Below are 72,089 nucleotides of genomic sequence, written 5' to 3' on the forward strand. Positions count from 1 at the left end.
TTACAGGAGAATGGTGGTGTAAAGGCAAGCTGAGATTATGGTAGAATGTGTATAAATATTTTAGCTTTTCAGAATTGACGTGCTATGCGTATTCTGGACGAATCTAACGCGCATGCATCAGAACTGAACGAGGGATGTAGCTCATTGTAAGCATTATACCCAAATTGGGCCCAAATAGCTCTCGAGCTAAGGGTGGCCAGCGGTCCCCGCGTTTCAATATATATAAGCGACCCTTAGGCCGCGGTCTCGGGCTATGGAGCAGTGTACTTTAAGATCATGACACCGTGTCAAGGCAGAACTATTTAAAACACTTTTACACATTACCTGTACACGTCCACCTGTGAAAAACGCCTCGTGTTTTGCTTGAACCGCAAAGCTGAAAAGTAAAACTGAAAACGTTAAAACAAGCAAATAATCACGCAAAATCCAGGGAGTCTATGTCACCGTATTGGCGGAGGGCCAATTTTCGTTTTGCGGATTTAACTTCTTGTACCAATAATCAATTTTTGTTACGTTAACGTAGTAATATTTATGCATACTTTGTTTTTAGGGAAGTTGACATCATGAACGTATGAGCTTGCAACCGATTCCTTGGATCATTTCAACGATTTTCTGTATTTTTTCCACAACGTCGAGCAGACAGAGAGCAACTTCCGGCACGTGGGTTTAGCTTCGCAGTTAAAATTACAATCGCACGATGATTGGTCAAAATAATACAGCTTCCCTGCAGTCTGTGGCAACAGTACTTGTCAGCGTACATCCACAAGAGCACCCGATGTACTTCATCCGGCAGAACGAACATCCATTCGTACCATATATCATATGTCTCCTCAGACGGTAGTTCCTAAATGTTCCGCCACAACCGAATTTACGAGGAAAACAAGATTTACCAAGTTTTGCGAAACTGGGCCGGGCTTGGCAACCCTGATTTTCTGGTGTTTTATTTACATAAAAGTAATGCTGTCGCATTTTAAATCATGATTAAAGGATAAGTGTCTAGATTTGGCTACTTGTCCTAAACATAAAAATTATAACCTGTGTAACCAGTATGTTACCGGGAGGGCCTCTGACAAACGCAATTATGTCTTTGAATCCACCACGAAAGAATACATATACTACCCTAATCGATCTCCAGCCTGCCGCCCCGTACGGTTCAGCGTGTGACGTCATAGACGACCAACCTAAGTCTAGCTGGCCAATAAATCCTAGTAATTCGTATCAAAACGATGTCATTTTCGAGATAGATTCCAGCTATACAGAAGCAAATTTACTGCCGTATCAATATGATCTCATAGTGGACGACGTTGAAGTTCCGATTTATGACACTGATATCTCTGGTCAGATTTCAGATTCCAAGATTTCAGACGCTGAATTTGATCTTCGTCTAGGCATTTCAAACCGCACTGGTAATACGGACTGGAAGCTATAATTTTAACATCTGTTACACCATGGAGATAGAACAGAACGTGGCAATACTCGACCTGGTAACTCTTGACTGACCTGCCCACCACATGTTGGTCTATTGTGATATGAAAAGGCTTCATACAGTCTTGTCCCGCTTTGTCCCCTGTACGTTACCGACGATCAACTAGACTCGCCCAGAAAGAGGCTTTCTCCACAGAACCCATAAATTGCCTCCGTGTAGCAGTTTTCAATGTACGTACATCGTAACAAGCTGGTCACCAACGGTTTTATATTGCATATAAAATGACCTATGAGCACATGTCTGATTGACAGCTTTACTAGACTTGGTTAGGTTGTTACAGTCATCTGAAAAAGACCGTACTCTAAAACGATTTTCCGTAATTTGAAATACTTTCCGATCAATTGAGAAAAAAATTCGTGTGAAAGTAGATATCAAATTATTGACTGCTTAAGTGAACTTGAGGACGGAAACATATTCTTTTTTTGGAAGAGTTTTTGGAAGTAATGCAAGAGCTACTTCTGCAATATTTTTCTCTCAGTGTATGCGCACAAGAGCTCTGGGCTATCCGGCCTGAATACACAGAGTAATAGTCTACAGGCCTACACATTGTGTAATGCCGTTCATATATTAAGGACGCGGTCTAACAAGTCACAACGTTGCTTTAAGGCAACTCCTCACGGCACGCAGTCGTGTTTAAAAACCTTTACACTTGTTATTTCCGAGGTTTAAACTTATATGTACCTGTTGATAATAGAGGAAACGTAACTGTTGCATGCTTGGGTGGAGTGGTATATAATAGTGGTATATGACCGTAATAAATATTAACCTAATAGACAGAATTTAAAATATTTGTGCCGGTCCAGAATTATCCCGCTTCCAGCATTACCCGGGCTGATCTCCCCTAGACCTAATGAAAACATTAAGGATTTGTGGTGAAAGGGGTGCTATGCGGAAAAATCCAGCCAAGGCAAAACATCAGCGTGACACACTGAATTTCTGACAACTTGACATTCGCAATGATGTTATCGGGATCCATCCGACTTCTACTTGCGATCGATGCCCATTTATCTCAGTGTTGAATATACAAATCGATCACAATAAATAAAATAATGACCAGTGCCTCGACTTTGTTCCAAACCGAACTAGATAAACCGGTAGGAAAGCATCGACCACAAACAAACATGTAAATTATAAGATTTACCGAATCGTATACAATAAGCTGATAAATCCATTATATTCAGTAGCTGTTGATCAATATTAATAACCATATAAACCATATAATTCCTGGAGATTTTGTTCCTTATTGCATAGAGGTCATAAAACGCTAATTAAAGAACCATGAACTACTCACAGGAGTTTCACAGAAACTTTAATATTACACATGTACGTGTACTTTCTACTTTGTTGGTGTGATTCCAAGATCAAGACGCCAGCAAGTTCTTTCTTTGTCTTGCTGGTCTGCTTATTCGTCAATATACAAAGGCTTCAATGTTCAAAACATTTATTTAATTTACTTGCAAAAAGTTGCCCCCGCGGTGTCGGAAACGTACACTGAACGCTTCGAAGCCTCATAATTGTGCCTCCTTCTATTCTACCTCAGTGGTTACACTGTAGACCTACATTTCGTGTGTATATCAGATTTAATATTTACTATTCTTTCCTTAATCTATCCGTTCACAATAAATATTTTATTTCCCGCGTGGATTCACTTCAATAATGGGTTCGCGGGAATTAATTTTCGTGCATTTAATCAAGGCAATACAGAAAAAAAATTATTACAACTATTTAATTTTCCGAATTATGGCCGGAATTACTCAAGCACAATAAACAGGTAGGGTATTATGAGGGCTGGCTTTAATCCTCTTTGGTTTCCTGCTGTGTCCCTAATCCAAGTTATCTGGATCAGATATTAAAACAATCGGGATGGATTATCACAATGTAAGATTGCCTGCGCAGCTTCCCGGAGCAGCATTCAAAGAGATGTCACTTGTCTCCGCACCTTTGATGAGTAATTTTAATCAAGAACCAGTATTTCAATCCCAGTCATCAATTCTTGATTAACTCAGTCAAGCAACATGATTAGTTTTGGATTATTTTCGGTTTTAACCGTCCTCTGTAGCCGGTCAGAAACTGCTGGCATTGCCATAGTAGCTGTCAAACGGCCATTGTAGTATTGTACACATTTCACAATTAGTTAGAAGTTCACTCATTGGTCCACAGGAGAGACACAGCCAATGGGATAACGTGTATCAAAGCGACATTCATTGGAAGCCATCACGCGGTTGTATCTACTTTTCTTTCACTTTACGGGTATACACAGGATTTATTGAATTAATGACGAAGGAATTCCCGCTTTGTTTCAAACTCACCAAGCCCGATCACCAGGATTTATATATATACATATATATGTTTAAAGCCTGATTTTTTCCTCCGTGGTGTTAAAATTTAGCTGCCCAAAAGGATTATCTTATCCCAACCCCTGCCAGTCCGGCAAAGATTTGCCTGTGTTTGGTGGGTATAAAACTCTTCCGTCTTGAGCCATGAATCCACGCTTTCCCGAGGGTATGGAAACTTGAAAAAACTAACACCAGGTTACGTCGACACCTTTTCACAACTGTATGCAGAACTGCAAACCATTTCGTTGAGGAATTCGATATGCTTGTTGTGACTTGTGTGACTTTTCAACACTGAACTAACTGGCGAAGCTCTGACAGCTCGCAAAGGTTGGATTTGTTTGACGTCACTCGACGGAAGCTACCGAGTGTTGGCAGAAAAAAAAGCAAAAACCCATCCTCTTTATCTAGAGATTTTAATGCCATATTACTCAGATTACTGTTCTTTTTTCCAATATTTTTTAACATTCAGTTTATCAATATATAAAGGGGTAGCTAATTATAAATTAATAGCATATCTGGACACTAATCCTTAAATATACCGGCACTGTTATTAAGCCGCTTAATTCCTCCAGCCTTAACATTGCCGTTTGATAAAGCGATTATGTCACGTTTATGCCTTTTTTTTATACGTCGGAAGGTCGTGAGTTTCATTTCAAGGGCTGGATCTGCTCTTGGTTTCCTCATAGCTATGAAATATTCTTTCGTACGTAGGCTTTTTAAGATCTTAAAAGAGGAAGTTGTAACTTCCTCGCTTGGCGTTCAGCATGGAGGGGACCGTGCAACAACTGGTTGACCCGTATCAGTATACTAGCTCGGGCGGGGCCACTTATTTGCCTTTGGTAAGGCATCTCAGTGAAGCAGCACTAGATAAAAAAGCGGTGGAAATCCGTCCTGCAACAATGAGGCACATTACATGCACTCTAAACAATTGAGTGAAAAACTGTTAAGTACGACCTTAACCCCCAAGCATTCACTCAATATCACTCAATAGATATATAAACGTACAATGTCCACCGAATTTATACGACGATCTTTCACATGATCGCTGCCAGGACACTATCGTTTTGATAATCTTTTATATCACTTGAGATCTGCAAACCCTTCAATCAAATCAACAATACCAATGCAGTTATTCCTTGGAAATGGCTTTATTACACGTAACAACCATTTTTAGGAAACGTATAAACACATAGCCTCACCTGCAGACACAAAGCACTTTTAACAATAATCAACAAACTTATATACATGTATATCGCAGGGATAAAACAGAAAAATCTGTCGTTTTCACATGGTATCACTTTGCATGTATACAATATCCATTTTTAGTTCTGAACATATGTGGGAACGAAATTCTTGTTGCAAGACTATATATAAATCGTAAAACTTTCACATAAGTGTTTCTACATCGTCTTATATACAACTTTAGGACCAACTTGTTTGAGAAGTTGGGATTAAAGTACGCTGAACAAGGCATTCCTATGAATATAGGCCTACAACTTCTTGGTTTATTAACACGACGTTTCGATCTAGTTACTAACATGGTTATCAACTGAATCATTCACTTGATAACCATGTTAGTAACTACATCGTTATCAAATGAATCATTCACTTAATAAACCAAGAAGTTGTATATCCATAAGAATGCCTTGTTAAGTGAACTTTAGGACCCACTAACACAAAACTTACTTGGCCCGTGTGATATCTCTCAAAAAACGACTGTATAGCACAGGTGTACACAACTGTCCCAGTAAACAAAACTGAACATCTACACTATTGTGCACTAGAGGCACACCGGTGTGTACTACCAATACACATTCTGTACTGGAGTTGTACCTGTGGTACACAGTCGTTTCACAGAAAGTATCTTTTATAGCTATGGCATCAAATCTTTAACAGCAAAGAAAACACTAACATGAAACCCATTAGAAATAGTCCACTGAAATAGCTGGATTTATTTTTTATAGAATTTTTTCAACCCAGAAAAATGCATTTAGATGTTTGGATTTTATGGATACCTTATCTGATCATATTGGGACACATCAGGTTTTTGGCCACTTAGCACACATACATCGCTTAGTTTCATCGTTTTTATTGCATATACATGCAGATAGATGAATGCACTTGCCGAATGGGCATTGAAAAGAACTATTTCAAGGAAAAATATCATGGATGTGACGTCACTCCATGATATCCTTTGGTTTAACAGACCACCTTAGATTCTGATGTTTAAAAACCATTCTACTAGGTTGTAAAAATTCTAAAGAAATAAATCGAACTATTTTCATGTACACTGTTTAATTGTGTTTCACCTGATATGCACTTCATTTTAGTGTTTTCTTTGCCTTTAAGACGAGTACGCGTCTACACAAACTCAAACCTCTACATCACTTAACTTTACCCTGCTTCACTTTGGCGTTTTTGGAAGCCTGATCACAGAATTACACACACAATATATATATATATATATATATATATATATATATATATATATGGTTAGGTTTTAACGTATCCGCAGTTAGGCAAAATCATACATACATAAGCATAGACAGGTTGTATACAAGCTTCTGCCCTATGTAAGTACATGTATGTTTATTCACTTGAATGGCGTTTAACGCCCTATTGAACAAATTACCCCTTTTAACGACCTTATAGGAATACTGGTGTTGAAAACAATGCCAGGTACCTCGTTAAATATGCATACATTGTCTATACTATTACAATGATTCACAGCCGATTTGCATATATTGTCGACAAGGACACTATCATTTGCCAACATAATTTCACCATGTTTTCATGAAGTGCTTGTTTTTATGTACAAACATGTTTATAAGCTCCCTCGATTTCAGACTTTATTCCAGCTGTTCCCACAAGCATACGCATTCCAATGGGGAAGGATGGTAAAGAGGCCTAATCCACGAAGCGATCTTTGACATGTCAAAAATTTTACAAAGTTTAACATACTGCGTAGCGTATCACGGTATAGAAAGTTGAAAACGAGATATCACATCCTCAATTAGGACATTATCACACCAAAAGGTAGTCCCAATAACAAAGATAATCAAAGCTACGGATGAATTAACAATATTCTTATACTGATGTGTATATTGTGTGAACACAAAATTTTACAATGATTGGGTCAGCACAGATTGGTGTAATAGGTTAACCAGAAATGCAGAAAAGTTGCTATATCCCATACACCAATTAGATTAGCAGCCAGTTAAGAAAGCAACAGCTATAGAGATGCAGTTAAGAACTGATACATACACCGACGTGAAAAAAACAATATTGCAGAAATGCACAAATTACCTAAATTTCCAGTTAACATATGCTGTATAATTAGAAAATAATATGCATCGGTGCATGTGTGTGACCTAAAGAACAGATCTACGTACGATGTAACACAACAATATTTACAGGACAGCTAACACTGGTTCGATGTACAATACTCACATTCATCTCAATTTCTTTGCCTAAATTAAAACAATTTCTCTTTTTATCCAGATATTCATACCACCATACCACAATAGCTGTTGTTTTGATGTCACTAAATGAAAAGCTTTCCTAGTCCCAAGTGTAATCAACTCATAATTATAAAATCATATACATCGTATTTTGAAAAATTTTGAGTGTCTAGATTGCTTCCTGTAATCAGATCCTACATTTACCTAGCATTAAACAGGAAACAAACACGAAAATAATTCATAAATACACACACAAGATTCTAGGCAATCAGAAAAAAAATCAACTTGAAGGATTTCCCTCATAATGGTGCTTATAATCAAAAGTAAACTATTTAAACTGATGAAGTACCATTTAAATAAATATGTTACGCTCAATGCACAACAATGCTGCAAGACATTCATGCGCACTATGTATGACCTATAGCATATAACAGTGCGAAGTTCAGGTCCAATAATCCGTCAAATCTATTTACAAATTTCAACGATGACAATCACCTTTACGATCATTTCAAAAACTAAGACATCCAACATTGCATGTATTTTTTTCTTTCTTTTTTCATTTCTTTTAAATAATTAAGCAAGTTCTATTAAGGTAGAATTTCCTGTTCCGGTTGTGCTTGGCATATTCAACCTAGTGTAGTGTAACAACAGACATATGGTGGACCTCAACTCAGGCAGCTTACAATTCAACTGGGAGGCAGTGTAGATGACAACAGGTCATGACAACAGCTGCCGTTTTTCCTTTTCTTTTAAATTTACTGAATGTCAATCATATTCAAACCAAGAGTGACAGTTTCACTAGTATACAGAACTATCCAGAAAAGTACGGATGGAGGGGACAAGTCCAAAGTTATCTAAGGAGATGGAGAAAAATAGGAACTGGGTGACCAAGTGTCATCGCTATCATCATTGGTGTTAGCAAGTTCATCCAACAGTTGTTTTGTGGACTTAGGAACAACCAGCTCATAACTGGAATCCGATTCAATTTCTTCCGATATGGTGACATCGGTGGCGTCTGAGTGACGTCCTGGGCTCCAGGACTCGTCACTGCTTTCGTCAGTGTCCTCTAGAAGAAACAAATGCCGATCTAATGACTGATCGCCTTCTCGTCCGCCATAGACTTCCTCCTCTCTTCGAAAACTATGTCTTTCAAAGTGACTGTTTCTTGTTTCACTTGCTCCACTAGCAGCATGGTCAGGGTGTGCCGCCTGACGTTTGGCCTGCGATGATGGTTTCCCCAAGGTTGCAGGCTTTTTACTGCTGGTTTTCTGCTGAAATTTTCTTGAAAGACTTTCCTTGGGAGGTCTAGAAAACTGTTCTGACCGAGCCTTATTTTTTGACTGATCCATGACTGTGTTTACCGCAGCAACAGTTGAAGAGGAGGTACAGACAGTACTTGGTTTAGATGAGGTTGTAGTGCACTCTTCTTTGCGACTGGGCATTGATGGCCGCGGCTCAACATTTAAGGAGAGATCTATCTTAACATTCACTGTTGGATTATTTGATTTAGAACACCCGGTGTTATACCACAGCAAGGATGAACTTGTATTGTTATGTGCCGAAGGAGCAGACGAAACCTTCTCTTTACAGGTTTTCTTACTTTTAGTTAATGATGAGTCAGATTCCTCTGCAATTTGTGGTCGTTTTTTCCCCTGTCCATGTTCTTTTCTCAGTTTGTTCGAGGTCACTGGAACGCTGGCGCCAGTTGTCAAAAGTGGTTGGCACGGTAACTGAAGATCTTCAGGTTGGTTCTCAAGTTCTGCTGCGCGGAACCTCTCACTCACTGTAATATGCGGATCTGATATTACTTCACTCCCAGTCCTGGTAGTTGAAGACTGTGCTACACTGTTTTGTGTTTTGCTAGCACTCTGTTTATGTTTTGCTCTGGTATCATTTTTTTGACTACCCTTTGAAGGTCGTTGATCTTTATCACCCCTACGAACTGCCACTGATTCGGTGTATTTAGCCGGAGCACTGCCTTGGTCAGTTCTAGCACACTTAAAACCATTATGTGCATTCTTGATGGAGGGTGAAGAGATGACTTGATGCAATGTATCACTCTCTGTTGTGCTTTCCCATGGACTAGCACAATCTGACAACTGTTTTTCCTCGGTTATTTTATTCTCTACTTCAGAAGATGATGATTGTGATGATAAAGATGGCGAGGACTGTGAGGATACAGAAGACAGTGTGCTGTTTAGATCAACAACTGAATTGCGACCAGACGACAACGAGCCATCCTGTCTATCACTTTCCCGAACATGGATCACAGAGGATTGAAAACTTGTGTCAGATGCTAATGAACTGTCCGTAGACATGCTGTTACAACTTTCTGAACTTTTTTGATTTCTAGAGCTTTGTTTGGGAGACAATGGTGTATAGGGACTAAAACTAACATCACTATTCACACTACCGTCATCAGAGAAAGAACACTGTTTTGTTGATCTTGTCTTTTCATTTGAACTTCGGTCCGTTGAGGGGCTTCTGTCAGGTGAGTGGATTGAACTCGACCGTGATTTCGAGTTTGCGTCATCAGGCATGTGAGTTGAACTACTTTTCCTCGGGTTAAAACTACTACCTGACGAGGAAGTGCTTGATCCCCTTCTTGATCTTCTCATAGGAGAAGAAAGAGCATACTCAGCTTCACTTCTGTTGGACGAGTAAGAGTACACACTGAACCTAGGTGACATTCCTCTTTCTAGAGAGGCACCATCGTCACTACTGCTAGTCACGTCACTATCGTTGGATATTGAAAAGCTAGATGTATCCTTTCGCACAGAAGTCACTTTTCCCTTGTGCAAACGTCTCTTTTTAGGCTTTGATTCAGAGCAACTTCCCCTTGACCTACTGCTGTCTGTAGAAGAAGGCGAGTAATGTCCTCTGGAGTGGCTTCGACTTCTGGACCACCGACTTCTAGAAAACCTTGTATATGGAATGCTAGAAGCAGAACTGTATGGACTGCTATGCATGTTTTGGGTGGGGCTTTTAGAATAGCCACTGGAATGACTTCTGGAGCGCCCTCTTGAATATGATCTTGTAGGGCTTCTGGACATACGATCTGAGCATTTCCTCGTTGGACTTGGAGAGGGACTTCTATCAAAACTTTTGGTGTGTCTTGAATATGATCTTGAAGGACTTTCAAGATCTGACCAATTTCTAGAAGGGCTTTTTGACGAACTGCTGCCATAATTTGTTTGACTATTGGACATATCCTTGGAGTAACCGCTAGAACAACTGTGTGAAGAGCTTTGAGACACTGATCTAGAGGAACGCCTTTCACGGTCCTCACTTCTGTCGCTACTTCTACATGATGAGTAAGGGTTACTAACATCCAAAGATGTATCCCCATGGTAAAAGGTATCTGATGAACTTGGGTTGTTATAAGCAAACTCTTCTTCAGATCCAGCCATTCCCCGCCCTGAATCTCTATTTGCTGATTCATCCTCTCTACTGGTAGCTGTTGATGTTGTGCAGTTATAGTTCATATTTTCAATCGATGGATTTTCTTGGGACAAAACTGACGCTGACGTGCAAGGGACATTCCTGTTTTCTGGTTCATTTACATTTGTGACGTTGTCATCACAGTAACGGTACATGCGTGTTGTTGTTGTATGAATCACAGGCCCGACCAACTTTCGTTCATTTGAGCCTTCAGGAGGCAGGAAGTCCAAGTCTCGTAGGGCAGGGTCTCCAGGGTTGTATCTTCTCACAACTGTTTCCTCTTTTACCATTCTGGCACGATTGTTATTCTGACTGGTGTGAGTGGACGACTGCCTCCCATCAACAGTGACTGCATCAGCTACTGTTCTATTTTCACTTCCAGATTCAGAAGACGATGATGGCAGCCTCACGTTGCGTCCACGGAGATTGAATGATATCTCACTGTCAACATCAACAGTGACTACATCCACGTCTGGTTCATTCTCTGCTGCTCCGTTGACATCATTTCTGGAGGCTGAAGGATCTGTGTCTCTTGCTCTTGTTCTTGCTCTAGTTGTGGGATTGCCTGCAAAGTTTTCTGGAGACTGAGGAGGAGAAAGAATTTCAGATTCTGTGGAATCTGTCAAGTCTGTATCTGTATGAAAGCTATCAGAAGAATCTGTCGATACACTAAAGTCGCTGAAAAGTGAAGTATGACGACGACGTCTGCGCCTCTCAGACTGTGTACGTAGCTTATTCACCTCTTTCACCAAATACTCTTGGTTGTCCAGCATTTTTGTTACCTGAGCCATCAGTTTAGACCTCTTCTCTTCTACCTCTGTGAAAAAGAAAAGAACGTGAAGCAAGATTAATCAAAGAATGAGAGTTTATGCCAAATGCTAATTTCTGAATTTTGGCTCCCGGAAAATGTGATGTTATATGGGAAATGTCCATATATCAAAGAGCCAAATTGGGTATTAAACAGATCATTGTTAGATACAAATATTTCAAGCCAACAGCACTGCTGTAGCCACAAGCTCTTTTGCCTCTAACCAGTGAAATCACAGGCTTGTTTCCACCTCATGCTGGTTCAGCTTTACGTCATGATGTTTTGTCATGAACATGGCCGTGTTCTATATTTGCTCTCCTCTAGATCATGAACTTGACTGTCTTTTTACAAATGAAAAATCAAAAGAGAAATAAACAAACAAAATATTTCTTATAAATATTATAAATGACACTTCACATGCAGCTATTTTACTATGTAATAGTTCTAGTAAATTCACACAGACTACAGAATATATGTACATGGATTTTGAATGCTGAAGTCTAGCAGTCTGTCTGTGTGCATGAGTGTGTGTGTCAATCTGTAAAGTGATAAAACCCTGGTGCATAGTCATTGGTCAGAAAATGGTTAGAAAATGTCACCACAGAACCCACCGATTCATAGGCATCTTACTTGGATGAAAAAAAATCTATAATTTTTAATGAACACAATGCATTTTACAGTATTGGGACATGTACCACCACACTGAATGCAGAAGTTTAGGTGATAGGCAAGATGTATGAGGTATGATAAGTTTCATTGGAATCGATGCTGTAGTTTGGGAGGAGACGCATGAACAAAACTGTGTCCACACACACACTGACAGATGGACAGACAGGATATCAGATACCTGTATAAAATTGACACCTATTAAAAGTAGCTACACAATCCTAATTTGCATATGAAAATCAAAACTTAAGATTTATATAGGCCTACTCAATGAGACTAATAGCATATCAAATTTCATCCCAATCAGATCAGCAGTTTAGGAGAAAATTTTTTAAAGGTTTTCTTTAAAAATTCAAAAATTGTAAAGTAGCAAAAGTCATGCCAAGTGTTCAATACTGTTATTGATGAGTTTGGGTTCTATACCTTTAACACTTTTGGAGATATTGGAGCTTGAAATTAGTGAATAATAATAATCCTAAATCCTAACAATTTCATAGGTTTCCTGTCAGGACAACAGCCCCTTCATCAGTATTAAGAGCATATGGTAAATGACAAACGTTGATAGCTTCTTTAAGAAAAACTGAAACTTTGTACCTGAAGCGGTGTTTCAGATTTTAATACATGTTTGCAATAGATTTATTTATTTGATTGGTGTTTTACCCGAGTGCAAGAATATTTCACTTATATGACAGCGGCAAGCATTATGGTGGGAGGAAACCGGGCAGACCCCGGGGGAAGCCAACGACCATCTGCAGGTTGCTGAGAGACCATTCCACGTACGGCCAGAGAGGAAGCCAGCATGAGCTGGACTTGAACTCACAGCGACTGCATTGGTGAGAGGCTCTTGGGTCATTAGGCTGCAGCAGCGTGCTAACCAACTGAGACCCCTGTTTGCAATAGAACCCCTTCCAACTCGTTGAAACAGCATGTAATCTAACAGTTTGTTGATGAAATCATTTTTTTTTTTGCTTGGATCGAAATGGGAAAGTTCTGTCTTCTCAAATATACAAAATGCTTGACCTCCATTCCAGGTTCTGAAAACAACAGAAATCTACAAATATGGTAAACAATTGCTGTTGCAGCTTGTGTTAGACTTTCATTCCTATAAGAACACAGATCTTTTGAATATACCAATGGTTAATTCCAAATACTTGTAGCAGGGATTGTTTTATCCGCAGTAAACAAAAGAAATAAAACGTGCCTTTTTTATTGCTTCTTTTACTGCTAACTACCAGCCTGACGAGATAATTTTAGCAATATAGAACTATATGTCCATTGGTAGACATAAAATCACGAAATAAAAACAATCAGAGAAAAAACGATGCAGTCGAAATCAATTTTTTTCTGTTTGTGACAAGAACTGGTCTGTTATCAAATGGATATTTTACTGTTGGGTTTTGAAAATTTCACCTTTTGTCAATGTATCCACTTTCGCAATTTGCAATTTTGGTTCCGAATAATATGTATTAGATCATACACATCCATGTTTTATTTATAAAACAGAAATTACACAGAAACTTACAAAAGTAATAAGATTTTCTATTCTTTTTTGTATTCAAAATAATATTGTACTTGTAAAATAAAATAAGATTTGGTTCAAATTTCTAAATAATCTATATTTTCAAACACATCTGTTAGAGGGAAGAATTAAAACTGCATACGGTGGCTGTAAACCAACTCAAATGCGTGAGGTGATACTGTGAATCATAATAAGATATAACCAGTCTGCCATGCTGAAAACTTTCAACCAATAAAACTCACCATAGTGGTAGATGCCTCAGAGAATAAACTTATATTTGCTTGATGAAAAGCATTCGATAACAGTATTAGTTTGATAATATCGTTTTGAAAACGTATGTTTACAGTTTATAAGAACAAAGCTGTTTAACCCGAGTGCCCCAAAGGGATATGTTTTGGTGGCAAGTTTTCATATGGCAAATGAAGTATATGTAACTAATGTAATTCTCATCAACAAATATTTTGAAGGAGAAGAAAACTTAAATACCAATGAAAAGAGTGTGTTTTCCCTCCCAGGCTATAAAAAAATTCTAATATGTACCTCAAGTTGATACATTATAAATAAAATCATCGCAAAAATCTGCTGGGGGCGGCTCCATTTTGCCCAGGAAATAGTCCTAAAGTCTTCTGTTTTGGGAGGAGAATTGCCGTTGGAAACCGCCGAAGTGCAGTTCGTACATTTCCGGTAGAACTCTTCTTCCCAGAAGGTAGCGAACAGTACAGTTCGTTTTCCACTCGACGATCAGAAAACCGGAATGTTGGACCCAGATTCCGAGTTTACATGAACAAGCCCGACGTTTTAACAACTCTCTTTGGCTGAGGGGCAACACACCCCCAGCATAAATTACAGGGTGTTAAAGATGGAGGACGCGATGGACTCAGCAATTAATGCTAGCTTTGCCGCTTTCAGGCTTTACATGTATGGCGAGGAAAAATAGCAAAATTATGCAACAGGCACCACCAGATAGAAAAAAAAATGTGCTCTTTTCAGCCTATAGTGTCATGTTTTTAGGTTTTCTTCTCCTTTAACATCATGTTTTTTTAGACTGTAGCACATGTTTTATTCGTTAAATATGACGATGGGACTTTCGTCTGCTGGAGTTTTTGTCTGCTGGAGTTTTTGTGCACTGGGCTTTTGTCTGTCTGGCTTTCGTCCTCCGCGGCATTTGTCCTGGATTTAGTGTAAACCCCTAACAAATCAGACTATTTTTCTGGACAGTGTTTTCTGATATATTTTTCATGGGTGTTACTTTATTTCGTCACCTTTCATAAGCATCTTCCCCAAATATAAAGTTGGATTCAGCCTATAAAGCTAAAATCAAAATTCATAATTTAAGGCGACTTTCATAACTGAACCATTTCCAAACTTACAGCTTGGCCTGAGCCAACATCATTCTCACCTTCCAAGCGTTGTTTCAGGGCCAAAAGACAATCATGGGAGTCAATGTCAGAGAAAAGGATCATAAGTTCGCAGTCTCTGGTACACTTCAGCTCTCTGAACAAGCAAGTCTCTTCCTCGTGGATTCTCAGGTCTTTTCGCAGAACCCTCTGTCCACATTTAGAAAAGCGACAGTCAAACAGTTCAAAGTCACAAGTCTTAATATGGCTTTCATATCTCTCCACAGGTATCTTCTCTTTACACCCAGAAAACATGAACCTGCATTTCCGGGTGAGTCTGTTGATCATATTCTGAAGAATGGGCAGCACTGGTTTCAATTCGGACGTGTGCAGGACATCACGGCACGTTGGGCAGTTCTCATTGTTGCCCAGCCACCTCTCTATACAGCGGCGACAGTACACATGACGACAGGGACTCTCTACTGGTCCGTTCAGCACACCCTGGCAGATGCAGCAAATCAGGTCAGGGTCAGGGGGAGGGTCAAACATGTCCACATCATATGTCTCCGACATCTTGTCAGCCTGCACATGGATGCAGTACAAAAAATTCATTTTAGTCACAGACAAAAACAAGACATTTATAGAATACTAACAGCATCCTAAAATGTTAAAGTGCTAAAAAAAAAGGGTTTTCAGCTATCTTCTAGGAGTATAAAAATTTAGGAATCTTCCTAAAGCCTGAATGGTTGGTGCAGAAATTAAGTAGCCTGCAGTCTTGCGGTCAATGGTAATGGCCTTCAAGTGTTAAAACAACTCAGCTAAGGGAAAAGTCCAATTGGGGGGTAAGCGGGGGAGGAGGCGCTAAGCTTAGCCAACAATCCCCCAGTCATAGTGACAGTGACATGTTTGAATATGAATATGTTTTTCTTAAGAGCATAACTTTCTTCATTTCCATTTTCATGTCTCCTTTAACCACTGCCACCAATGTGTCCAATGTGTTATATATTGCCACTCCTCAGCCATGTAAGTAATATTATTAGGCAAACCTAAAAATAGCTGTTTATAAAAAACACAGCCCTATATGCAAGCACTGATTTACCCGGCACTCCTCCGTTCTCAGTGTGCTGTCATCAACACACTGAATGATCTGTCTGCTGTACATACGGCATGCTTGTTTGTTATCCTGTCTATTTCTATGCTATGGCTTGCAAATGTGCCTTGGAGAAACATTTCTCCATGTACCTGGCTAATACATCACACCAGTCACGTTTGATAGTATTTCAATGTCGTGGACGATCACTCCACAATACTCTGAGACAGCCAGCTACGTCTTCAGCTTTTTCAAAGTGGAGCCACATGGGGTAACAAGGGAAATAGAGAAGTTTCGAGCATTGCCAAGTGATTATACGGAAATTTCAAACATGGCGTAAGAATAACAAATATGCCTGAAGGTCTTGTACACATAGAAGCAAGGCGAAGCCTATCACTAACAGACATATATCGATAGTCAGAGTACACAGGCTGTTGATGACACGCCATATTATGGCTGCTCAACCTATATCCATATATTTCTCAACCAAAAGTCAGTATACTGTGACTCATTATATATCGGAGTCAGAAATGGACAGTAACATCAGTACCAGCATTTGGAAAGCAGCACATTGAGAACTGAGAAGAGCTAGGTGTCAATACTGAATAATGAATTGTAAAATTTTGCGAAACAGCAGATTACTAACCTACCCCACCCAAACAGCCAGTTCTTTACAATGTTTAGGGTTGCAGGGCACCTAACTGTTAACCCGAGATGTTGATTATCCCAAAGGTAAATATCCACGGCCAAAATGGCCGCCATCTACACAGCGCCCATGCGAGGCCAGGCATTTTGTTACGAAATGGCTGACCCTTACTGGCCTCATTTGTGCATGTCAAAACGACGGCACGTGCTCTACATTGGTTCCCTGATGCCCTGTTTGTAGCATCTAAAGTCAAGGGGGCTAAAACCAGCCAGCATGTGATCGTACAAGAACAAAAAGACTTCGTAACCAGCATAATTGAATGGCGGGATTGTTTTGTATCCAACTACCTCGCAGCGCATGCATGCCATGTAGATGGCAGCCATTTCGTAAATGAGAAGTCAGCAGAGAGAGAGACTAATATATACGAATGGATCGACATCTCAGGATTTTAACAGTCAGGTCTCCTAGGACTCTAAACATTGTAACAGAGTGGCTGGATGGGTGGGTTAGGTTAGTAATCTACTGCTTTCCAAAAAGTTGAAGGGGACTGATCCATGACTACACGAGGCCCTATGAGCGTTGTCATCAAGGGTTATCTTTCTACATGAACATGGCCTCACAGAGCTAATGTAGAAGATATAGAGGATATTGCAAAGTGAAGGTTGAATATCATAAATATTTTTCCAGTGAGTGGTGAAAATGATAAAACACGAGATGCGAAGCGTCAAGTAGGTTATCATTTCCACCTTTCACAAGAAAAATATTTATGATATTCATTTATGTTTTTAGCTGTAGGCCTTCATAGACTTGTGTATATAGCATGAATTCTTGTATGACATTGTGTCTTGTTGCGTGAGGTAAGAAATGTTAAAGTTGACTGAACTTGTATTATGACGTCATTCTGCTAAGCTTGAATTGGATGGTCATAAAACAAAATATTTCTTTGTTATGTCATGGCGTTGGGGTGTGTAACAACAAAAGTGATATCTTACTTTAGTGAGTGAGATATCACTTTTATCAGTGACATAAATCCTGACATTTCACATATTATTATATAAATAATAATATATAGGCCTACATATGGACACATTCATAAAATTTCTTATACTGTTCAAGATAACCTTAGCATGGCTACAAGACACAGCGCATATATTTACGAAGAAAAATCTCGATGCGACGTTTCACCCTTAATTCTGCTGCACATTGGTGTAACGGGTTGGTCGGTAGATGGCGAGTCAATTGTTGTTGTTGTAGCCTAATAGTGGTGGTTGCAAAACACAAGCTGTTTCACACGTGTATATCACTTTCAATACCAGTGAATAATTGACTGACTGTATGTATTGCTACACTTACACGATTCCAAAAAGATACAGAAAAACACTAATAACTTGTACGTTAACGTTGACAAACTGTAGTCATCTCTTTCCTTTTTCAGCTCACCATACCCGACTGAACATGTCAAATGTAAGCGGAAGAGGGAAATCGGTTCTTGCACAACGAAGCCACTAAAAGTAGGACATAGGCTATTGATGTGGGCACGGACTTCAAATTTCGAAATTAGAATTACACTTTGTTCTTTTACACAAAACTGGGAAGAGTTTTTCCGCTTCCGGAATATACTTGAGCACGGCGTAAAACATCAATGAAATTCATTTAACGACATGTATACATGTGTACTATTGTCTGTCAAACTGTCTGTCCATAGGCAACAGCACGGAAGAAGCTATCATCATGAAGGGTTTGGATGAAATTTTGTACACAGCGTGGGCTTGAGCCAACACCAATAAGTAGGCATTAAAATTCTTGGTGATCTAAAATACATGTCAAACTTTGGCGCAAAGCCAAGTTTCATAGTGAAAGCATGCAGTCTATGTACTCGCAGATGTAAGCCGTAAAATAAACTTGTCTAAGTAAAAAATGTCTACATGTAAGTTTGCATTTTCTGTCTTGGAGACGCACAAGCAAAGCATCACGATAACTATAAGTATGCATGTCTTTATGCTCGGGGTTTCAATGTAACTCCTCATCGTCATATGACGATGAGGAGTTATTATATAGCTGCGTGAAAATATACCGTGTTTTCAATCGACAAGACACCCAAACAAGCCACATTATGCCGACACCAGGATCGGGATGGTATTATTTTTCCAAGGCAAATTTAGACACGTCTAAATTTTGTTACAGAATCGCAACAATATTTTAACTGAATATTTGTTGGTGTATCACAAATGCAGTGTGGGATCAAGACGCATTTGCTTTCTAAGGCAGCGTAAGTTGCATTTTTGCATAGGTTGCATGAGAGTGGCGTTGTGGGGAGTGGGATGTGGGTTGGGGAGTTGTGGGTGATGTCTAGTTTGGATCATTGCACACTCCAAACTGGAAGTTGAATGCACAGCGGATGGACAAGCACAACCCCTATCCCCTCCCCCCCCCCGCCTATTGCCCAATTGTTGTGTTAATCATTCATAGCTTGAAGGGATTTTCAAGTTACCAAGCCCTGAGAAAACGGCTTATTGATGTTAAACACTGTTGGTTATTCAGGTTAACGCTATAACCATGCTCCTTTTGTACTTGGAACAAAATGCCTAATCAGGAAATTGTTATTCAGTTTGTAGCAGCCTGTCTCATCCACTTTCGTCCGGATTCACTGCACTATTCACCCAAAGATGCACTTCCAATCATCCCCGAAACACCCTTTGGCGACGACAGGCGGGCTCAAGAAGATGGATTGCCTTTGAGTGGCTGGTTGACTGGCCAATCAAATGCTCTTGTAATTTTGGCTGCGTTCATGATGGCGCCAGGAAAGTTTCAACCGCCAGACTCGATCCACACACGAGAGAAAAGTGACTCTAAAACTGAATGCAGGAATTAAATTGCAACCCAGACGAAAGCTGTTTCCACGAATACAGAAAATTACTTAAACACCTTAAAACACTTCTTCATTCGACAACCAGAAAATCGTATTGCCATTATTAAATCGGGCAAAATTGGTGTTCTGTATTATGACAAGAGGACAAGACAAAGAACTTCAGAAAACAAACCGACAATTTTAAAGTTGAACGGCGACGCTTTGTCGTGGCAGTTGTCATTGGTAAACTGTATCTCAGTATAATTGCATCTTTGGCCATCACAATGACTGACGACTAGGCTTGTCACCAATTTGGCACTGTCTGCCAGCTCAATTTTTGGGAAAGCTTCGTAAATGTATATAAACCACAGGCCTCAACCGTCTATCGTATACTTTGTGACTGCAGCCGTTTTGTAGAGTTGACTGAAGTGCAAGACGGTGACAATTTCACTAAACCTCGAAAACCTCAAGGTAAGATGAATTACATTTTGTTTAAATTGTGAGAAAGAGGATTGTTGTTTAATGCAATGCTCAAATATGTTTCACTTATACGATGGCGGTAAGTTTTATGGGTGGAGGTCGTACGCCATGCATATTTGTAGATTACAGACTACAAGTGGTTTGGAATGAATGTAAACGTCAGTGCAGTGCGCAAACATCAACCACTTATTGTCAGCAAACCCCACAGAAAATGTATGCGGGGCTATCTAGAATACAGAACCGGTATTTAACTCGACACTTTGAAGTCACTCTCCTCACCACTGGGCTGGGCTACACTGATGTATTTATATACACCGTTTACCAGTGGCCTTTCCATCACGTTAGGAGTTAGTTAAAGCTCTAGAGACATAGTCGATGTAGCATCAATAAGTGATATTCGGAATGAATTATTATGAGACCTCCTATTTCGCATAAACTGTCCCAGTATATTAAATTTATACACATATATACATTTATAATCAAAACGGGGCTCTGAGATCTAATGCACAATCCAAGACAAAAATAGATATATAGTTAACACCCGTTTTGAAAATGTGTGGATCTGATTGCAGTGACTTTTTGATTATTCCAAGTTTCGTAACGCTTACGCGATGCTTGCAATCATGAATACACGTGCCCTATTGCTCACAGCAATTAGTGTCAGAGCTGTTCTGTTTGTCTTGTTTATAATTGCCCTGCACGGTAATAAAAACAACCCTTGGAACTAATCATTTATTGTTGACTGGGGCATTAACTTTGTGTTAATGCTTTGAATTTTTGTTGAATACTACGTCGATTTGATTTTAGTCAAGAAGGGAAAGCGAGCGCAGAGAGCGCCACATGTACTGTATAAAGAGTCTGGTGTCTTTAACCGAACACCACAAGCCTTTATTGAAAATTATGTGTTGTACATGTCTGCTATATTCTTAACGGTTTGTGCATGTTATTCGTTGCACGGAGACCAAGCTCGTGCGGCAGGTTGCACCGACTATTTCATGTTCTTCCATCAGTGTGGTGAGCTTATTTGTACGTCACACAAGTTCGCCAGTAACGTCTCAAAGATCAGTGGTTTATCTCGCGGGCATTCCGGTTTCCTCGACCCATAAAACTGGCTGACTTACACTAACTTGTTTGTCCAGGGGAGGTTTTCGCTTTGTGTCTGAACTCAATTTACGCTCAAAAGTATAGAAAAACAAGATACCGGTTGTAGTTGTGGATATACCGAGATGACTGCCACAAGGCGTCTATCTAGAATTTGTGGTCCTGTTGTAACGAGTTGACGGCTGTGTGTGGTGCATGCACGGCTTTGACAATTGTTATGACTGTCCAATTTCTACTTAATTTAAGTAAAAAATCACTTTGGTGTTTTTTGTATGTCAGTGAATTTGAGTGTAGCTGAAGGACAAGACAGCACCTGATTAAACATATTTCAGTCGAAAGCAGGGTTCTCAAGCTTTCTAAAAAGTATCATACTTTATTATTTTAATGAGATTTCACCAAATAACATGTAGAACAAAATGACAATACTGCACAAATGACTTGTGTTAATCGAGGCTGCCATCTTGAGAATTTTATCCAGTCAAACACGTTGCTATCAGATTGCGCGGCCCACGCTGTGACATAGCCTTTACTCATTCACTCCATAAAGTGACATGATAACACTGAACTGCTTCATAAGAAATCATTTGAGATCGTTCACAACGCTTTATTTACGTGTAGCCGAAGGACAATTTCACACAGTGTTGTGGAACAGGGCCCACTTGCACGAAGCCCTCTTAACGTTAAGAGCACCTAACTTCTATGGCGACGTAATGATACAGTGCTGGTTACCATGGTAGTTACTTGCTCTTAACGTTAAGAGGGCTTCGTGCAAGTGGGTCCAAGTCTGTATCATTTACGAACCACCACAGACTTAAAATCAGCTGATTTACGGTTGATTACCGATAAAAGTGCAAACCGTCCCTTAGGCTACAACCTAAACTGTATAAATGATATAGTAGGCCTACTTTATGAATTGTTCCAGCAGTGGAGGAAATAACATTCCAGTATGTCCATTTTCCCAGAAAGTTATTTATCACTTAGTCCTTCATCGCCCAAGTTCACAACTTTGATCTGCCATAGACTACTGCTTAGACTATTATACGGGAAATACCTAGAGTAAATGTGACGTCACCTTGATGTTGATACTGGAGAAGCGTTGAAGCTGTGACTTTTACTGGAATAAAAAAAAATCCGAAAGAATATTTAATGCCGGTTAAAGGTACTTTGAAGGGTAGTCTTTCGGTGCACATAAATATTAGCCAGGTGCTGTCTTTCACTTTAAAACACTGTTTTATTTTCACCTTGTGTAATTGCAACATGCTTCAAATCCGCACGTCTGCACATTGACAAAGGAACAACAGAATCCAGAGTTAGTGGTACCATTTCTCGAAATAAATGAGTTCAACATAGAGAGTAAAGCCAGAGCAGTGACAACAGTGTGACAGCTAGCACATGGCTCACGCACATGCTATACCGGAGGTGCCATCATTGCTTAAGCAAAATTAGGTATGAAAAATTGCAGTCATGTTAATTGCAATTTTTGAAACGACACTAGACTAAAATTACTCAAATTGCTGAGTTGTTATCAGAACATAAAATCACCTTATAACAATGTGGACTAGTGGACCAGGCTTCGGGGGATGTTTAGTCCACCAGCAGAATCGTGGTTTGTACACGAATGCAATATACAAGACTATAGCATAGGGAGTAAAACAAGAATAGGCCTATATACGACCACCTCGGTTGATACTTTTACATAGGCTAAGTTTATAGTTCTATTTCCGCGAACCCATGTTATTACATGTTATATTTTCCATGAGAGCCCCTTCATTTATCTGCTCCAGATGGCTTGTGCACGGCGATCTCATGGCATGGTGTTCATGACCATCATGCTAACCTGGGCGTTTACACTGGCAATTGTGGAGAGTTCCACCACAACTCGAGTAAGTCACACTAATTACATGCAAGTTTTGGAATTTTCCCTTAGCAGATAAACCATTTTCTGGTTTGTTTGAACAACTCTTGGATTGACTTCAGGAATTGTTTATATACTATGTATATCTATGCTTGAGGATTTACGTCCAACTTAAATTTACAGTCATATGACGAAGAGTCATCATTAGGTGAGTGTACATAAATGTATATTGTGTCTCCTTGTGTCAATACGTCCATGCCGCTAATAAAGTGCAGCCGCCAATTAAAAAAAAAATGTCAAAGGCACCAGACATGACACCCCAACCAATCCTGTTTCCTTGCTCTAACCTTTTAGTGCTGAGCACCAAACGAGGCAGCAACAAGTACAATTTTTGTGTGTGAACGATCCAGGTTTGTTCCCAGGGTTCCCGACATCGAGGCGGACGCTCTAACCATTAGGCCACTAAACTTTCTGAATTGTTTACAAATGCATCGTCTTTGAAAATGAAAGGTGTTGTTACAATGACTTATTTCATAAAAAATCTTTTTGTTATTATGTACATGTACATAGAAAAGGATTGATTGATTTACAGTATTAAACGCCGTGCTCATGACATAGTAAAGGATGCTGTCTAGTAATATTGTTCTCTTTGTTCAAACCTTTGGTACATTGTGTTTATTTCCAATCACTACAATACTCGCTTCATTCAGATTATTCTGGTTAGCTGTAGGCCAGTGTTCTACATTCTATTGGTGGGACATTATCCTGAGTGTAGAAAAGCGCCAACCAGGTAAATGTTATAGGGAAAACGCTAGGGAGAGATTTAAAGTATTGTTCTTTGTCGTTATGGAAGGGTTAGAGAAGGCCCAGTTTAATGATAAAGTTTTAGCGAAGATTTGAAGATTTGCACATTATAAAACGTATATAGAGATTCAGTATTAAAACAGTCAAATGTCTTACTTTAGCGTGTCACCCGAAGATCATACATTTGCAAAGTATTCATTCCAATCTGTCATCGTTTGTTCGTTCAGATATTTGCACGTTTCCTTTTGAAAAGGACTAGTAATATTGCCATATTGCTTCCCTCCCCAGGAATATTGCAAATCTCCCACATCAGCCAATCAGAAACAATTCTGTATCCCTTTAAGGTAACAATTGTAAAGTGGATTTTCCCATTGAAACTGGCTTGGTGGAATCGACCACACCATGCAATCCGTTATATAAGTAAAGGCTATGTACAATTGTTATTCTCCAATTTCATCATTTATGCCTATTTACAGGAACCTCTGGGTTTGGAGGGTATGCCGGATCTGGTAGATAATAATGCAGAGGCTCTGGTTAGTGGAGCTGTAACAACATCAGCTCCGGACGACCACGAAATCAACTGTCATTTTGTTCTACACAAGGTATGCATGTATAAAAAAGAAATCGATCGGTTTATAATAAAAGATGATGCTAATTGAACTCCACCTATCTTCCATTCATGAAATTAGTAAATACAATATGAATGAAATCAGTCATATGAATGATCAACAGTGAATTAGGATCTGTTGGTAAAATATGCATTGTATCATTCACAAATTGGTGAGTGAAAAGACTCAGAGATCGAGGGGTAAGAGAGCATTAACGGTTCCAGTCTTTATCTTATCCACAGTACACCAAATGATGATAAAAGTGTTAGAATCTTCTTGAATCTGTTCCAGCGATCCAATATTGGCGGAAGGTGCATGAGCCTGGGATATCAGGGGATCAAAACCTGTGTCGCCAGCATCATATACCTGGATGCCGGCAATGCTGACTGCATGAACCTGGACCAGTAATGTGGCAATGTGGACGGCATGAACCATATATAGGGCAATGTTGACGACGCAAACCTGCAATGCGGCAATACAAACTGCTTAAACTATAGAATGTGACAATGTTGGGTGTGTTTTAAAAATCCGTAATATGACAAACTGAATGTGGATAATAAACGGGTAGGCCATGTTAATAGGGTATAAAATGAGATCTATGAACGCAGTATAATGCGACAACAAGGAAAAACCTGTTATAAGGCATGATGAAGGCTTAAGTATTTCGTTGGATTTAATGGTCTTGGATACTGATGAATTGTCTGTCGAGTAATGTATATATTTTGTGAAACTCCAGATCTTTCATATTCATGTGCTCTGCTTTTGAGGTACATTTTCCCCAAGCTCGCAAACAGTCGCTGGTACGTACACCAACGCACAAGATTGTTTGTAGTAAAGTTTGAAAGCATATATGTTTACACTAGACTGTAGTCTCGATGTTTACTGCTTTGGTTTAATATGGCAGTGTTTAAGCAGTTTTTGTAGCTTACACATGACGCTCTGTACTAAAGTGGCACATACACATGCATTTAATAGATCAGACCTACTGATATGTTATAAGCATCTGTATCAAACTGACTTATCAGCATTTTCCAAGGGCTTAAAAGAACTAGTCTGCATGATAATTTACTTCAACCATATTCTTCTTCAAGCCGAAATACAAGAATTTGCCAAAAGAGCTGTAGAAATCTACAATACGGCGCAAACGATACCTCTGGCAGGCCTTTATATAATTTTATTGGGAACCCTTCACGCATAAAGTAATTTGGCAATCCATATTTTTCCTTCGTGCCTTTGGGATAACGTTTCGTGAACATATTGACAAAAACTATTACTTATGCACTGGAAGAGAACAATGGTCAGTCCAGCTTGGACCCGAGTCACCATTACGCGGGAAGAGGTATGCATTCATTTAATTAAGTGATTGAATGATTATGGTGTGAACATGGAGTATATGGGGATTTTTTCCTCTCAGTCTTGGATCGAACTCCGACGCTGAAGTTTCCACTCAAGTCTACAACCGCCAGTAGAATTATTCTCACAAATTTTGTCATAATCTTTATAGACTAATAATCCTCCAAGGACAAACGTTTCTTTGGTTATTTTGGAGCTTTAATGTGCTCTAGCTCTTTCCGCGTTCTTGGGTGTCATTCGATGGGGTTTTAGGTTAATTCAGTTTATGTTTGTGTCTACATACTTAAAATAGTTTCGTAGTTTGTGGTTATTAAATATGCATTATATAGAGGCTTTTCAGGGCTGTGCAGATGTTGTGAAATAATAAATATTGTGATGTAAACATTACATATACTCTCTGTCGTATTTTATCTATAGGCCCTACAGTATAGGCCTCCGTATTTTCATCATGTTTCTTCCTGTGTATTGAAGAAAGCATGGATAATGTACGATTTTGATCGTATTTCTTCCGGTATATTGATGAAGCAAGGATAATGTACAGTTTTGATCATGTTTCTTCCGGTACACTGATGAAGCATGGATAACGTACAGTTTTGATCATGTTTCTTCCAGTACTCATGAAAGCATGGATAATGCAAGATTTTGATCACGTTTCTTCCAGTATACTGATGAAAGCATGGATAATGTATCACTGAACAGTCGGAAAATTGAAATTTTATTTATTTGAAGATTTATTTCATTGTTGCATGCTTAACGCCAGACTCAAGAATTTTTCACTCTTGTGATGGTGGAGGGAAGTGGCGTGCCCAGGATAAACTGACGATCTTCAATGGCAAGGTTATTGTCACCAAGGTCCTACGAGCACTAAAGACCGGGAATCAACAAATTTCAAAGCCGTGTTTAAATCCCGCACTTTGTGTGCTCTAGCGATTGGAGGTAAAACTGAAATGTTGGCTTAACTGTCAGGAGCCGTATGGGTTGGAAGTGGGTTTCCTGGGTATTACAGAATATCCTTATATTCTTACAGTCTTATGGTCATTCAAGAACACAAAGTCTTTATACGCCTTATGGATTTGAGGCTATAATGATTCAAGTTTTGAAGTTGGCTATGCGCAGTCATAAAATATAAATACATTATATTATCTATTCACGTCTTCTAAGTAATTAAAAGCTCATTAGTGTCAATCCAGTTGACTGTTAAATAGATATTGGACTTATCTTGGAGGCAAAACAATGCACAGGACAAAAGTATAAATGAGTCAAACTCACGGTGTTTCAAGATTAGGAATACCTATAACTGCTGCACCTATAACCAGGTCTTCATCGGCAACATTTTAGTTCTTGCTGAAAAGTCGTCACTTCTGCAGATCCCACAAAAGCATTCGGCGTACACAAGAAAGGTAAAGCAGTTATCTGTTTATCTAAATACACTCTAGCTGAAATTCAAATTATTTTTCTTTCTTTTTTCCCTCAAGTTGAATATCTCTATTGATTGTTTTGGTGTCACCGGTATACATAATACAGTACCAAAAACGCACAAAGCCTTATTCACTCTAACCAAGCACAAAGATTAACATCACATTCGCTGATTAATGAGTTGCTGGAATTTATAACTTGTTCCAACAGTTTGGCATGTAAGTCATTTGCATAGGTGTATGTACGTCTTGATAAAGAACAACTGACAGGATAAATTGATTCAAAAACATACCGATAAACATAGATTCTCTCTGCTGGTCACCAAGGAAAAGCTCAAAGAATTTTTTTGCGCTTACGTTGCACGTATAAGGCGAGGACGACATCAAAACTACTTGCGCTGTACGAATATCGTTGGCTTTTTCCACTGACTTTCGAGAACATAGATATAGTGGCATTGGCGTATTGTGATTTTCTAATCAATTCATCTAACATTGCAGCTGACATGAAGTCATCATTATTGTGGACTGCAGTGGTGTGTGTGCTTCCTGTACTAGTTGTTTTACAGAGAAGTAAGTTAACTATAATGGGGAAACCTTACTCTATATGTTCAAATTTGCAAACTGGTAACGTACGTAGTGCTGATTTATTAATTTATTTATTTGATTGGTGTTTTACGCCGTACTCAAGAATATTTCACTTATACGACGGCGGCCAGCATTATGGTGGGAGGAAACCGGGCAGGGCCCGGGGGAAACCCACGACCATCCGCAGGTTGCTGGCAGACCTTCCCACGTACGGCCGGAGAGGAAGCCAGCATGGACTTGAACTCACAGCGACCGCATTGGTAAGAGGCTTCTGGGTCATTACGCTGCGCTAGCGCGCTAACCGACTGAGCCACGGAGGCCCCCTGATTTATTAATAACAAGAGACAAATGGTAAATCCGGCATTACCCGGGAAAAGAACCACTTAAACATGCTCAGATGATAAAGGTCGTGTTTTCAAGGTCGTGTGTTCGAGTTCATCTCCGGCTGTCACGGCTGTTATTAGATACCTGGGAAGGACATTGATTAGCCCCCCATTCATGCCGGCATTGTCATTTGATTCTTGATTAATTTTAGAACAGGGCATTGTCAATTGCTTGGTATATAGATCGTGACATTATCGGTTGCTTGGTACTAATATTGTCAGTTGTTTGGAGTACAGATCAGGACATTGCCAGTTGCTAAGCCTTGTATCTCGGTGTTCCACATGTTTCCAACCATTTTCCGTGGACTACCACGTCTTTTCAATCAGTTCCCGTGGACTCTACCACGTACTGTCAACAAGTTACCGTGTGTTTCCCTCACCTGCTTCCAACCAGTTCATGTGGTCTCAACGACGTATTTTTCCCAACAGTTTAAAGGGCATGTCCATAAGATTCCTTTTTTATTCCTTTGTACCTTACACAAAGGAGCAAAAATATATCGTGCTGAAAATTTGAACGGAACAGCTAGTTACGATTATTAACATCCTAAAACACTAATATGATAAAGAAGTAACTAACAAGCTAAGCAACTAAAGAATGAAAAAATAATCGATCGATGGTCTAATCTTGCAGGGCTGTGTCCCGTTACTTGGGAGCGATATATCGAGTACTGCTACAAGGTCTTACTTAACGTATCCGATGTGGATTCCTACGAGAAAGCTAGAGAGCGCTGCAAACAAGAAGAGCCAGATGCCGAGCTGTCTTTGGTAATGGACTCTGTTGTCCACTACCACTTGGTCAATCTGCTGAAGAAACACGGGGCCAGTAGCACTATGCTTGGGCTGAACGACATAGAGTTCCCGGATTACCACCTTTGGCACGACAGAAGCCTTCTGAACTTTTCCAAGTGGGATGACGACATTGCAGATCCTATCGAAAGTATATATACCTGTAATGCTTTGCCTTATTCTCTTCTCATCTCGTAAGCAGGCGACTCTCGTGCAACCCAGTCGGTTCATGCCCTACACTTTTAACTTCGCAATCTTTCTGCACTTCCTGGGTTGGTTTTAATTGCTGGATTGGTAGTTGCTACATTTTTGTTCCCTGGCTTGCCATTTGCTATTTTGATATTTACTGGCTTGATATTTGCTGGCTTGGTGCTTCCTGTTTTTGTGGAGATCGTGTCCTGTCCGAGGGATTGAAATAATATAGGAGAATAAAGTACATAGACTATAATCAGAGGAGTGATAGCAGTGTGATAGTTTACAAATGGTCACACATAACTGGTGAATTCCGGCCTCTTATCAATTTATCTCCGTCAGGGTTCTAGTCTAACTGTTTAAGGAAAAGCTTAAATACATGTAATAGCAAATTACATGCCTTCTAGGACCATTGCTCCGGCATAGTTATGCCAAAAAATGTATAAATGTCAGATGTAATATAATATCTTTCAATGGCAAGTGTATACGAGGTAGGGAGTAGGGAATTTGTACATTCCCCCGCTCTCATAGTTTGTAGGGCCTTGGCTGGAATAAGCGGTTGACCACACTCCTATGGTCATTCGCGCTGTTTAATGTTCATTTAAGACCACATGTCTTCCACCAATATGTTGTGCACATCTGTGATCTTTGCGTCACACATGCACGGGAAAGTTTGTCAGTAACTTGACAAAGCTTGGTGGATTACAAATTGTGGATTGTGAATAGCAAGTGTTTTGGTGTTTCGTGTCGTGGTACTTCCTAGTTTGGTACTTCCTGGCTTGGTGCTTCCTACGTAGTTACTTCTTCGCTTGGTCCTTGATTCTTTGATTCGTACTTCCTTCTTTGGTACTTCCTTGGTACTAGCTTTCTTAGTGCTTCCTTAAAAGGTACTTCCTGGCCTTGTGCTTTCTGGCTTGGTGTTGCCAGGCTTGGTAATTCCTTGCTTGGTGCTTCTTGGGAAGATACCAAATATGTACACACATACCTAATGACTGCTTGTGGTCATATTACTGAAAAATCGTTAACAACGATGTAAAACCCCAAGCATACATACATATATGCATTAGTACATATTGGCTTGGTACATTTTCGTTCGGTACTTCCTACATTGATGCTTTCGTAGCTTGATGCTTTCTGGATTGGTGCTACCTGGCTTGGCGCATCCTTACTTGGTGTTTCCTGGTTTGGCGTTTCCTGGTTTTGGTGTTTTCTGGTTGGTGCTTCCTGGCTTGGCGCATCCTTACTTGGTGTTTCCTGGTTTGGCGTTTCCTGGTTTTGGTGTTTTCTGGATTGGTGCTTCCTGGCTTGGCGCATCCTTACTTGGTGTTCCCTGGCTTGGCGTTTCCTGGTTTTGGTGTTTTCTTGAACTCACACAGTGGTGAGAGGCTCCGGAGTCATTGTGCTGCACTAGTGCGTTAATCACTCGATCACGCAGGACCCTTTTGCTTTGTGCCTCCGCTTTTGTTTCTTCCTGGCTTGGTAGTTCTTAACTTAGTGCTTCGTTGCCTGTTCCTTCCAACCGTGGTGCTTGCTGGCCAGAATGCCTATATCTCAGTTGTACGAGGTACTCATTATCTTTGTTATGACTCACAATTAGCACCTTCGCTGGGGCTGCCGGAGATAGATTATTACACAACTTGTTCATGCACTATTTTCATTTAAACAATGCTATTGGGAATGTCTCTGACAAATCCTTCGCTCAATATTTGAACTTCCTCACTACCTAATCTGACGGGATATCCGATATAAGGACTCATGACTTGTGAAAAAAATGCTATACAAAACATTTTACAGCATATTGCTAAACAGTGAGCTCTTATGATTCAGGTGCCATTAAAACGGGAAACACAGGAGACAATAACTGTCTGGAGATAACCCATGAGGCCAAATGGCAGGCCGTGACATGTGAAGGCGTAACACAGTCTACCATCATCTGTCAAAAGCCGTGTGTTAGTAAGTCAAATACACACTCGATCCTAAAATCAATATTAGAATAAGAAGAGTTATTTACAAATGAAAGGAGTTGCAAGCAATATTTTGAATGAAAACTTCAGGTCTGTTTTAGGCCAATGTGATGGCAGTGGGATTTAATGAATATGTACAACAATGAGCTTTAACCAGTACGAAAAATGTCATAGTCTTGGGAAAGTTTGACAGTTACTTGCTAAAGGTCTGAGGTTTACTTCGGACACTCCAGTTTCCTCCACCCCTAAATCTGGGCGCCACTGTAAAGTAATTTTTTAAATAAAAAATTGATAAAATTATGGATTTATGGATAATAAATAAATAAAATAAATAAAATAAATAAATAAATGTTCGACAGGTTTACTAAAACGATTTCTCCAAATGCTCACTTATCTATTTTCCTTCCGCATTGCTCAAAACATATCTCAAATATTTTACTTTTTGGATCAAATGACCTATCTCTTGAAGACAATAAAACCATATTCTCTTCTGTGCACAAATTCATTCAAGATACTCGAAGATTTATCCATCGTACTCACCAAGTAGTTCAAACAAGCTCCCTTTAAGGTACAAAGTGCTAAAACTGAAACCCATTCTTAAATCTGTTATATAATCGGTACTTAATGAAGTATATGAGTGTGTGCAGTATTGGATGCCTATGTGTATTGTAAATATTTTATTCTTCACTATCAAGTTTTGATTATATAAATGTATGATGTATATAAGTTTGAGGAGACCCCCTAGTGACCCATGGGTTGTGGGATATCCTCAGTAAACAAATAAAGAATTAAATTAAAATTAAATAAATAAAGCAAGCAAGCTGGGCGCCACTGTAAAGTAATTTTTTTATAAAAAAAAAAATTACAAAATTATGGTTTTATGAATAATAAATAAATAATTAAATAAAGCAAGCAAGCAAGCAAAGCAAGCAAGCAAAGCCAGCAAGCAAAGCAAGCAAGCAGTGGCGGAATGATTAAAATCAACGATTTGTCAGTTATTATACCTGTTTGGCGAGGAGGAGTGATTTGCATGTTTGGGTTATCTCTACACCTCAAACTAACATCGGGTCTTAAAAGCAATTATTGGATATAAGGCAACTATTAATAACTGGTATAGAAAGTTTCATGTTTTGTTGTAGGTGGACTCATTTGCAATATAAACGGAGAACGTTTTGAGCTGTAGGAACCTCAGTATTAACCGTTATATCCAGACGACTGATTGGTTAAAACTGATAAAATGGCGGCGCTTTCGGTTGTCGCAATGTGCCTGATTTTGCTGACTTTGACGAAATATATTAGCTGTGATACATAAAAACAAAATGCTTTTTAAACTTAATGTAAGATACTTTATCGATGTATATATTTGTTGTGTTGTCTTTCATTTAAGACAGCAAAGCCAGAGGAGCGACGACAGTGTGACCACACGAAACCGCTGTATGGCCTATAGGTAACCACAAGAAAATGTTTGAATTTGTTAATAGTTACTTTGCCATTATGACACAAATACAGACCTATTGTACCAAAACATGGCTTTCTTTATAATTTGTTATTTAGGCCTGTATTGTCCAAGATGAACTCAGGCAATACTAAATTTACTCGATTGGTATTTTACGCTATATTCAAGGGTATTTCAATAGTACGAAGGCTGTCAGCATTATGGCAGGCAATACAAGTGAAACAAGCTGAACGATTTGCTTCGAAATTGTTAGAGAACTGTGGATGAAAGAAGGTTTTACCTGGTATTTGGGTATTTACATATTGACTCTTTTTATCTTTTTTTTTTAAATCAATGAAGATATGATACGACTACAGGCATATTTTTTAAAAAATCTTATAAAGCGCCATTTTTCGTAGCACAAATCCATCATCTCTTCAGGAAGACCCTTCAAAAACTTATATCTATGTTTATAGTCAAACAATTGTCGATTCCTCGCCAACAAACTCCCCCCTTCTAGCTGCCTGATCTGAATAAAAATGAGACAGACTGACAAGGTATAGAAGTGACGAATGCATACCGAGTAAAGCAGTCAGTTACTAGTATGCTGAGACCGGCAGACGAAACTGAGAGAAGTGAAAGCTCACAATTCCAAGAAAAGAAGCTTCGGTACAATTCAGGTGACGATCACTTGATGATCAATTGTTCAAGTGAGAACTGAAGCCGAACTAGCGACCACAATGGTCAGGTGCTTCTAAGCGAGTATAAAGAAGAATATAGACGGACACATGGACAAACAGACAGACAAAAGTACAAAAAATTTTACCGTAGTCTATTCAATTCTTCGAGAAAGTAAGATGAAGATCCGTTGGCAGCTTTTCAAACCATCGTGTGCACAAAGTAATCTCTTTAGCTAAGAAGAAAACCCTCAATTACAGAGTTCTAAACGAGTACTAAGGCAAAGGGTAAGGACTATGGTTTATAAAACTGTAAGGGGGCCTCCATGGCTGAGTGGCCAGCGCCGCACGTTAACTCAGGAGCATCACCATGCGGTTGTTGTGAGCTCAAGTCGATCTCATCCTGGGTTCCTCTCCGGTCGTGCAAAGAAAGTTCTGTCAGCAACCTGCGGATAGTCGTGTTTCCCCGTTCTCAGCACGGTTTCCTCCCATCTTATACCGCAAAACAAGTCAAATATTGTTGAGTACAGAACAAAACAACAACTGAACAAAAACCTTAAATGACCTAAAATTTTCGTCTCTTAATGCAGACAGGGGCGAAGGTGTTGCTGGGTCGGGAAAACTGCCTATCCAGTGCCAGTATTGAGCCTCACGCTGTTCTCTTCGTGTTTCCAGCTGCGCACCTTACTCACCCAAGCTATTAGTCTGTAAAATTTGAATACAGAAACGTGGAACCTGAAGATTACGCTACTGCAAAGTGTAACCAGGATATATTCACTTGATTCACATTTTACGCCATGAACTGAAACATTTTACTTATACTATGGACGTCAGCCTTGTGGATTTTTTTATTTGATTCATCTGATTTGTGTTGTACGCCGTACTCCAGAATATTTCACTTATACTACGACAGGCAGCATAATGGTGGAAGGAAAGCGGGCAGAGCCCGAGGGAGACCCACGACCTTCCGTCGGTTACTGACCAGTTATTTTTATGAACACTCCACGAGAGGTATAGGTACACTTTTTTTGCCATAAAATTGTCATTTTAAATATTTGCTGAAAAAAAAAAAAAAAAAAAAAAAATCAATAAATATACCCATTCTCTTCTCGAGAAATTTAAAGGAAATCAGATGTATCTGATTGTGCAAACATTCAAACACAGACGATTCCATTAAGACAAGAATAAATATAATTTTATTTTAACATGTGTATATATTCCAGTGTGTCCAGAGGCCATAACACTTCATATAATACCATCCAAAGTCATGTAAAAGCTCAAATACATAAAACATTGACTTGATGGATACGTTGTTAAAAGAAGATAACACTTAAATAATATATTATATATAATATATAATATATGAATATTTATACATATAATAATTCTATTCTAAAGCGAGTTTAGACATATTGTGGCGGTTCGGTGGGTGCGGAAAGCAGGTCTTTAAGATGGTGTCTTATTTGCACCAGACTTGTTCGATAAAAAAGAGAATCGGCCTGGACCTTCGCTGAGTACGAAATTAATACTGTTAGCGTCGAGACTCCAACGAGGCTAGACCAATATACGGAAAGGAGTTGGAGTCCTTCGGGGCTAATATATCACGTGTGAAATAAACTTGAGGAAATTTCACAGATTCTCGTTCATCATCAATTTAGTGTGACCAGAGCATTTACAGAATATGTCCTTCACATAAATCCTTAGGCACATCAACAGAATTGTCTGCACAATTTGGCCTTCCCTAAAATCTGATCAACAAAAGCAGATCTACAGAATCTGATCACCCCAGGTAGACTAACACAACCTAATCTAAATAATATGATCGCTTCATGTCATCACTCCTGGAAGACTTACATAATCTGATCACGCTACAGAATCTGGCCTTCCCTGTTGGATTTACAGAATCTGATAACCCCAGGTAGATCTACAGAATCTTACCAACCTCAGGTAGATCTACAGAAATTGATCAATGTTAATCTACAGAATCTGATGAGCCCAGGGGGATCTACAAAATGTGATCAATCCATGTAGATTTACAAAATCTGATCACCCCAGGAAGATCTACAGAATCTGATTAACTCAGGCAGATCTACAGAATCTTGTCATTTTATGTAAATCTACATAATCTGATCACCCCCAGTAGATCTACAGAATTTGATCAATCCAGGTAGATCTACAAAACCTGATTTAACTAATCTAACCACCCCAGATCTACAGAATCTGATCACTCCCAACAGATTTCAACTTTCCTCTGGTAATTTATGGTCAGAGTTTCCTATGTAGATCAAAAGAACCTCCAAAATACAGAATATTTCCTCTACAGTACTTTAGATTGTTAAAAACTGCCTTTTAATACTTTTCTAACCTATCTGAGTGAGCTAAAATGTGTCTTAACTTCCATGACAAGGCTCCAACTGCTTTATCAGAGAGATTTATGTTGAATGCACCACAATGAAAAATACTGTAACAAAGTAACACTTTTCCAACATTAAACTGCCATTCTTTTCCATCATCCCAATTAATTTAAAAAGAAATCTTTCTTTCACAAAAGTATTTAGTTCACTCGCAAAAAACTATAACAGTCAAAATCAAGGGTACACAGTAATAATATATGTTTATTCATTTGATTGGTGTTTCACACTGTACTCAAGAATACTTCGCTTATACGACAGCGGCCAGCATTATGGTGGAAGGACACCGGGCAGATCCTTGGGGAAACCCACCACCTTCCGCAGGTTGCTGGCGGACCTTCCCAAGTATGGAAATCAATATGAGCTGGACCTGAACTCACAGAGACTGCACTGGTGCGAGGCTCCTGGGTCATTGCGCCATGCTGGCGTGCTTACCCCCTTGGCCACCGAGGCCCCCCATTAATAATATACCAGGATAACATACATGTATAACTTTACATTTGTACAGTGCTATATCTCAGATCTATTGAAAAAGATACAAAGGGACCAGAACCACAGATAGTTGTAGGTTGTCCGAACGATGAAAATGATTTACATGTCACACACATCACATATGTATTTAAAGTGAAAAACTGTAAACACCACAATACTTTTATCTGAGCAGATCACATTACAACAGCATCACAGTCATCCCTAATTAAATTATCTCGAAGAGTAAATACCAAACTTAATTATGTTGAAGTTCTGCATGTCTACCGTTTTGACATTACACCAGATCTCATCCGAACCATTTCAGGGCATAACTTGTCTGATCTTTGTAGACTATGCAAGACCAAAACACATAAAATGGGCTTCAAAAACAAAAGCTGTCAGACATACTGCAATGCTGCAATCCATTCAATGCTAAATGAGGAGCATCAATTTTAGAAAAATACACATGGTAAATATTTTTTTAAAAGTCTGCAGGTTCATCAACTCCTTTAAGACAGAGAGAGATTGTTACTTTGGAAGAATGATCCTTCTTCTTGCACAAAAACACACACAATTCTTCACCCACTTAGAGAATACCCCTCAAATAGCAAGGCTATTTGGTAAATGGGCATCTTCCTTTTTATTTTTCGTTGAGGCACAATGTTAATCAACAGGCGGTGCAAGCTGTTAAAGTGTCCCATTTTCAAGAAGTGTACCGTTTTCCCCCTACTTCAGACTTCTACCAAGGGTTATGCCGTAATAGTTATAGACTGTCAGGTACCTATTGGGCTGATTTTGTGAAAAGAATTTAGCATCCAGAACTGGTTAAAATCTGGACTATCTCACTTCTGTTAAAATCCTTGGCAATGTTCACTGGGGTCAAGTCTCCCATCCTCAACGTTGTGTCAGCTTTAGCTTCTACCAAAGCCTTAACAACATCCAGGTGACCTAAAACACACAGAGGAAAGGCTTACTCAAAATGGAACAGAAACAAATTTCACTGCTTTACTGAATTAGTTCACTATGCACAGTCTCTCATATGAAGAATTTAGCAAATTTAGTCAAAAACAGGCTTTTCCACCTACTATACCATTACTAGTCACGGAGAAAGGAAACCCTCACGTACAGATATGAGAGCCAAATACAGATAATCATGCCTAAGTTGGTGTCTTATTTTTAGCCAATCATACTGCCTGAATTTTCAATCTTTTGGACAGGTGCAAATTGCAAACTAGCAAAGATCTGAGACTGCAGAATACTGTCTTTGTGAATGGATTAAATGTTTATCTTAAGAAATGTGTCTGGTTTGACACTTGAATCTTACCATGCATGACTGCCATGTGCAAGGGTGTGGCGTGCTCACATTGTGGATTCTGACAGTTAACCAAAATGTCAGGTGTCTGCAGCAGAATCTCTGCGATCTTCCCACATCCCTGATTAGCAGCTGCGTGTAAGGCAGTGTTACCTGTGTCTGTTGACTGATTCACATCGATGGCTGGCTTCACCTGTAGAACAAAAAAATGTCAGATTGAGACAGCATACATAGTAGATTAAAACTGTGCAGCATGTATTTAATACAGCTCTGCTGATACACTGTAAGATCAGTGTTGTTTACCCTGACCCCTTGCTCACTCCACTCAAAATGCCCCCCTGTCCCTTTTTGTTTGAAACTAGGGATCTGTTACCTGTAGTTCTAGTATGGTTTATATACGATTAAAAAAAGAAAGAGACAACACCAACATGAAATCATGACCCTGATCGACTAAGACTTTGCAAGTTTCAGACATTCATCTCCTCAAAACCTTGAAGAGATTGTGATACAATACAATTGTCTTTGTTATTTATTTATAGGGCCTTTGAGAGATGCACGTTCTCGGGAGTTCCGCGCGGGGCCGCTTGCGCTAGGGGTTAGATTACATATTTGGCCCTATGCCCATGAGTGTTAGCATATAACCTGTTTTAAGCCTACATGCGGTGACCTTAAATTGTGACATGTGCTCAATGATATGTAATTTTATAGTGGAATCTCCAATACCATCCTCTTAATTTACTATCCTCATCTATGAGATTAATTAACTTGCTGTGTGGTGGTCACATTGACAGCTAAAGCTTCAGCCATACTCAGAGCTTCGGTGGAACCGAGTGCCTCGCCGTCGAAGCCATTTTAAAGTGTCACATGACCTTTTTGGCCTTGAAATCCTTGAGAAAATTTTTCGATTGCAGTCTGCAAGAACAACTTCAACTTTGTTAATTCAATCCAAAAAGGCATAACAAAAATCTTGTTTTTCAGTGCAGGTAAATTTGTGTGCGGTCAGCGTGGATTTCATTGTAATCAGTCTCATCGAGTTTGAGAGGCAGCAATGGACTCAGTGTTACAAAGAATGTCAGAATTTTAGATGCACTAATGCTTAGTGTGAACTAAATAAACTACTGACACGTATGAATATTTTCACAAAAGATGTGCTAACCACCTTGGCCCCCAATTGTTGTTGCAAATATAGCTGTATTCACTACATATTTACCCTGTTGAGTAGGTAGACAAGCACGTTTGCCGAGTTGTGCATGACAGCTGTGAAGATCCATGTCCTGCCATGACTATCTGTATCTTGAGGATCCACATGTCGACACTTGAGCAAGTAATGAACAACATCAACAAAATCTGCCCTGCAATCAAAACCCACAACAATCATTATAACAGATTTGATTTGATTTGATTGGTGTTTTACGCCATACTCAAGAATACTTCAATTATAAGACGACAGCCAGCATTATGTGGAAGGCCATGTGGGAGGAAACCAGACAGAGGCCACAGGAAACCAACAACCATCCGCAGATTGCTGACAGACCTTCCCAGATACGGCCTGAGAGAAAGCCATCAAGAGCTGGACTTGCGCTCACATCAAACTCATTGGTGGGAGGCTCCTGGGTCCCCTTGGCCATGGAGGTCCCCATTTTAATAGCGATGAAGACTTAATTCACAAACATATCTTAAGATTACTTTGCACAAAATGTCATGGAATGCATCAACTAAAAAGTGATGTCTTCATGTATACAATTAGTTTTCTTAAGTGTTATCACAACCTCATGAGAATAGTGAGATTCCTTAAGTATTATCACACCCTCATGTGAATAGTGAGGTTCCTTAAGTATTATCACACCCTCAAGAGAATAGTAAAGTAAGAAGACCAATGGGATACACTTTACAGGCAAGTACCCCAAGTGGCAAGTTAGCAATACTAAAGTAGTAGCGTACTACAAGGTCAATCCTGTCAAATAAGCCATGTTAAATTATTTATTTGACTGTTGTCTGATACCATAATCAAGACTTTTATAGGAAAGCAAACGACAGACCTTTGACCAGATAGTGACAAATTTTCCTACATGATATATACATAGTCTGGGTGTTGAAGACTATCAGTCTTTAAGGGATGTTTGACCCTACGAGCACTCTGACTGTCTACAACTTACTGTCAACATTACCCCACAAAATATGAGAGTAAGAAATTTAGAAATTTCTATGACAAGATAAGGCCCAAACCTCTTCCCCATGACATGCTGACCCTTGGACAGGGATTTTGTGGATTCCCATATTTTGACTTTTTTATTCATGAAACTATTTTATTATTTTATTTAGTAACTTGGTAGGGTTGGTGGTTTTCTCCACCCTTAAAACTGACAGCCTCATGTACATGTAATTGAAAAATTTTAAATACTGTTTAAAATTTCAAATAAATGAAGAAATCATGTTTTACTCGTAAAATAACACATTCATGTAAATAGTGTTTCTTCACGGAAATGTGAATACAATGCAAATTGTAATTTTAGTTTCCATTTCACCTGATTGCTTGGTACATCCTCTGATGATGAACGTTCTTCAACCGAATGCTGGAAGGTAAGGGGAGACAACCAGCAACTGGAGTTTTTCCAAGCAAGTTTCTGTAAAAGTTTAATACTGCTGACCACACATTGACAAGAGCAAAACTGCGAGCTGCCAATAGCCACTGAGCATATTGTTTGTTTTTTGTTGAGCATTTGACATCAGACAGCAATTCTTTGTACTCAGCAGTTCTGTCAGACGATAGCACATCCATGTAATTGAGAAACAGATAGCAGCCTTTAGAGCTGAGCAATGTACCAGGGTACTCCTTGTATATCGCACCAAGCAAATTGACGATGTCTTTTCTTGTCACTTTTCCTGACTGTCTACCCACAGCAAAAGCCAAATTAAACTCATCCACAAGAATGTCATATTCCATATCGTATATAGATGTCCTCTGCACATCTGGGAAACCAGTTAACCAGAAATGAGCAAACTGGACAAAGCTGTCTTCGTAGTTACAGAACCTTGACATCTCCGTGACATTCTCATTGGCTCGCTGAAGCCAGTTGGCTACAATACTAGCATCAATATAGGTTAACATGGAGTCAAAAGAAAATGATTGACGAAGGTCTGCTGAGTGGTCAAAGTGTCCTTGCGAGTTAGAGGAAATACTGTGGAAACCGCTAACTGGCGGTAAGGCCGCTGCCTTAGGTAAATCATGCTTGGTTAGGAGAACGTTCTTTTTCTTTTTACGTTTACGTTTTGTTGGAGATTTTGTGCAGGATGAACTGGAACTTCCTGATGGTACAGGACTGATGACAGTCTGAGATTCATCCCGAGACCCACTTGTGCTGGGTGTGGAGCTGTTAGTGAGGAATCCTGAATCAGGCGAGACTCTTGTCACACCAGTGGCAGAGGTCTTCTTTGATACATGTACATCCTTATGCAAGCCAATGTTGTCAATGTCATTACAGCTGCCATTGTTCAGACTGAGTTTCCTCATGTCATTTTCAATAATGGAGCTGTCTGTGTCACTCAACACCTCTTCGTCACTTTCATGATATGTTAGACGAGAAACACAGATCAATTCTCTCAGATCTCTCACACTTCTGGCCATTTTAAGTAGTAATACTTCACAATGATTTTAAGAGACACACAAAGATCATCTTCCAACACGACTACACTAAGTGCAGCTTTATCTTCAAATATGGACGGAATGTGTTACAACAGCTAATTAATAGCGCCCTACATACTGAAAAGTTTTCTTTGGCACAGTCTTTACAAAGTCATGACATTTACCAGGGCAATCCTATATCCTCTTGATTCTCAATTACAATCCTGTCAGTCAAATTCTACCTCTACGTAAACTACTGTGTCGAAAACTAAGAATGTCACGGTCAGCAGTGAGGGAAGACTGACACGTGTTCTCCAAGCCAGATTGAAGAAAAACAACAGAGATGAGGACAGTTTTCTGGCTACATTGAAGTAGCAGGAGCGTGCAGTCTCAATCAGCTGGTTCATCAAGGTTACTGATCACTCTTCACTCCCGTTCAATTACCGTTCATCTGTAACAGAAAAGGCTGTTTGTGAATACACTTGAAATATTGTACATTTCAAGCATTAAGGCATAATTTACATGTCTAAAATTAAAATACATACACATAGTATAAATGACGAGCCAGCACAGGAGCTAGAGAAAAGGAAATAATGTTTAAGCTGGAAATGGATATGATTGACAAATTATCCAGCTAATTGTATTTCTTTAAAAAGTTACAATATTATTTACATGCGCCGTTGTACTGTACCAAAGACATCATGTCTGTCAAAATACAATTGGATGCAGGCTTAAATATGGCTTATTTTCAGGCTTGTAACCAAAGCTTAAAATCGGACAGTGTATCATAACAATAGTCCATGGTTGGAGCTTGACTACACTATGTATAGCACATACAAGCCAACATGTAGCATACACAATACACATACATAAACACGTACACATAAAAAGGCAACAACAACAATCACCAGCAATATTCAGATGATGTGCATTGATAAAGCAATGTCTGATTGTGGTACTCGGAATGTACATATTATTGTTACATAAATTTCCATTCTAAATCGAAATTACATAACTCCACTCCTTCTCTATTCGCTCCGATTTCCACCCAAGCTACTAAACTTCAGTTGTCAAGCACTGCCACACGTCACCCTACTGATTGTAAACTTAGCATGGCCTACCGATCTTCTGCTTCCGGATTTTCAACTATCTGATCAATTTTTTTGTACAAACAACATAAACGAACGCTTGAATTGAAAGGGTATATTACCAGATGGGTGACAAGGATCATTACCTTTCTGTATAAGTGTAAACTTTGACATAACATTACTCCTACATGTAACTTCTCTGTTTTCAGTGACAACACTCTTATGGCGTTTCCGTTCGCCTATGTGTATTACACCCTGTGATTGGGTTATAATTTCCGCACGGACCAATCAACGATGTTGTTCCAAATCAATGGTCAGCTGGTGCCCGATTATACAAAAAGTCGGACGTAAGGCCTAAAGCATGAAAAGTGGAAGAAACGAAGTCGTTATGGGCTTCACACACATACACATAGGCCTGTATACTGTTAGCTTATCAAGGAGAAAAAAAAAACAGGTGCGTGGTACTGAGTCGTAGGTCTCATTTACCAAATCTGCTGGACGAAGCCAAAGCCAAAACACTAACTACCTAACAATTTGTGACTGCACATAAGTCATAATTTCTAGAAATGAAACTTATTATTATTACCGTATTTTTTTATATAGCTGTGACAATATTCATAAGTGTGTAAGAAGTATCAGGACAGAATGGGAGACACTCATGAAGTATGTCAAACTCTATGAAACGGATTCCGTATTTTTCATCAACTTATCACGCGCCACAACTGACCTATTTTCTGTGAGTACGAGTTATCCACAAAATTTGTTAGCCTGTTCAATATGGAAATACGGTTTGACGGCAAACGCGCCCTTGTCACTGGTGCTGGGAAGGGTAACTGCATTTTTTACACTCTCATTCAAAACAACACTACCCGTGTTTACTAAATCAAAACCTACCACTTACAGCAGCCGATCGGAATTCAAATACGATTTTCTTATTTGGACCTAGCTCTGTAGGGCTGTGATCACATTCGTCTCAGCTGTCAATTCCAGGTAGGCGTTCCCACGTGTCATCACTTGTAAATACATACAAGCATGAAACGTGGAAAAATGATTAAATTCCGACTCCAACCGCTATATTTGAATGCATACTCCGCGAAGTGAGGGGAATCATGTATACAATTACTACTGCCACTATTAGACAAGTTAGACCTTTTGACACGCATTCGGGGTAGGCCTAATTGTTTTGGATCAGTCTCCCTAGTAATGACCTAGAGGGAATTAACACTGATCACTAAAAACATTTCTCAAATAAATTAAACAAAATTGAAGAAAAAGTTAAACAAGTACAAATTATGCTAGAAGTGTCAGTATTTATCTCCCTCGTATGGGCTGAGAGGAGTGTATGAATTCAAACGTGGCGGTTGGAGTTGGAATTTATCCAATGTCCGCTTCCTCGGGCTTGTGAGTATTTACTAGTGATGACACATGGGAACTCCTACCTGGAATTGATAGCTGAGACGACGGTGACTACGGACAGACAAAGTATTTGGTGCCCAGCAGTAGTATACTGAAGCCAGCAGAGGAAGTACAAAGGTGCTCAAGGTAAGCTTATGGATCAAGACAGGGCTGTATACGTAATCACAGCCCGGCACAGCTAATCTGGACCTATCGAGCACAGTCACACTCGCAGGTTTGCCCGAGACCTCGGTCCAAGGGTGGCTTGTACAGGCCTCAGACCCCCATTAATTTTCCATAAGCAACAATGTTAACGATTAGCACTGTAGCACAGTCCCGAACATTCCGTTGCGCCAATAAGCTTTGGTACATAGGCCTACCTGGCCCAGTCTGTGAGAAAGCAGCCATAAAAATCTTGACATAGGTTGACCGTCAAAATCTTGACCATTGTATGCCATTTCATGACAGGTGCATGTGGAAAAGATACGAGTTGGTGAACGTGCCAATTTGTCACCATTCACGCGTGTATGTAGGTGGTAAGAATCGCTTATCCCTGTTTGGTCCGTATACGCATGTAAAAAAAAAAACTTGCACATTCGTGGCATTTGGATACGGTCGAGATAGCGAGAAGACGAGTGGACGCAAGCATTCTGCTCCCAACATGCAGTAACTCAGTTGGCCTACATGTAATTGACATTGATTCAGGTTAAAATCTCACACTTTATGTGCCACAAATGCAATTTTGTATCGTTATCGCTTGGATTTGTATGGGCACATAAACCTGTAAATGCCAAAATTGTTTTTCTTTATACCATAGGAATCGGCCGTGGCTTGGTTGAGAGTCTCGTGAAATGTGGAGCAGAAACGTACGCTTTGAGTCGGACGCAAGCCGATCTTGAGAGTCTGAAAGCTGAGGTAAAATCTTTTTTGCCTGCTTTGAGCTTGTATAAGAAACTTTTGAATATGATAGGGTCGATATTCTATTTGTTCACTGATTAGAAACATGGAAGTGGAAACTATTTAATCAAACAAAGGAATAAATTCATATACAGGTATGGGGAGTACCATCCAAACACAGGATATAGAAACTTGTCACCTATCTGAGATCAGCCTAGGCTATATACATGTACTTATTTAATTTCGTTTACGTTTTTAAGTACATGTAATATGTCCACAAATACGTGTAGGCACAATATCTATTGAAAACCCTGATCATTTATTTAGAACACCAGTTAATGTGTCTTACACAGCAGACTTTAACACCTGTAACGGTTTTTGTGCAACTTGACTTATGTGTGAAATCAAATCGCACTTCAGATACCCAGTGTTCATACTGTGCAAGTGGACCTAATGAATTGGGAGGAAACCAGAAAAGCCGTCCAGAACATTGGTCCTGTTGATTTGTTGGTAAACAACGCTGGTATAAACATATTACAGAACTTCTTGGATGTGACGACTGAGGCGTATGATCGGTGAGGAGATTTTTTGTAGTCTAGGGTGGGCACGTGGTAATATACATGCACTTATTAATGTGGTACTCTCGAGGGCGATATAAGTAACTTAATACATTTTAACCCCTAATATCTTTAATTCAGATATAAGCTTTTGGTGGATTCGAAATGGTAAGATATTGGGAACGATGTACAAAGTGTTTTGTTTTTTAGCTCTGCTATTTATAAAGTCAGTCCTAATGTCGTTTTGCTAGTTGTACTACATCTATATGTGCAACAAGTTACAACCCAAACATGGGGATGTTATGGCAGACCCTATTAGTGTTAATATACGATTAGCTATGTTTTGCCTGCACTATCCCAGACCCAATTAATACTGTGGCATGGAGGGATTTATTTATTTATTTGATCAGTGTTTTACGCTGCACTCAAGAATATTTCACTTATACGACGCGGGCCACCATGGCATGGAGCGAGATTGGCTCAACGGTAAAGTCGATTTAACTGGTCGCTTTACCAACAATCTGTTTCACGCTCACAATCGTCACTGAAAAGTCTCGCATTTAGAAGAATGCACATATGAAAATAGACATCTTACTGTACGTTTTAAACGTCTTCTGTTCTCCCCAAGTCATAACATCCGATCTGAAAAAGGTGCAGTGATACAGGACGCAAACCCAAATATTTTCAAAGAGATCTTTCAAAATTCATGTTAAATATCTCATAAATCACGACTCCACGACTGGGCAGAGATCCAAACTCGCCTGAATGGCTATTCAGAGTACCTTGTGGGTCGTAATGGTGCATGCGGAATTAACTGTCAAATTTCGTCTGATCCCGAGAGTGTTGTTTGTCAGGGATGATATTGCTGTGGCCATAATAAACGTAGCCCATCCCTATTTGACCCAGTGTTCAGGCTGATGGTCTTAGTTTTTAATTTTATACAGGTATATTATAAATTATAAAACAGCTGGTCTTTTCAGTTAGCATCTGCATGTTTAGCTAGATATTAGTTACATGAGTGGTTTTATTAATCCTATGGATTTTGTGATTTACAGGATCTTTGACATCAACCTAAAGGCAGTTTTTAATATTTCTCAGGTAAGCATGTGTTAGGATATTTATTTATTTGATTGGTGTTTTAAGCCCAAATCAAGAATATTTCACTTATACGACCGCGGCCTGCATTATGGTGGGAGGAAACAGGGCAGATTGTGAAGGGAAACCCAGGACCATCCACAGTTTGCTAACAGACCTTCCCATGTGTGGCCTACATGCTATCACTCTCAAACATATCTCTAGCTGGCATGTTTGAGCTTAATTATGAAACTGACTTCTGGAGTTTCGTTTTCTATGATATTGGGTGGAAACTGGACAAAGTACAAAAGTGTAACTGCAAGAAACATGTCAGTGGCATTGTTTATTTTCCCCTTATGTTATAAGTTATTTTGGGGATATGTTGTGTAATTAAAATCCTTTTTTATCTTTTTTTTTTAAAATGAATGTAATAATAACTGAGATGATCTCACAAATTGTAGTAACCAATTCAGTGAGATACATAGCACGGAGAACAGTCTGATGCGCAGAACACATATTTCCATGCATTGACCTTTGAATACCCACCATCAATCTCGTTGCAATGACTACTAATGTGGCTTTTCAGATTGTATGTAAAGGGATGATTGAACGGGGCGTCACTGGGTCCGTGGTAAACGTCTCCAGCCAAGCCTCAATGGTCGCTTTACCCGCTCATGCTGCGTACTGCGCCAGCAAAGGTGCTATAGATATGCTGACCAAGGTGATGGCATTGGAACTGGGACCCCACAAGGTAATTACACCAGGTACCCAGGTTGGGGTTGTCTTTAGATGTGTTAAAAGAAAGGATAGCACATGACAGAACCATAGTTATTTCGGAAAAGGTGCAGAAATAGACCTGAACAACCACATCACTATGTCATAGAGAAACTGCAAACTTGGATTACATTCTCGGGTTATAGAAACACCTGATTGGGTAAAATTGATAACATGGCGGCGCTGTCTATTTTCTCAATGTGCATCGATCTTTCATCTTGAACTGCCATATTGCGGTAATGCAACTTTACAAAAATAGACAGGTACACTTTGTGAACTTTATTTGGGACGCTTTATCAGGGATCCTTTATCGATGTATATACATTTGGTCTAGTGATATATTTTCTTTTAACATCTGGAGACTTATGCCCTACAGAGAGGTGCATCAGGGAGGGATTGGGGTTTGGCGGAAGGTGTGTTCATATTTAACCTGCTTGCAAAAGAACTTAAAAATGATTTTCCCCATTTCGTTACATTTATTCCAATGAAAAAGAAACATTTTGCAGTCGTCTAGCTGTCGCGCAAGGGTGTAATTCACGTGTAAACATTACACTGGGTATGTTCATTTTGACAGTTTCACCACCATGCTTGACCTATGATGTTCATGCAAATTTTACCGTTACTGAACAAATACCGTTATCAAAAGTAAATACGAACTCGAGTTTGTGTGACGGCATTATGTTTTCGATGTTGTATGTATTAGGAGTTGTGTGTATTCTTTCCCCTCAAGATCCGTGTGAACGCCGTTAACCCGACCATTGTCATGACTCCCCTAGGGAAAATGTCATGGTCAGATCCTGCTAAATCGGGACCTCAGTTAGCCAGAACTCCAATGGGCAAATTCGCAGGTAGGTACCTCATCGGAAGATAAGGAAAGAAAGAAAACACCGTAAAGTCAAAATTTCCCGAATCGTAACCCTAAAATATTTATCTTCTACATAGTTTCTGATTCCAAGAAGACGGTCGAAGAAAACATACCAAAATCAAGAAATTACCTATCCACTTTTGGACTCCATTGATATATGTAGCTTTAAGCCATTTTCGAGTTACATAAGCAGATTTCCGTTCTTGTATTTAACAGAGGTAGAAGATGTGGTGAACGCGATACTCTTTTTGCTCAGCGACAAGGCGGGCATGATTCATGGCAGTACACTTCCGGTGGACGGTGGAAGATTGACCAATTAAGTTCAAGTATTGGCGCCAGAGTGCAGTACACTTAACTTTTACATATGCCCTAACATGAGACAGGGTATCTTTAATCAGATTGTGCAGTCGGCTCAAAAATTGACGTTGGCGTGGGGCGATTTTTTTTAGAGATGGGTTTAATTTTCAAATGCAGCAGGGTTCATGCAAATCATCACATTATGAAAATGGTGCTACTTGTGTATTCCAAAATGTCAGCCTTGACAGCAAAATGAATCTAATGGGGAGAATCTAAAATGAGGTATAATTGTTATATGGTTGTATGCTGGGGTCGTGGTTCGTGAGAAAAACATCACAGGAAATGTTTATGTTCGCCAGTGGTATATATACAGCAGAACGATTCAAGGTACACTCAAGTTCCACATCGATTGTGGATATTCCATTTACTACATTCGTGTTGATCCATCATTTTGTTGTTCAGATACATGTGTATTAACTCTATCGGTGACTATGGATGGCATATGCATAGTTTACTTGTCAAGAGACTATTTCCAATCCTTAGTTTCGCTGTTAATGCAGAAAATAGATCTATCAGATTTCCTTTCCGTTATATAAGAATGCGTGTGTGTTGAATACTACATGTATTCTACAGTATAGGCCTATGGCTTGAAATGGTTAACGTTTACATCCATGGTATGAAAATTATGTTGGTTTGATTAACAACAATATTGTTTTGAAAGTTTTCTGTACAATTGCAATTTATTGACAATATACCTGAGGTGACTGTTAGATCTATATTATCATATATAGTGTATATTTGGATCATGAGAAAGCCGAGAGAAGTTCGCTGTGAAGTTCAATAGTAGGCATTTGCTCAAATGTCTTCTCGTATTCTGTGATCGGTATTCCCAGAATAAGGACCCGTTTTACCCAATGTTACAGCACACATACAGAGTATATACAGCCGTAAATATTTTACGGAGTTAGCAGATCTCAAAGGCGCTACACCAACAGGTGGGATGGGATAATTAAATGGTATATCTAGCCATACATAACATATGTAATCAGTATTACTACACATAACACGAAATAGAAATCCATGATTTTAGAAATAAAATACAAATATCGTCTCTTGTAATTTAATATTATGTTCTCCTTATAGAATTGTTTGCCAAAATATTTTTACATGAATGCATGTCAGAGTCAAATGGTATTAGACATGACATATATTTTAAGCGATAGTTTACTCCCTCCACCCCTCTGGAATATTTCACATGTCCAACAGCGTTCATGTTTTGAAACTCCTCCGTACCCCTACACCTCTTGCTCGAGAATATTTCACATATACCGGTACAAGAGCATGTTTTCTCATTTACCACTATGTTAACTTAAAAATAGATAGAAAGCAGAGGAAGACAGCAGGCTCAATTTAGTTTATATTTTCAAAAGAAGCAATGTACACAACTGGGTACTTTATGTATGCCCATTCATCACAATGTCACGAGAAGAGGAACCTTTCACAGTGTCACGAGGATAGGAACCTTCTTTATAGGCCTACGTACTTATTCAAAACAATGCGGTGAATGAAGTCAGAAAATTCCTCTCGCGTTTCAACATGTAATGCAGAAATTCTTACTAAACTGTATAAAAAGCATGTATGTAACATAAAAGACACAGGATTTGGGGAATACAAAATAATTTGGCCAGATTAAATATATCATCGAGTCTGATGAATTTTGGTTGCCCTTAGAGCGGCCTAGTTTCTTGACTCATAGAAAAACTGTTGTGCAACAGCAATGTACGACGGCTTATTTTAAGGAAATAACACATATGCTCAACTATGGCTAGCTTGCACAGGTTCTCTGATCCACCATGACTATATACCGCCACACGAAATGTAGATACAATGCCCACGACCATCCGCAGGTTGCTGGCAGACCTTCTCAATTACGGCCAGAGAGGAAGCCTGCATGGGGTGGAAATTTGCAAACGGACAAAGGGTTATAAAACATGAAACAGTTATCAAATCAACTTTGATCCTATTCTGTTTCTTTCTGAACAAGGTACAATACAGTGTGCGCTGGTGAAATTATATCAACCTGTGAGGAGTTATTTCCCTTCATTTACCGCGGTTATTTTGGAAGTCTTCTGCAAAATGTAATATATCTGTTCGTACTTCTGTTCAATATTTATTTTTTCACAAACACATCTAAAACTTACCAAATATTTTATCTTAATGATGGAATTTCTGAAGTAGTCCTAAGTTGTTCACTATATATTGTGTTGACTCCAAAACTCGCCTGTATTGGATTGGGCAAATAAGGCTTTTGTTCCATCTAGGATTCCATCAGCCAGAAAGAGATATGTAAGCTTTTGAGAAGGGTCTGGTTAGCTCATATTTTTTCATATGATAAAACCTGTTCATGACTTACGTATATCGGTACTGAATTCTTGTTGTTAAAAAGTTGCAATAATGGGCCGAGTAATATTTATTAAAGGGCAAAAAACCGGTACGAATCGAAATTTGTTACAAAAAAAAACCTCTAGTCTTGCCAGTATTTTGAAAAAAAAAAACATTGATCAAACAAGGCAGGATCTACATTACGAGTAGTACATGGTGGTGATGGACAAAATAACTGTCATGTCTATCCAACTATTATTGTTGCAGTAGTGGTAATAAATTTTACTTGATTTCAAGTAGAAATTATCCTGTCAGATCTCCTCATACGTTGTCAAGATACAGTTTTATAAGTAAAAGTCCTAACAAGTCTGAGAAAAAGATCAGCTGTTAAGAAAGGAAGAACTTTTCAGAACTCCCCATCGATTGCATGGATTTTACACAATTTATATAGATATTTTTCGATCCTTCAAAGACAAGAAATCATGAGAAAGACGAGGGAAGTTCCCTGTGAAGTTTAGTATGAAACAATTTTTCAAATGTCTACTCGTATTCTGCATGTGATCGTTATTCTCAGAATATACGAGTCCATTTTACCAAATTAATTATTTCGGAACAGAGGAGAAGCAGACCTAAACGGCCACAACCATATTGTTTGGGCGTGAATGGTCACCCCATGAATCAAATTCATATAGCATGACGTCAGCTGAAGCAGTTTAGTTCTCGGGATATAGAATTAACTCGCGTCTGCTTGACTGGGGTGGGCGGTGGGGGGGGGGGGAATTGATGAAGTGGCGGCGCTTTCGAATTTCTCAATGTGTTGAACTGCGATTTCTGGATTATACAACATCACAAAAGTATAAAGGTATGCTTGTAAAACTTCACGTGGGAATATATTTACTTGGTAAAGCATTGTCTTTTCTTTTAAACGAATGCCCTGTCTGAGGTTGAGTGCTTCAGACCGAAGATGTCGCTGTAAGATGGCAACTTTCTTAGAGTACGTTGGAATAATGTGACCCATCTGATGGATAAGCCATTTGACTTTTCGAGGGCAAAAAATGCGTGTTCGAAACATGAGACAGCAACAGTCATGTAAAAGTTTGATGACTTCATCATGCGTACTTTAGTACTCGCCTTAGCACTCGTTGGGCTCCGTGGGTGTAGCGTATATAACCATCAGCTGTTGTTTCAATCTCCACTTCAAGAACTTTTCTTTGTACGCCTGACCGTAATGGCGGAGATTTTCTTCTACGTGTCAGATACATGTCGGATAATATTTCCGCTGTTCCTTGTCCTACAATGTTTGTTGCCCGTATCTTGTTTAAACCTTCATGGGGTCTCATTAGCGTCGGAAGCAGTACGACTATTCATCCATAAAATCAAAAAGGAAAAAGAAGTCAAACCAATTTAATGGCGACCAACAAAATGCACATACATGTACACTGTATACTGTTAAGCAAATGAAACTACAATGGACCCATGTGAAGAATAAAAACTCTGTAAAACGATTTCAGGGCATCTCCAAGCGTCTAGCTACGCAAAGCGTAGGAGTCTGGGTGGCCCTTGGACACTCCTTTTTATGCTGGGATAGTCGACCGATGCCCGTACCACTTTCAAATTGCTTCCGACGCTCTTGAGTCTTCCAGCAACTCGCGGATGGTCGTGGATTTGTTTGGGATCTGCCCGGTTTCCTCCCAGAAGAATGCTGGCCGCCGTCGTATATATAAATATTCTTGAATACGGCATAAAACACCATTCAAGTATATAAAATAAAATAAACCTGCATACAATCCTGATAGAGCATCTTTTGAGTTGCTATATTGTCTATAAGATGTTATATCTTCATCATGACTGCTTGAAGGTACATGTATGTTTATTTGTCTTTTTAAAAATTTTGATTGATTTATTACCTTAACTTCACGAAAAAGTTTTCCAGAGGTTTGGGTGAAAATTTGTGCCCTCCTTGGTCTTGGACTAAGGACGAATCCGTTAAATTTTGATGGTATTTCAGTTCGGGATCCTGAGCGATTTTTTCAACGATTCTTCACCATTCACACCAATGAGAGAAATGCCGTGTATATATTTCCTGAAGTGCGGGAATTTGTATACTCATGGCGCAGATTTGTGGTTTTGAAGTGACTATAGTTTCTGTTTATAAATAACCTATGATTGGTTCTTAATGTCACCATGCCCCACACCGCTCCAGTGTATGACGTCATTTAAATCCTGTACAGCGCTCTCTATCCTCTGTGACGTCTGGCTTAATTCGATTTCCAGATGCTTAGCGGCCGTTGCCTCCGCACCCATTCCAGCTTAATCCGCCGATCTCCTTGACAATCCCAACCGTTTCCTGTGTTTGTGAGAGAGCTTATCTAAAGTTTCTTAGTGTGCATGCACGATTTCTGCCTTGTATTATGGATATATCCGGCAACTCCTCCATTCACGTTTGGGGGAGATTTGTAAGCTTAAGTTGTAAATCATTGACGTTAAAATTGTAAGGCTTGCTAAGTTTTAACGTCACTAGAACTTCAGATGTTTTTTTATATCATTCTTCGCTTTTTTATCCATTCTTTTGGAAATTTTACACTTTATACTTTGTCAAGTGGCTTGGGCTTTTTTTTTCTGCAGGAGGTCGAAGTTAAATCTGAAATGCAGCGGACACGCTATAAACAGAGCTCTACGTAGCCTGAAGTGTGGTAAGCCGAATACGGAAGGACGGTGATCTCAAAAGGCTGATATCTGATATCGGGGTTTTTAAGCAAAGGAGTATATACAGCGCCCCTTATAAGGTCCATGCTTGTAGGTTTTTCTCAGGTTTCGTAGTCCGGTGTGTGGTATTTCCCTTCGAAATTCTACATGTTTCTATGGACCAAAGTTGCTTGTCTAGCAGATATTTCCTGTGCCAGGGTATTGGTTATTTTCGCAACAGTATCGAAACTTTCACGATGAACTTTGGCAACAAGGTGACGAAATCTGTCGGTACTCTTGTAAGATGTACAGATGTAAAACGATCCAAGCCTGCTGGGCTTCGTCATGGATATAGATATCGCGTCATGCACATCGCCAACAACATTTTCATGGCGGAATGGTAACGGCCTCCAGCGCGCCCTGACTGAAGCCAAAGTCTTGTCATACCTTCAAGTCACGTGTCATATAAGTCATATGGGCGAGATCTTGGACCTTTCTCACCTAGCAACTCACAAAACATAAGAGGATATAAAGATAAGATATTTACTTGTTTGCTGTTGAAAGCTACACTGAAAAAGCCTGCACTTTTACGGCGGCAGCAAGTTTTAGGGGTTAAGAATACCGCGGTGCCAGGAATAACCACGAAAATCTGGCAATTTACTGTCGCACTGTCAAGCGGTCGCCGAGGAACTTCACGTACGACCACACAAGAGAGCGCCGTTGTTCGCTTCTTGCGATCAATTAAGACTCAGAGAACAATGGAAACATGGGTAGGATCATCTGTACAGATAATAGAATCTTGAATATTGCCTGTCCTAGAAAAGTTTGAATCCAAGCCTTAGATGATCCATATCGACTGAAAGGCGTGCGTCATAACCACGCGGCTACGACTCTCCAACAGGCAGATTTTGGCCAGCTCGATGTGCTGTGACAGGTTGCGGTGTCATGTCTGGTATCTTCTGTGAGACGTTTTGTTGATGCGGCTGACATGACTGAACGTACAGTGTTGAAACGGAGGTCAAACCTAAGCCAAACAAAAAAACACATAGCTGTCGAAGAGTCCAGTATGACCTGCAGAACCTGCCTTCTGTTGGTAAAAAGTGAAGGCCTAAGTATTAAGTTGTCATGGGTTTTGTGATGAATGCCAAACATATATTTTCCCACTTTTCCTTTACAGTCCCAAGAGCTTGAAATTCATTACGCTCTGGAAGATACACCTGTCTGACTGGTTTCAATTCCGAGCTTAATTAGAAAACTGTCTGCTGATTCTAGAGTATGATGTCTCCCAAATCTACTGGGATTACCAGGTCACCCTGTTCATTTGACAGCCCCATCAGCAAATTCGCCACAGGTTTTTAGATCGTAATTGCATATCAATTCCACCAGAAAAATCTTCGTTACAACTCTTGAAGAATTCATTAAAAGGCAAGGTTCCACGGCACGCTTCACATTTAAGCCAAAATGTATTTATTTGTTTGATTTTTGTTTAAAGCTATACTATAATAGCTATAATTTGGTTTACTTAATATATACTTGCAGTCATTTGTATGGGTTGAGTGCCCAACGTCAACCAGGGACCTTGGTCAACATGTTGGTGAAAGACACGTGCTCTTCAACGAACGACCAAACAAGCGTTGTTGACTGCTTGCAATCAGCAAGGCTCCTTAAAGAGTGATGGCGGGATCTACAAATTCCCTGGCCGTTCTGGGAAAGACAGCAACTACTGAAGATCGTTCTCACAATATGGGCTCGGCCTGTGACAAATGAGACATTAGACATGAATAAATCGCAACTTAACAGCACTAGTTTTTTTTCTACCTAATTCTCTAATTACACCATAGTGATGGACAGTGGGAATAAAACCCTAACTGAGGTGAAATGATCTGTGGCCTTATTTGACCGGTCACGTGTAACCATTTGCCAATTATCATACAGTCGTCGCTGATCTCTTTGTGATGTAAGTCTTATTATACTGAGTCTGAGAGGTGGGAGGTTTTCTCATCTGTATAAAATAGCGTGTACATGGCTGCATGGCGAAAAACGGCAGATTACTCGGGGAACTCCATTTTCCACCTCCTATACACCTCATCGCCGTCGTATTCGTGACAAATTCTTGAGCACTATACGTTCACAAGCATGTCATGAAATTTTGTCTAGACCATAATGATTGTTATGAAACCATTCCATAGTGCTTGGTGTCATCACGGTCTAAACCTAGATATATGTAAAGTACTGGTCCTGCCTTTATACGAATGATTTGCTCTCCACCCATAGTGTTCCGATCTTACCGATAAGAACGATCGGATATCTACGTTGTGTCCTACCTTAAGCTTGGGAATGGTCTGATATCCGCCCATAGGGCTCCCTCTTCGGCCGTAGGTGGGAAGGTCTTCTAGCAACCTGCGGATGGTCGTGGGTTTTCACCGGGCTCTGCCCGGTTTTCTCCCACCATAATGCTGGCCACCGTCGTATAAGCGAAATATTCTTGAGTACGGCGTAAAATACCAATCATATAAATAAATAAATCCACCCGTAGTGTTCCGATCTTACAGTTACGAATGATCCGACATCCACGCTGTATCCTGCCTTAAGTTTGTGTATGATCTAATATCCACTCATAGTGTTCCGATCTTACCGATGCGAATGATCGGACATCCACCCTGTGCCCTGCCTTAAGTTTGTGAATGATCTAATATCCACTCATATTGTTCCGATCTTACCGTTACGAATGATTTGACATCCACGCTGTATCCTGCCTTAAGTTTGTGTATGATCCAATATCCACTCACGGTGTTCCGATCTTACCGATGCGAATGATCGGACATCCACTGTGTGTCCTGCCTTAAGTTGGAATGATCTAATATCCACTCATATTGTTCCGGTCTTACCGATGGGAATGATCGGATATCCATGCCGTGTCCTACATTAAGTTGTGATCTGATATCCACTCATAGTGTTCCGATATTGCCGATGCGAATGATCGAACATCCACGCAGTATCCTACCTTAAGTTTGTGGATGATTTGATATCCACTCAAGGTGTTCCGGTCTTACAGTAACGAATGATCAGATATGCACGCTGTGTCCTACCTTAAGCCTGTGGATGATGGGATATCCACGCTGTGTCCTGTACCTTAAACCTGTGCATGACCGGATGTCAGCGTTGTGTCCTACCTTAAGCCTGTGGGTGATCGGATATGCACGCTGTGTTCTACCTTAAGCCTGGATGATCGGATACCAACGGTGTGTTCTACCTTAAGCCTGGATGATCGGATATCAACAGTGTGTTCTACCTTAAAGGAGAAGAAAACTTAAAACAATGACACTATAGGCTGAAAAGAGCACATTTTTGTCTATCTGGTGATGCCTGTTGCATAATTTTGCCATTTTTTCGCCATACACGTAAAGCCTGAAAACGGCAAAGCTGGTATAAATCGCAGAGTCCATCGCGTCCTCCATCTTTAACACCCCGTAATTTATGCTTGGGGTGTGTTGCCTCTCAGCCAATGAGAGTCGTTAAAACTGCCGGCTTGTTCTCGTAAACTCGGAACCTACGTATAACATTGAGGTTTCTCGATCGTCAAGCGGAAAACGAACTGTACTGTTCGCTACTTTCTGGTAAGACGAAGTCTACCTAAAATGTACAGCGGTTTCCGACGGCAATTCTCCTCCCAACACAGAAGACATCAGGACTAATTCTTAGGTAAAATGGAGTCTCCCACAATGGATTTTGCGCTGACTTTTATTTATTATTTATCAACTTGAGGTACATATTAGAATTTTTTATGGCATGCACTTGCGAGGAAATGCATACTCTTTTCAATGGTATTTGTTTGATATTTAAATTTTCTTCTTTAAGCCTGTGAATGACAGGATATCCATCCTGTGTCCTACCTTAAGCCTGTGAATGATCTGGTATCCTCTAATGGTACCCAGGTTATTCTGTTATCCTACCTATATGAATGGTTGGATATCGAGGAACAGTGTTCCCATCCTACCGTTGTTCTTGGAATACTGAACATTTTAAAAATGGCGTTTGTTGTTGCGGTTTAGCCTGGCGCTTTGCACTAGTTAACTGGCCCGGTATCAGTGTAATGTGACTGGGTGGGGTGTCATCTCTGGTATCTTCAGCGTGATACCTCAGTCGTCGCAGTACTTTGGCGGCATGGACTTGTCCTGCCACAAGAAGAAGTTATATATACACACACGTATACTCCTCTTCGTCATATGACAGAAATATTCCTAAGTACGACGTAAAACTCTAAGCATATATACGTACATATTCACGGTGCTATATTTACGAATGATCCTGCTAGTCAATATGACAGGTCATATCTTGATGCTAACATTACGCATAGTTTGACTTGAGTGTAGTGAGTGAGTGCCTGCGGTTTAACGGACATGAGTGTAAGCTGTCCTGATGCTACCATTACGTATGCCTTGACATGAGTGTAAACTGTTCTGATCGTACCATAACGTATGGCTTGACATGAGTGTAAACTGTTCTGATCTTACAATTACGTATGGCTTGACATGAGTGTAAACTGTCCTGATCCTACCATTACGTATGGCTTGACATGAGTGTAAACTGTCCTGATCCTACCATTACGTATACATTGACATGAGTGTGAACTGTCCTGATCCTACCATTACGTATGGCTTGACATGAGAGTAAACTGTCCTGATCCTACCATTACGTATAAATTTACATGAGTGTCAACAGTCCTGATTCTACCATTACGTGTGGCATGACATGAGTGTAAACCGTCCTGATCCTACCATTACGTATAACAAAGTGATATCCACAATTTTAGATTCTCATTAGTTACAACTGGGAAGCAAACTTTTATTACAGAAATTATGCAGATGCCTGCCTACAGATCACATTTACATGTGGCTACCTCTAATTGTTCTAACCGAGCGTTTTTTTTTTAAATCTATTTATTATGGCCTACAACTTTGAAGCAAAGTTATGCCTGTGTCTTTGTAATGTTAATAGAGCCTTTAATCTAGGCTGTGAAGGAAACTGTTTACTTGAACTCTGCATAGTTATTCCTTGGGGAATGTCCTTGACCAATAATAAGCTTTTGATCAGCATTGTGAATATTAGCACACAACATAAGGCTTACGTGGATATTTAATGTCGGGAAACGGTTATAATTTTAGCTTCGCTGTTTTTTTGTTTTTTTTTTTAGCTTACTTAGGAGTCGTTTGGAATAAGTCTAAAATTTCCGACAAAGGGTCCTTTGAACCCGTAATAACATCCTGTATATGAAGACTTTATGCTTTTGCGTGAACATGTTCCAGTAAGCCTGAGGAACTCTCAAGTGCTTATAGCTAATATAGCGAATATTTCGGACAAATCCTTGAATACATACATACACATGTAATAACAAACACATCACAAAAAGGGTTTTTGTGGATTCTGATATTACGGAAAACACTAAAAATGCCTGTTAGAAACAGCATTGTCTTTCAGAAAAGGGAAGAATTTCACTCTCTATATCAAATTACTGAATAAGAATAAGGGTTGCATGGAAGAATTCACCACCTCCGTTGTCGTCTTGACGTTGGTTGATTTTAAAATGCGATTCTAAAATGGATGATATATATTGAAGCTTAAGGATTTCCATTTGACCTTGTGATTCTTCTATATATCTAATAAACAGGAAACCATATTAACAACACGAGTGTTATTTATATAACTTAGAGCCTGGTGATTTGAAACCTACATGTGAAATTAAAAAGGTATATTACTTTCAAAGCAGGACCTTTTGGCTAAAAACAGAGCGAATTGTTTAAGTGTGGCTGTAAATATGTGTATGAAACCGAGATGTAAACGTATGTGGCCTTGGGTTATATAACAGGGCGCGGAAGTAAATAATCCTTTAATGGGTTTTTTTTTCCTATTTATGATAGCTTAAGTTTATGGTTTGACAAAACTGGGTTAACCATCATGTGTGAATCAAACACCAAAATGACACATTGGGCTAATATATACAAGCTCGATATGACGTGCGTATAAAGCAGGCACTGTTCAGGCATAGGGCACTTTAGCACACACACGTTGTACGTAAGTTGTAGATACAATAACATAGCTCTCTTACTGGAAAGCTGATGGCCTCACTGCTACTTTGTAAAAACCAGTGAAGTTGTGAGGGATACTTAAGCTCAGTTGGTTAAAGCGCTAGCACAGCGTAATGACCCAGGAGTCTCTCACCAATGCGGTCGCTATGAGTTCAAGACTGTTTATGGTTCGTTTGTATGTCGTTGGAAATGCGAGAGTCGGTGGTGTACACTCTGCCTTCGTGTCAGTTATATGAATATAAATGAAAACTTGCCGCCATTTCGACCAATGAGAATTTGTACTCGTCTGCCAAGGTGCATGTAGTTTGCTAGTGCGGATAGTTCATTGGCTAACACAGATTACGTAACCTGCACTGGTCTGCCGTGGAGGGAATATACTTTAACAGTGTCCCGCTCAATATATTTTGTGTACCGTGTTTGAAAGTTTGCGTGACACGCTTAATTAATCCCTTCGCCGTTCATGTATGCATTATACGCAAGGTGTTCGCACTGGAAGATGAAATTATGACAGATTAATATTAAACGCACAAGATGGATTTGGGGTAAAAAGAGCAGAATATAAATAAACATGAAGACCCAGTTTGAAAACCATACATTTGAAGTGGTTGGGTTTCTTTATATATGCTGCACACCTCGTCTCATGTTCATTAATATAGCAGTACACAGGGTACCTTAATATTTTCAAAGAAACCACAATTGGAAAGACGCTATTTAACATGCCGACACATGAGGTGCGAGTGCAATTCCCTGCCTTTCACAGGAAATTAGTTGATACTTCCCGTCTTACTGTTCGTAGGGACAAAAAGCGGTCGAGTGATTTCGTCTTTGCGTTGTCTTACGTTCGTTGGAAACCACATTTTTCCCCCACCAGTATGGGGTGCTGGTCTGTACGTGAAATGACAGAAAGTTCGTCAGCGGTTTGCCAATGGCTGGAGGTTTACCCTGCGCACTCCAGTTCCTCCATCACACCTAAACGCTGACCTGCTGAACTGCTGCCTGACCTCATTTAGGAGGCTAGGCTGATGCATACTCAATCATGTTTCACCACCTGATTGGACGGACAAACAGAGCAGCTTTTATTTATGCTCACTGAATCATACCTCATGTTAGCGCTACAGCACGGGTGAACTAGTAAGAAATGCTCTTGCTGTTATTAATTAAAACCCGAGCTTTCGGTGCATCCACAGAGCCTGACAGACGACCCGAGTGACATCACATGAGGTACGTGTGGGCATTACTCCGCTGTAAACAAACTGCTGCGCCGAATGAATCTTTTCAAGACGAATATGCCAACCATCAGTTCAGATACCAAATGATCTTGACAGCTTTCGATCTTTTAAAATGTCTCTCGGCAAGCTGCCGCCTGTGGCCCAGATGAATCATCGACTGAATGCGTCAGAATCTCCGTCCGTCTCCAATAGCCACACAGTCAGCTGTGTCTGGTCACCCAAGGCGTTCCATTCCTGCTGTAAACTGCCAAGTACAAGAAAAGACTCAGATGTAAAAAGCAGCCATTTTTGTACAAATTTAGTGAATAACAGTGCGATACGAGTTATGCACCTTTATTTAAGATGGCCCTCATTTTCATTAGAGGGTGTGTTGTCTGTGTGATCTCCAACATGAGGATTGAGGCCTGGATTCTAACAGATGACAACACTGCATTGCACTCAAGGTTATGTTGTTATGTTGTTTACCCAAGCGGATTATACTGATGCTGACGGCTAGCTATAACCTCACACAAGGGGAATGCCCTCCTTAGAATTGTCTTGGCCATAGGGCATACTGAATCCACATCTCGGTTGAAGACACTGCAACTCCGTCTCCATTCCAAACGTGTGACAATAGCTCACGTGCTTGTCAAGTAATTGCCATGCATTAACTGCATCCACGCATTGTGGCTGACCGAATTCCTCTGAAGCAATGACAACAAGGGACGCTCTTAGTTATAATGTTAAACTGTGCTAATAAATTTGTAGATATGTAGATGAGTTGTCTTACGAATAATGAACTCCAGCAGTTTTCTTTAGGTCAGTATTTACTACATCGTGATCTGTGAATTAGCTTCGGAAACAGAAATCGAGGGGAATTATACTGAATATATAGGAGCTTGATGCCGACATCTGTGAAAGCGTGTCGACCAGAGCGCAACGAAATGGCTAGTTCATTAGGTACTCAACAGTAACGACTGCTGAAGAATTTACTGCACATGCAAACCGCTTTCACAATGGACAGTTTTTAATAATTTTTTTTATTCTTCCCAAAATATAATGAATCACAAATGACAGGTTGGCGTATAAACCATTAGTAAATAAAATAAGCGTTAGGGGAAACATTTTTTCTTCCAACTGGCTAGCTTAAAAGACAAGAGACAGGGGGGTGGGGTGGAAACAACACCAACACCCTGAAAGTGATGTAGAAATCATGTATTATAAAGTGCATATCCCATTAAAGCGGATATGCAGTGACGTCACAGCGTCAACAACCGTTACCGCACATATTACGACATCTACACCCCCTGATAGCTAGCTACGCAAGTTTCAGGTCCTGACATACTATCGATTCCCTTAGATAGGAAACTGACCGTACAATTCGACAGTTACCCAAGAATCAAAGAATTATTCCCGGCCAAGGAATAAACTAGTAATACTTCTTTTAGTAAAATTGAACAAATCTACCGTAATTCCAGACAACTGTCGACTTCGGTAACAACTGAGTACGAAATGATTATAAGAACGACTTCCCTTGAATGACGTACATTCATTAGCCGGATCACAATTGCTCCATACAGCATTCTTACAGTGTTTTTACGATATTAGGGTTAGAAATTACTTCGTCATATAACCAAAATAATGTTGAAAGCGATCTTAAACTCCAATCAAACAAACAAACAAACACAAGCGATATTAAGTTATAATTAAATAAATGTCACACTGTCGCCATGCTTCTTATTCCTTGTGGGCTGCTCTCTTAATCTGTAACACTTTTGGAACATGTTTACGAACACGACTTTTTGTTTATTTAACGGATCTTTCTGTGGTTCGGCAAGCAACTTAATTGTTATTGATTTGACAACAGTGTCATAGCAGAAGAATAGAAACGTCAGTTAAATAATCACGACGTTTCATCCATATAAGCCTATTCCGGTTTTATATCCTGTACAATTTTGAAATTCCTGTCAGAGAAGATGTAACGACTTTCTTTTTAACTGTAATATTATACTGTAAAACCTATATTATATAAGAAAAAAAAATTGCAAGAAGCCGTAATGTCTATCAACTACTCCGTTTTAATGTCACAAACACTTTTATCCTTTGATACAGAGTACTTTAAGAAGACAGTTCTCAAAAAGATTAATTGTGTGGAAAGGTGAACTCGCCATGGATCATGACTTGTATGCATTTGAGGTGCAAAGACACATGCACATGTAGTTAATCATCATAAGAAAATCTGTATTTGCTTTGAAAACGAAGAACCTTGATACTGATCATTATATGTGGCATAAAATCTGAACTATCAAAGATTGGGGTTCAAGACAAAGGAGATAATTGGATAACCACATTCAACATGAAAGTGAAGCGTGCCAGGAAATAATAAGTGATCGAACAATGACTTGTTGCAAACTTGCGCCACGTGTTGCATGTCGTAACATCACGCGCATCGTGAGTGTTTAATCAGTGATATGACCGCATAGTAGTACCATTAATGATACAGTACGGAAGTACGGACAGCAAGGAGCCATCAACAAAACATGTACTGTATACAGTATATGAACGGTGCTTTATTTGTGCCATTAGAAAGTACTTGTATCAACCCTGAAAACTCGAGGTTCGAGTTTCCAAAGTCGACGTCGAGTTTTGCACTTCATTTTTCCTATATTAAAGACCAGTTTATAACGCCGGCGTGCAAGTGAAATATCCTTGAGTACAGCGTAAAAACACCAACCAAATAAATAGATGAATAAATAAAACTCGACGTCGCGTTTCAAGTTTTGAATGGACCTTTAACCTGCAAAACTGGACGTCAAGTTTGACGGTTGATACAAGTGCTTTTTCCTGGCACAAGCCGCATACCATAGTCAAGTGTACTATACTGACAAGCCGTTTATTTGTCAAAATAAAAACACTTTTTTTTTGGCTATGTGACAATATTTCATGAGCGATATGGCAATGAATTTTCCTGTCGCACCAACGAAGCATCGTGGATAATATTGCTTCTTACTGGCTAAAAATCTGTCAGATTTGTTTAGAGGATGCTGAGGTGACATAAGAAAATCACTGGCATATATGTGAGTGAGTACGGCGCGTGAAGCTGCAGCTCATCTGCCAGATACAGTGTTCAGAAAACCGTCCGTGTACCTACGTGGTAAAGCCGAATTCCCACAGTGTTTTTACCCCATCCGCCGAATTCCACTTGTCGAATAAAAATAGGACATGCGCTATGACGGCTTATGAAAGAGACTTTCACTTTTTATGCCACTTATCGCCAAGTCAATACGACAAATTGCACGTTTTGAACACGGCTTTGGAGAATCGGAGCGCAACAGCCCAAATTTTTCACATCAAATAAGTCACGGATTGAAACAGGGTCCAGTTACTCAAAGGTGTATTAGGACATAAGCCCGGTATTATCTTTAGTATGGACTAAAATGCCATCGATATTATGCTAGACCAAGGCTAGAATAAAGATATAAGCCTTGCTTAACTTTTAATACACTTTGAAACAACTGGCTCCAGATGTCCTGTATTCACATATTATCCACACAGTGCTTAACTGGTCACTGCCCTACAAATCCTCTCACCTCCGGGAATTAATTTGCCAGGCTTATTGCATCCCAGTAAGAGGCAAATTTAAAACTACATTGTATAATATTTTTGCCACAGGATATCTGTTGCTATCACCTTGTCACCTACATATGTCATTGGAATCAGCCTCACAGCTCTCTCTCTCACTCTCTCTCTCTGCACGTCCCTCTTGGTATTCCTGGATACAAAGCTTTCCATAAGGGTCAAAAGTCCTTTGGTAAGCACGCCAGGTAAATGGCTCCAAGGCAAGAAACTGCACTCCAGATGTGAAAATGGGCCAAGCCACAATGGGATCATTATAGGCCTAGAAACTACTTGGTACCAGGTCGGCTGTATGTTCACCATGCACATAACTTAAATATTATATTTACTCAAGAGAAGTTATGGTTCAGATGATAGAAAATATAAATATTAATAAAGAATGTGAGATGAAAATCAACTACATATATCTATTATACCGCCATATTCTAAGAGCAAAAATATTTTCTCAAATGCAAACTTGCCAAGGCAAAATATAACTGAATCTCTTTGTTATACTTGTGAAGACAAACTTGAATAAAAAGTAAAATTTGGGATACATATGTAAGCCTATGAACGCTTGTGGTTAAATATTTTTCTGATGAAATTCAATTTTCTGGACTTACATTGAAAGTAGCGATAGCACTAGACTAAATGTATCGATAAAGATTCACATTTAAAATTAAAAAACGTCCCTTTTTATTTTTGTGATGTAGAATAACCGATATATCGCAGTTCAAAGGAAGCAACCCCCCCCCCCCCCCCCCTCGTAGGGAAAATCGAACGGGCAACCATGTTGTCAGTTTTAACCAATCAAGGAAGAGATATTTCTGCCACCCGAGAAGGCATCTGTTCCGCTGTGACGTCACCCGGTCCTAATTCCTACATTTTGTCATGTAGAAGTAGTGTTAAATCAGCTGTTTTCCTTCTGATTGCAAGACAATTCTGATATACTATACAGCCATTTTCAAAGAGGAAGTGGTAGTGGAATATGTCTGGCGTTATTTCCCAAGGTCTCAACCAGACTTCGCATGACAAAGGAGTATCTCGCCTCTAATATTGAAGAGCAGAGGGTACAATTGACACAACATTGTATTTCCGGTTTCTCTAAAATCGGGTATCCAATGGCCTCATAAGAATTCCAGATTAAAAGGTCATTTATAAAGCTACCGAGCACATCATAAAAAGCGCCTATGCCCTTTTCGGTCTGTACGGACCCCTCTGCTGAAATAACTTTGGTTATATTTTTGATGTCTTTTCTTTTAAAATCAAAAGTGTCTATTTTGAGAGGTTTGTAAACGCACTGTGATGAGGTCTTCTTAATTTGAATCTTGAGTTTGCACCTGTATGTGACTTATCATACCTGGTTCTTCAAACAAAAATCAATTTTTTGTTCAGCAAATTATGTGAGTCATATTAGGCAACTGATTAATAATATATTTTTCACGTAGGCTTTAAAAACCGCCTCTCAGCCTTTTACAAAATGCCCTTGAAGCCAAAGCCGAGAGAGACCGCCATCTGCATTTAAGTATTTTAAAAATAGCTTCCTTTGATCTTGATGTTCTGGGACCCTTTGTGTCTTGTCATCCCCTCGGATGTTATACGCACATGTGCATCAAATTCTGTGCTTTTGATATAGAGAGAAAGCTTGTCGATTGCTGTGATCTAGATGTTGTTGATAGGTCAATTTCATATAAAAACATTAAGAAATAATTCGCTTTTTTAACTCAAGGTGTATGTAAGTGTACAGTGTACGTTGTTTTTCATATGGTGTTGCTCACACCATCCACATTTATTTATATTTATTTCATTGGTGTTTTATGCCGTACCCAATAATATTTCACTTACACGACGACGGCCAGCATTATATGGTGGCAGGAAACTGTGCAGTGGCCGGGGGAAACCCACGACCATCCACAGGTTGCTGCAAGACCTTCCCACGTAGGGCTGGACAGGAAGCCAGCATGAGCTGGACTTGAACTCACAGCGACCGCATTAGTGAGAGGCTCCTCAGTCATAGCGCCGAGCATGGTCTAAATAGCAAGAATCGTCAGCTTAAGGTAAGATAAAGTGGTAGTCTTAAATCACTTTTCCACCACATAAACTGACCTTATTGATGAAGGGATCAAACTCTACATTTTCCACCCGTGTTCAGAACTGCAGGTTCAACATGTATGTCAATATGTATGTATGGAAAGAAGAATCAAAGGTCATTCGGTGCGAATTGACTTTTGTACTTGTCTTAAATGACCTTTCCACCGCACAATCTTGTCTTATGTTGGTGATTATTGATGAAGGAATCAAACCCTACATTTTCCACCCGTGTTCAGAACTGCATGTTCAATCTGTATGTCAATTAAAGTAGAATCAAAGGTCATTCGGTGCAAATTGACCTCTATACGTTTCTTAAAAGACCTTTCCAATACATAATTTTGTCTTACGTTGGCGATTCTTGCCATTTAGACCATCCTTAATTAGCGCTAATTAGTCTCTGTCTTAAGTGACCTTTCCACCACAAAATTCTGTCTTAAGTTGCAGATTATAATTAGTGTGACTTACAATGTAGCATTGGTGTCAGCCTTACAGGCGCTAGGTGAAATAAAACTGAATTGGGGAAGGATGATGGGGGAGGGGTGATTTAGAAAGAGCCCCACTACTCCACCCACCACGAGGTGCACTTAAGACAAGGGTCTCTGTAGTCAGGTAGGCTACCTCTAACCCACCAAACGGTCAAAGCTTTTATGGATTTTATGTGAAATAAATTTCAGTTAGCTCTCCGACTATGTAGTATTTCTGTTCATTCCTGGTGTCTTTATATAACCTAATATTAACCTTATAGCCTATGGGTAAGGAAGTACGCAGCGACAGATAGTCTTCCTCTAAACAGGATATAACACACCTGCAGAAGAAAACCTGCCTTGCAAATAAACAAACAAAACACTAACATGAGGGTCAAAGGGAGTCTTCCTGTAAACAGGGTATCACACACATCTACAGAAGAAAATGAATAAACAAAACAGCTACAACAGGATCATACACACCTACAGAAGAAAACTGCTCCTTTGAGCAGTACAAATGGATAAACAAAACAGCTACAACAGGGTCAAAGGGAGTCTTCTTGTAAACAGGGTATCACACACACCTACAGAAGAAAACTGCTCCTTTGAACAGTACAAATGAATAAACAAAACAGCTACAACAGGGTCAAAGGGAGCCTTCCTGTAAGCAGGGTATCATACACACCTACAGAAGAAAACTGCTCCTTTGAGCAGTACAAATGGATAAACAAAACAGCTACAACAGGGTCAAAGGGAGTCTTCTTGTAAACAGGGTATCACACACACCTACAGAAGAAAACTGCTCCTTTGAACAGTACAAATGAATAAACAAAACAGCTACAACAGGGTCAAAGGGAGCCTTCCTGTAAGCAGGGTATCATACACACCTACAGAAGAAAACTGCTCCTTTGAGCAGTACAAATGAATAAACAAAACAGCCACAACAGGGTCAAAGGGAGTCTTCCTGTAAACAGGGTATTACACACACCTACAGAGGAAAACTGTTCCTTTGTGCAGCACAAATGACCACGACAAGAAGGGAGCAAAGTCAGCATTAATTAGCAATACCCGCGAGTGTTGACATTTTTAATGTTGACATATCGCTTTATGTGCACCTATTTGTGTGGTTTTGCATTCTCTATACTGCTTAGTAAGGAACACGGATGAATATCGAGAGATATTAATATTCGCGTTAGAATAACAGAAGAATGGTACACTCTAAAAACCAATCTGTTTAAGTTGACATTATTTTATGTATTATGGGTGACAGAAATAGATTTTGATATTGTGATATAATATTGCGTCATGGACAACACAATTCCCAGTTTTGCGAACAGATATATTTTGTACAGGAAACACAGAATAAGTCTGACATATATTTGAAAGCCCGGTATAAACCAACAATATACTGGTTTAACAGCTGTGCAAGTGTTGTCGACAGCATATTGTGACCATGGCCTTGCGAGCAGTAGTGGTGGTGGGTGATTGGTGGAGAGAATATACAAATTCCCTGTCAAAAGTTGGGTTTGAACCCACATTTTTTGTAATAAAACATTGGAAGGTTGACACTTTTTTCATTCCGCCACAGCCTGCTCCGACAGAACAATGTAGAGATGTGGTTTTGTCAAATCTCTCGACCTAATCACTTGTATCCCACTGACAAGTTCACCCTCCCCAGGATACTGTAGTGAATTAGCACTTATATCTTTTAATTGTGACGCATTTTTTGTGAAGACGCAGAAAAAGAACTCAGCTGACGTCACCACTTGCCCTCTCGAGATGATAAAACCTGGCTTTAACAGTGTTTTTATACGTTTTCATGTAGACTTGCTCTGTGTTGGCTAATTGTGAAACTAATTAGCCAATAAAATTTGTAGAGGATGTTACCAGGTATAAATCTATAATTGCGGAAAGAAAGAAAATAATAATAATATAATAAATAATATATATATATATTATTTACTTTATTGTTGTTTTAAGTCATACTCAAAAATGCTTGACATATACGATGAGAGTCAAGTATTCTGGGTGGAGAGAATACGAGTGCCCGTGGTAAATCAAGCACGGTGCATTGGCAAGTTGGTATTTTTAGTGGTTCGCTAAAACTGTCTAAATATTAGCTAGGCACGAAAGCTTGCGTTGATAACGCCTTACTGCAAACCAGAGCTTGAGATCAAATAATAATATCAATAACACTGTGATAATAATGTTTACATATAGTCCTAAATATAGTGTTACAAAAGACTATGGACATCGTGCAAAAGTCATATTCCTCCAAATTATGTATCTTCTCCATAGAAACCACAGCTCTGAGCTTTGTAACTTGTCCTGTATACTAATAATATAATATACAGAACCATAATACAGGACCAGAGGACCAGACTAGTACGGGACTATATGACCAATCTAGTACGACCCCATATGACCAATCCAGTACAGGATCATATGACCAGTCTATTACAGGACCATATGACCAGTCTAGTATACAGGATCATATGACCAGTCCAATATACAGGGCCATATGACCAATCTAATACAGGATCTGATGACCAGTCTAGTACGGGACCACATGACCAGTCTAGTACAGGATTATATAACCAGTGTGGTAAGGATCGTATGACCAGTCTAGCACAGAGCCCTTATGACCAGTCTGGCACAGGATGATACGATCAGTCTAGCACAGGGTCATATGATCAGTCTATCACAGGATCATATGACCAGTCTAGCACATGGTCATATAACCAGTCTAGCACAGGATCATATGACCAGTCTAGTCCGGGACCATGTGACCAGTCTAATATGCAGGACCAAATGACCAGTCCAATATACAGGGCCATATGACCAATCTAATACAGGATCAGATGACCAGTCTAGTACGGGACCATATGACCAGTCTAGTACAAGATTATATGTCCAGTGTGGTAAGGATCGTATGACCAGTCTATCACAGAACCTTATGACCAGTCTGGCACAGGATGATACGATCAGTCTACCACAGGATCATAAGACCAGTCTAGCACAGGGTCATATGATCAGTCTATCACAGGATCATATGACCAGTCTAGCACAAGGTCATATGGCCAGTCTAGCACAGGATCATATGACCAGTCTAGTACGGGACCATATGACCAGTCTAGTACAGGATTATATAGGCAGTCTGGTAAGGATCGTATGACCAGTCTAGCACAAGATCATATGGCCGGTCTAGCACAGGATCATATGACCAGTCTATCAAAGGATCATATGACCAGTCTAGTACAGGATTATATAAGCAGTCTGGTAAGGATCATATGACCAGTCTAGCACAAGATCATATGACCAGCCTAGCACAGGATCAGATGACCAGTCTAGTACGGGACCACATGACCAGTCCAATATACAGGGCCATATGACCAGTCCAATATACAGGGCCATATGACCAGTCCAATATACAGGGCCATATGACCAGTCCAATATACAGCGCCATATGACCAATCTAATACAGGGCCATATGACCAGTCTAGTACGGGACCATATGACCAGTCTAGTACAAGATTATATAACCAGTGTGGTAAGGATCGTATGACCAGTCTTGCACAGAAACTTATGAACAGTCTGGCACAGGATGATACGATTAGTCTAGCAGTCTAGCACAGGACCATATGACCAGTCTAGCACTGGCTCATTTGACCAGTCTAGTACGGGGTCAAATGACCACTCTAATACAGGGTCATATGACCAGTCTACTTATGAGTGTTTCACTTATGACACAGGTGGTGTTAAGAATTATACAATGCGTGAGATCCATATACAACGAGTTGCAAACCCAATCGGATGCACAAGATTTCTTATAGATTAACGCTGAGGTGCCAGGAACATAATCATCACATTCAGATGACACCCCTGGGGTGGTAATCAGTGAGCTGTCGCTTTAGCGGGGTCTTCAAAAGGTGGTAATGTCCTCTGTAATTATAAGCGAGCTAACCCACGAAGGACTGCCGTCAGCTCTCCCATCCACGCCGCTGTCTTTTCAGATGACCGTTTTGCTAAATAGAAGTCTTTATTCAGAGCTTTAGAATTCATACATATGTATGCATGTATATATGCGTGCAGTGTTATTAAAGTCGACGAATTCAGAATTAAACACTATTCAGTGTATTAAGTATGAAAATAGAGTTATATAGTGCGAGAAATTGTTTGAGGAAGGAGTTACACATGCATGGTATTACGTGATAAATCTCGTAGGAATATTCATAAACTGTTAGCTTTGTGCGCCATCGCTCTGGTCTAAGGTAACTAGAGTTTGTTAGGCCTATGCATATATGCTTTTCCACGCACACGTGTGCTTTGATGATAATTATGCATATAGAATATTAAAGTATATTGAATAATTTGGTCATAAATTTCGCTTTTAAAACATTTTAGTATCGCCATCGAGGTTGTCAATTTCAAAAGAATTTGTTGCATACTGAATATTCATAAAAACGCGAATTCGAAGCTGGCCCTGTCTTCATGTGCAAACTTCTCTGACACAGCATGTTGCAACCCCCAGTCTGAACGTTACTTGAACCAATACATCGTGCCGTGTGTGTTTTGTTAATTCTTAATGTATATGATCTAATCACAATAAGATTTGTGGCACAAACTATTAAAGCTATGAATGCAACAGGTAAGCAGTAGGCTGACGTTACCTGTCTTGTCAACTGGGAATTTGAACCAGCGATCTCTGGATTTCCAACCCACGCTTCTACCATTATAAACTTAAGGCAGATTCAAACCAATCTTGCTGTATGGATAGCGTTTATATCCCACCCTGTTAGTCGAAAACAAAAACAACAACATATATACGAGTCATTAAGCTATAATACGCTTAGCAATATACTACACATATAACTATCGTTTTATCCTGAGAGGATCAGTACACATCAAAACTGTCGATGACCATGCATCCAACCACTTAATGCAGTAATCTGTAAGATGGTAAGACGGAAATGCGGTTAAGACCTCACATAGCAAATATTTGGTACCGTTACCATAGTAACTCCGGGAAATCAAACTGATCAAATGAAGAACGTCGCGCACTTTACAGTTCGATTATATGTGGTTTGCGCACGTGTATGAGTATTTCGCTAAAGAGGTATCAAGTTCAATTCACGACTTACAACAAGGATAATTTTGCATTCCATTTGTAGACCCTATAATAGATTCCTTGATTCAACCATGTATCATTCTGACTTATTGCCCCTCTGAACTATAATGTACACGGATTAATACTGCTGGGTAACTACACATTTTAAGGCCCGCAAGTACACTAAAAAAATTATTGTGATATTTTTATCAGAAATTTTGTTGTCTGAGTGATGCTAGAATGTATTCTTTTATTGCAACAGCTTGTTTTGTTTAGTATAACACATATATTCTATTAATTCAGCATAAAGATTCTATTAAACTAACAGCGTATTATGTTAAATATGACAGAATATTGTGTTATAATAACAGAATATATTCTAGCATCACTGAGACAACAGGCTTTCTGTTAA

The 72,089-nt window shown here is 39.6% G+C and overlaps 4 protein-coding genes across 4 annotated transcripts in view; 1 reads left to right on the top strand and 3 right to left on the bottom strand.

Annotated features, from left to right (window-relative positions):
- Positions 1–669, bottom strand: part of LOC135481886 (transducin beta-like protein 3) — a 21,574-nt gene extending 20,905 nt beyond the window's left edge. Inside the window, 2 exon segments of the mRNA XM_064761649.1 lie at positions 325–376; positions 540–669. Coding sequence (XP_064617719.1) covers positions 325–376; positions 540–565 — 78 coding nt within the window. The 5' untranslated portion in view covers positions 566–669.
- Positions 670–6,335: 5,666 nt separating this feature from the next.
- Positions 6,336–18,254, bottom strand: LOC135472221 (dentin sialophosphoprotein-like). The gene is made up of 3 exons (XM_064751616.1): positions 18,144–18,254; positions 15,117–15,636; positions 6,336–11,541 (listed from the first exon to the last, which is right to left on the bottom strand). The coding sequence occupies exons 2-3, from the start codon at positions 15,625–15,627 to the stop codon at positions 8,138–8,140; spliced, it is 3,915 nt and encodes a 1,304-aa protein (XP_064607686.1). The 5' UTR covers positions 15,628–15,636; positions 18,144–18,254; the 3' UTR covers positions 6,336–8,137.
- A 16,434-nt stretch (positions 18,255–34,688) lies between these two features.
- Positions 34,689–42,400, bottom strand: LOC135476265 (uncharacterized). Its single transcript, XM_064756247.1, has 5 exons — positions 42,327–42,400; positions 39,996–41,543; positions 38,681–38,822; positions 37,483–37,663; positions 34,689–37,106 (listed from the first exon to the last, which is right to left on the bottom strand). The coding sequence occupies exons 2-5, from the start codon at positions 41,093–41,095 to the stop codon at positions 36,967–36,969; spliced, it is 1,563 nt and encodes a 520-aa protein (XP_064612317.1). The 5' UTR covers positions 41,096–41,543; positions 42,327–42,400; the 3' UTR covers positions 34,689–36,966.
- A 526-nt stretch (positions 42,401–42,926) lies between these two features.
- On the top strand, positions 42,927–49,150 carry LOC135477649 (L-xylulose reductase-like). The gene is made up of 7 exons (XM_064757826.1): positions 42,927–43,009; positions 44,393–44,490; positions 44,893–45,047; positions 46,085–46,127; positions 46,690–46,854; positions 47,608–47,725; positions 47,959–49,150. The coding sequence occupies exons 1-7, from the start codon at positions 42,958–42,960 to the stop codon at positions 48,060–48,062; spliced, it is 735 nt and encodes a 244-aa protein (XP_064613896.1). The 5' UTR covers positions 42,927–42,957; the 3' UTR covers positions 48,063–49,150.
- The last annotated feature ends 22,939 nt before the right edge of the window (positions 49,151–72,089 follow it).

The sequence above is a fragment of the Liolophura sinensis genome, chromosome 1 (assembly GCF_032854445.1).
Source record: "Liolophura sinensis isolate JHLJ2023 chromosome 1, CUHK_Ljap_v2, whole genome shotgun sequence".
In the NCBI taxonomy this organism is placed as follows: Eukaryota; Metazoa; Mollusca; class Polyplacophora; order Chitonida; family Chitonidae; genus Liolophura; species Liolophura sinensis.

Excerpts from the sequence above, each read along its gene's own strand:
- LOC135472221 (XM_064751616.1), bottom strand. The coding sequence starts at position 15,627 with ATGTCGGAGACATATGATGTGGACATGTTTGACCCTCCCCCTGACCCT. Across the intron at positions 11,542-15,116 it reads CCTGAAACAACGCTTGGAAG|AGGTAGAAGAGAAGAGGTCT; the intron begins GTGAGAATGATG and ends TCTTTTTCACAG.
- LOC135476265 (XM_064756247.1), bottom strand. The coding sequence starts at position 41,095 with ATGGCCAGAAGTGTGAGAGATCTGAGAGAATTGATCTGTGTTTCTCGT. Across the intron at positions 38,823-39,995 it reads AGGATGTACCAAGCAATCAG|GGCAGATTTTGTTGATGTTG; the intron begins GTGAAATGGAAA and ends TTTTGATTGCAG. Across the intron at positions 37,664-38,680 it reads TTGTCTACCTACTCAACAGG|GTGAAGCCAGCCATCGATGT; the intron begins GTAAATATGTAG and ends TTTGTTCTACAG.
- LOC135477649 (XM_064757826.1), top strand. The coding sequence starts at position 42,958 with ATGGAAATACGGTTTGACGGCAAACGCGCCCTTGTCACTGGTGCTGGG. Across the intron at positions 44,491-44,892 it reads TTGAGAGTCTGAAAGCTGAG|ATACCCAGTGTTCATACTGT; the intron begins GTAAAATCTTTT and ends ATCGCACTTCAG. Across the intron at positions 46,855-47,607 it reads TGGAACTGGGACCCCACAAG|ATCCGTGTGAACGCCGTTAA; the intron begins GTAATTACACCA and ends TTTCCCCTCAAG.